This window comes from Vigna unguiculata, chromosome 2 (assembly GCF_037176805.1).
Source record: "Vigna unguiculata cultivar grain cowpea cultivar isolate G323 ecotype 2 chromosome 2, ASM3717680v1, whole genome shotgun sequence".
Classification (NCBI taxonomy): Eukaryota; Viridiplantae; Streptophyta; class Magnoliopsida; order Fabales; family Fabaceae; genus Vigna; species Vigna unguiculata.
Genome location: NC_140793.1, coordinates 18,950,342 through 19,022,430, shown reverse-complemented (window position 1 = coordinate 19,022,430; position 72,089 = coordinate 18,950,342). Strand labels below are relative to the sequence as shown.

At 34.4% G+C, this 72,089-nt stretch overlaps 2 protein-coding genes across 3 annotated transcripts; both read left to right on the top strand.

The window, feature by feature from the left end:
- Positions 1 to 25,299: 25,299 nt before the first annotated feature.
- Positions 25,300 to 54,890, top strand: MAP1C (methionine aminopeptidase 1B). 2 transcript variants are annotated; one of them, XM_028059078.2, is made up of 11 exons: positions 25,300 to 25,512; positions 25,623 to 25,704; positions 27,773 to 28,010; positions 29,532 to 29,693; positions 29,788 to 29,829; positions 35,181 to 35,252; positions 35,441 to 35,520; positions 41,810 to 41,907; positions 49,602 to 49,649; positions 54,485 to 54,634; positions 54,737 to 54,890. In XM_028059078.2, the coding sequence occupies exons 1-10, from the start codon at positions 25,377 to 25,379 to the stop codon at positions 54,628 to 54,630; spliced, it is 1,104 nt and encodes a 367-aa protein (XP_027914879.1). In that variant the 5' UTR covers positions 25,300 to 25,376; the 3' UTR covers positions 54,631 to 54,634; positions 54,737 to 54,890. The 2 variants fall into 2 exon arrangements, with proteins under 2 accessions (XP_027914879.1, XP_027914878.1); XM_028059077.2 differs by having other exon boundaries at positions 25,301 to 25,512; positions 54,485 to 54,890.
- A 9,861-nt stretch (positions 54,891 to 64,751) lies between these two features.
- On the top strand, positions 64,752 to 65,950 carry LOC114174359 (allene oxide cyclase, chloroplastic-like). Its single transcript, XM_028059197.2, has 2 exons — positions 64,752 to 65,052; positions 65,147 to 65,950. Exons 1-2 carry the CDS (start codon positions 64,812 to 64,814, stop codon positions 65,668 to 65,670), a joined length of 765 nt encoding a protein of 254 aa, XP_027914998.1. The 5' UTR covers positions 64,752 to 64,811; the 3' UTR covers positions 65,671 to 65,950.
- The last annotated feature ends 6,139 nt before the right edge of the window (positions 65,951 to 72,089 follow it).

The window sequence follows — 72,089 nt, the reverse complement described above, 5'->3', positions numbered from 1 at the left end:
GCTCTGAGAACTCTTGTAGCCATGGTGCGTGCACCTGAATGGTAACCATAAATTCCTTCGTGTAGCTCTTTGATGATATATTGGGCTTGCTCTGCTGTGACACATTTAAGTAGGGGTTGGCCGTATTCGCGTTTATAGAGGTCATCGCCTATCATAGTGTACCTGGCGGCCTTAGCCAGCCAAGTTTTGTCCGCGTCAAGGGGGGGTTACCGGTTTTGAGGTATTGAATGTAGGGGGTGGTCCAGTTTTGGTTTTGGGAGGGGGTGACGTTGTTTGCTGGGGTGTGGGTTAATACTTGGCAAGTGTGTGTGATGGAAGGTGTGAAGAGTGTTTGCTGTAGTAGGGATCGATTACGGTTTTTGAGTTTGGTGCTGGCCAATTTGGAAAGGATGTCGACTCTGACGTTGTCGGTTCTCGGGATGTGTTCGACACAGACTTGTTCGAAAGCGGATTGAATAACCGCACGGACCATATGGTAATACTGTAGGAGGATGGGGTCTTTGATTTGGAATTCATCATTTAGATGACCTACGGTGAGTTTGGAGTCGGTTTTGCATGTTAACTTCTTGACGCCGACTTCATGGGTTAGGGAAAGGCCGACGAGGATGGCTTCATATTCGGCTTGGTTATTTGACGTTTTGAAAGCAAAGTGAATGGATTTCTCGATGAGGATGTCGTTGGGGCCTTCTAAGACAATGTCGGTGTCGGCACCCCTTGGGTTTGAGGAGCCATCTACATGAAGCGTCCACTGGTCCTCAACGGTTGTTTGTTGTAGGTCGTTGACGAAGTCTAAAAGACACTGGGCTTTGATGGGGCCATGGGGTTCATAGCGGATGTTGAATTCTGACAGTTCTACGACCCATGATGACATGCGTCCAGCTAGATCCGGCTTTTGTAATATTTTTTGGATTGGGTAGTTGGTCTTGACGGATATGGTATGGTTTTGGAAATATGGGCGAAGGCGGCGTGCTGCGTGGATCAGGGATAGGGCTAGTTTTTCTACCATCTGATACCTGGTTTCAGGATCTTGTAGTGTTCTGCTCACAAAATACACAGGATGTTGTGTGCCTTCTACTTCTTGAACAAGTGTTGCGCTGACGGTATAGTCGGTGGTCGTGATGTATACCAGCAGGGGTTGGCTGGTGTCTGGTTTGCGCAGGATAGGTGGTGAGATTAGGGTTGTTTTGAGTTTTTGGAAGATCTATTCACAATCATCAGTCCACGTGAACCGGGTGGATTTCTTTAGGAGTTGGATTATGGGTTGAGTTTGTTCAGCTAGTTTGGGTAGGAAGCGAGAGATGGCTGTGAGGCGGCCAATGAGACATTGGACTTCTTTGACGGTAGTGGGGCTGCGCATTTCGATGATAGCCTTGCATTTTTCAGGGTTAGCCTCTATGCTGCGTTGGGTTAACATGAAACCAAGGAATTTACCCCGGTCGACGCCGAATACGCATTTGTCGGGGTTTAGGCGGAGGTTATATTGGCACAGCGCGGAGAACACTGTCGCTAGGTCTTCAGCGTGTTGATGATGGCTTGGGGACTTGACAACCATGTCATCGATGTATACTTCGACACAGTGTCCTGTTAGGTGGCTGAAGACTTTGTCCATTAGTCGTTGGTAAGTTGCCCCGGCGTTTTTGAGGCCAAAGGGCATGACTTTATAGAAGTAGTTGGCATCGTTCGTGATGAAGGCGGTCTTATGCATATCTGCTGTGGCCATGGGGATTTGGTTATAACTTGAATATGCATCCAAAAAGCTAAGCACCTTGTTTCCTGCCGCGCCGTCTACGAGTCGATCGATGTTGGGTAAGGGGTAGGCGTCGCGAGGGCAAGCCTTATTCAAGTCCGTGTAGTCTACGCACATCCGCCATTTGCCATTGGCTTTCTTCACCAAGACAACGTTAGAAAGCCAAGTGGTGTATTGAGCTTCTTCTATAAATCCTGCGCTCAATAACTTGTCGGCCTCCACCCTGGCTGCTTGTCGGCGTTCTTCCCCAAGCTTGCGCTTTTTCTGGGATACGTAGCGGGCTTCTTTATATATGGACAGCTTGTGGGATGCCACCTGAGGGTCTACTCCAGGGAGGTCGGCGACCGACCAGGCGAAAAGATCTGTGTTGTTGATGAGGATGGGTGTGATTGTGGCACGCTCGTCAGAGTTTAAACCGGTGCCTAAGTTAATGGAGTGGCCATTGGGGAGCTCCAGAGGAGTGGTGTCGTCGACTGGTTCGAGGCGGACATCCCGACCTATTCTTGGGTCAAGGTCCTCGCCGGATAGGGCTATGCTGGAACCAAGGGGTCGTTCTATATGGTTGGTTTGTTGGATTGGGAGTTGTGGTCGTAAGCTTGCCATGTAGCACTCGCGTGCCAAGCGCTGGTCACAGTGTATGGTCAGGATGTCGCCGGATGGGGCAGGGAACTTCATGGCCAAGTGAGGGGTGGAGACGACTGCGCCAAGTGTATTGAGGGAAGGATGGCCCAGGAGTATGTTGTAAGATGTTGGCGCATCGACAATAAGGAAGCGGATTGGGATGGTTTTGGTTTGGGTTCCGTCCCGAAAGACGGTGTGGAGGTCTATGTAGCCCCGGGTGGATACTTGTTCGCCGGAAAAGCCATATATGGGCTCATCATATGGGATCATGGCGGTGTCAAGAAGTTGTAATTTTTGGTAGGTGGCCCAGTAGAGGATGTCAACTGAGCTGCCTTGATCCACAAGGACTTTCTTAACAGCATAATTTTCGATTTCGACGGTGATGACCATGGGGTCATCTTGTTGGTGGTCGAGGCCGTGGAAGTCGTCATCGGTGAATATGATTGGGGGCATACGACGTCTGTGGTGGGAATGGGTGATATGGTTGATGGATTGTATATGGCGGAGGTGTCTCTTTCTGGCAGACGAGGTGGAGCCTCCACTTGCGAAGCCACTAGAGATGGTGTTAATGGTGCCTCGTAATAGGGGGTCGGCAGGGGTGATGTTGGTGCGAGCGGGCTCTGGTTGTTGATTGTTGGGTTGGGAGGGGTGGCTATTGTGATGGGAGTCATTTGGCTGACGTCTGTGGTCAGGTCGCGGGGGGTGGCGGGATCGAGAGGAGGAGGAGTGGTCATCCCTACGGATGAAGCGGCGAAAGTGGCCAGCACGGACCAGTTCTTCTATTTTATCCTGGAGTGCTTTGCATTCTTCCGTAGTGTGACCATGGTTGCGGTGGTAGCGGCAATATTTGGTCATGTCGGCATTGGGAGGTGTGGTTGTCTTGCGTGGTGGAGGGATTAGATCGGCTTGGAAGGCTTCGTCTAGAATGCGGGAGCGGGCTACTGTAAGGGGGGCGTATCTGGTGAAGCGAGGTTGGCGGGGTTCACGTGGGCGGGTATCAGGGCGTGGGTTAGGTTGTGGGGCAGGGTTGGAGGTGGTGGCGGCGTAGTCGTTGCAGAATTTGGTGTGAAGTGTTTGTATTTCCTCCATGCGGACGTAGTCGGCTGCACACAGCTTGAGTTCGTGCATGGAGGCAGGTGGGTGGAGGTAGACGTTGTTGGCGAAGGGGCCGGGTTGTAGGGTAAGAGTCATGCATTGGAGAATCATCTCCTGGTTGAGGTGTGGTGTACGAAGGGCGGCTTTACTAAAGCGATCGATGAACGCTCTGAGTGGTTCATTAGGTTCCTGTCTGATACCCAGTAGGGATATGGTGGTGGTTTGATGGGGACGGCTTCCGGCGAAATGGGTGGAAAACATGTGGGAGAGGATGTCGAAACTATCGATTGAATAGGGCGGGAGAGTGGTGAACCATTCTAGGGCAGGGCCTTTGAGGGTGGTGGGGAAAGCTTTGCAAAAGACTGCATCTTGTGATGTGTACAGGGTGACATGGGTGATGTAGACTTTCAGGTGCTCGTCAGGGTCGGTTTCGTCGGTATAGCGATCCAGGGTGAATGGTTCCCACTGGGCCGGGAGAGGGGTGTTGGCGATAAAATTCGTGAATGGGTGGCGGCATTTGGGCTGGTGAGGAGGGAGCATGTGAGGTGGGGGTGGGTGGTTGATCATAGCAGGAAAGGTGGAGGTGATGTTGTGAGGAGGAATGTGGGTTGTGGGAAGATATTGTGGGTTGTAGGGTGGGATATGTGTGGTATGGAGGGCGGTGGGTATGTTGTAGGGGATATGGGTGGAAGGGAGGGTGGGGGCGGGAGTTGGGGGTGCGATGAGCCCCGGTTGACTGGATGGAAAGTGATGGGGATGGGTGGACGTAACGGGTGTCTGTTGGGTGGTGGTGAAGGTGTGGGGGGTGGGATTGTATTCACTTTCTTCCTCTGTAGGCTGGAAAGCCGGAGACTTCACAGCTTCAGAGGTTTCTTTGGCTTTTCCCTTCAGGTTGGGATCTGCCTCGATCCTTCGCCTGAGGCGGGAGTTCTCTTGTCTCAACGCCTCCATTTCTTCAGCACTACGCTTCTTCAGGTCTGTGAGTTCCTGTTGCATCTTTGCTTGGCCGTCTAGGATGGCGGCCAAATCAGGAGTGATGCTGGGAGGTCTAGAGGGACCAGCATCCGCTTGCTTGTTCGCTCCAGCTCTGCTAAGGGTAGAAACCATCTTCAGAGAAAAACGGGTACTAAAGGTGTTCGTCTCGTGCCCCACGGTGGGCGCCAATTGTTCCTGCAGAGAACAAATAAGATAGGTTAGGCACAAGTGTCACCTTACCATGTAGTCCGCTATCTCTTCAGTTGGCCTCTTTCCGGTCGATACATATCAGCTTGAACCCAGGAGGGATTACCTGCAGAAGAATCTCCGAAGCTCAAGTAAGTCAAAGTTCTCCGAGAGTCAAATCAGTGATTAATGAATGCGTACCTTTAAATGATGGGGTCCACGTGTATTTATAGAGCATTAATAACGTTTGACCATTTCATGGGCTGGGCCTTGACTTGGGTTCTAGGTGGGGTTTGTGAGTGGGCCAGGGCCCAAACCCAGGCCCTTAAGGTCTATTGGACGTGGATGCTTCCATTATGTTGAGTTCATTAGAGTGGTCGGCCTAGGTTCTAGACTTAGCGGATACGTTGGAGTAGTCGGTCTAGGCCGGCTATTTGTCTTAATGGCTTACGTTGGTGTAGGTTGTCTCTTTAGAAGTTTAGGTCAAGACTGGTATAGGTTAGGCTAAGCCGGCCTAAGCTGGATACTTGGCTGCCTTGATATGCACATTGTTTACTTATTTGGTCTAGGTTGACTAGGTGTGGTACACTAGTCCCCCACCCTTGTCCAATATGAGTTGTCGGTCAAGGGTGATATGTGTTAATATGCTAGCGGAACCGGCTAGGTGTGATACAATAGGTATAAGAATAGACATGATTAGACATAGTAATATTTAATTGAGAATGTACTTTGGTTAAATTTATTATGATTAATCTAAAAAATTATTGCTTTTAATTGAGAATGTACTTTGGTTAATAGTTAGAACAACAACAAATTAATTGAGAATTTACATTAATTAATTTGAAAATTTAAGACAATAATTAATTGAATAATAATATTTAGATAACCAATGTGAACCCCATTTTGAAAAAGTAGTGAAATCAACATATTTTCTTTATTATTATTTTATCTCTTTTTATCTTTTACTAATTTTTCTTTTCTTTCTTATAAATTTGTTATCTAATCTCTTATTTATTTTTTTTATCTTTATCTTTATACTTTTATTGTATTTGACTATCCATCTTAGTGTATAGATTTTATAAGAACTAATTTGTTGGGATCAATTCCATGTTCGTTGGGAGAAGACTTCAGGTTGAATTTACCCTTTCTATTTTATTAGCTACTATCTTAAAAATACTGAAGTTGTTATGATTTAGTATTATTAATTTGACCGCGTCAACAACAACATTATCACCCGCCATGCACATGAAGGTTTGACGACAAATAACAGTAAAATGATTTTACATGGATAAACTACTTATTGGTGAAATGCGACTCTAGAAAGGGGGGTTAGGGTGAGGGTTGAATAGAGGTTGTAGACATTTGATAATCTTTTCAAGCAAACATATTAGAACAAATACAATTAACATAAGGAGAAAGGAAGAGAAGACTGGACATAACGATTTATATTCGTTCACTTCCACTTGCATAAGAAATTCACAATCCACACCTTTGACTAGTAATGAGTATTAACCTCTCCAGGTTATAAGGAGTCACCCATATACAAGTTCACGAGTTTATCCTCTCCAAGAACATGAGTATAAACCTCTCCAGGTTACTAGGAGTTTAATCTCTTCAGGTATCACATCTCAATCTCCCCCTAAGATAAAAAATCACAATTACAATAATCAAATTATCTCTCATGCCAAAGAGTCACAATAATGCTCACAGGTTTCACTTCACATAGTGAAGGATTTACAATGGTTTCGCTAAACCCAATATCACTCTCTAATAAGATGAATATGACAATATAAGCTCTCAAAGTATTCTCTCTTTCTCTTTTCTCTTCAAGAATGAATTTGACGGCATTTAAGTACCTCTTTCTTTTCTCTCTTATCTCTCGTCTTCCTCATTTATGTCTTGATATTTATCGTTGTTTTTGTATCACTTGACTGTTGATGAATAATATCTTCATATATTTAGATATCTTCTGACATATTTTGTCATTCTTCACTTTGGAAGTTTTTGATATTCATTCAAAGTGTATTGCTTCTTATGAATTACTGTTTGTTTTTTCTTTTTATCCATTCAACAATTTGAATTTCAAAAATTTTCTAACATTGTGGCTTCAATCATTACAATATACTCTCACAACTTTCGCAATCTTCAATCTACCAAGTCATTTTCCTATCTCGTGATTAGTTTATATTCATATGACAATATTTAGAAAAATCAATTAGAGACGAATTCAAAAATACTTCCTTATATGGTTATTTTTATATTCAATCAACTTTATGGATTTTTCTTCAGATATATCTTCAGTTATCCTTTATTACCATAATATGATCTTCAAACAAAATATCTTCAAAATATTTCAAGACTTGCTGAAGATTTCTCTTAATCATCTTGATCATGAATTTCAATGTTGAGATTTCATTGATAAATTTATAATGGGTCTTGATCACCTTATGATTGGATAAATTTATTTTGGGCCATTATGAACTTGAATTGTTTGATCAATTTGATACACATTTCATGCTTTGACTCTTTGCTCGTCTATTCATCCTTCCCATTAGGTTGTCTAATGGAAGTACCCATTTAATAAATGTTACAACATTATGCTTCATGAGTGTTAATTTTGAAATGGTTGAAAAGCCAAGAAGAGGGGGTTGAATTGGCTAGTTAAAACTTTAGGTTATTTTTACAAGCTAAAAACCTCATTTAATTGAATCAAATAGATCACCAAGTTAGGATGCAAACAGTACAAAACTATAAATTTTCAATCGATCAAAAACAGAGTTAACAGATTGATTTTACTAAACAGATTATGTTCTGGTATAATCAATCGATTGAAACTGAAAAACAGTCGACTGAAATACTGGGAAAAATGCAGAAATGTGAATTTAAATTTTAAACCAGAAACAATGCTAAAAAATGATTAAGATCAGTTCCAAATGATTATACAAACATGCTCAATGCTTCAGATGTTATGAAAACATGCAAGAACATGAAAAAGATGATTAAAACACAAGTTCTTGAAACTTTAAAATGAAAATGCAAGAGAGAAAGGTTAGAGAAGAGAGGACACCACGAATTTTTATACTGGTTCACTCAAACCTGAGCTACATCCAGTTTGTCAAGGCAACCTGAGCTTAACTTTGCACTATTTCAAAAGTTTTACAAAGAATCCACCCTTACACTTCCAAAATATGCAAAAACACCACAAAAGACTCTTGAATCACACAAGAATCACACCAACACAGCAAGAACCCTCTTGTAGACCTAGAAAACCACCAGGCACACACACAAAGCTTGAGAAAGATCAAACCTTAGTGGTAGCACCGCCTTGCCTACCACAAACCACTTTTTCCAAGCTTCAAACCAAGCCTAAAGCTTCAAGAATTGATCCAAGATCAATCTTCAACAGATGCAACACCTATGATCACGAAGGAGAGAGTTTCCACACGTTTCCAGAACCAAATCGTGCTTTTAAATCATCAACAGACCTCTCTTTCGAAAATCACAGCTTTTATAGTCAAACTATTACGAAATTCAATAGGTTGATTTTCAAATCAATCGGTTGATTTCACTTGACTTAAGTGAAATCAGTCGATTAAAAACTAAATCAACTGATTGAATTTGTTGCAGTTTAAAACTACTACAGCCAACCTTTTAACCTGTTGAAAAGCCATTCAACAGATTAAAAGAGACATTTTAACCTGTTGAAAAACCATTCAACAGATTAAAAACACAACAAAGACCAAACTACATCTAATTAATGCTTTAAGGTCTACAACATGAATTACAAACTATAAGTACACTTTCTTAATGATGTAACTACATGGAGAGCACACATTCCAGCTTTGATCACCATGGATATCATCAAATCTCCTTTCCTTCATCAATGTAGGCTTCATTCCAATGGTTATGGCTTCAAGATAGTTCAAAAGAGCTTTATTCAATCTTCATCAAATCTTCAAGAAGCAAACCACCTTGGCTTCTCATGTCAACAATCTCCCCCTGATTTGATGAAGCCAACCTCTATTCCATCTATCTTCTATCTTTGATTGCAAAATGCTTCTTCCATTTGTTGGAAACCAATTGATGAAGTAACCCTTAGCTTGAAGCTTGTGAACCTGAAAAACCGTTTTACAGCAGCAATACACACAAGCTAGCAAGTATACAACTGTGATCATGCTCCCCCTATCAATAATATGGGTTCAAATTCATATTTGATTATTGATTCCAATTTTTAATGCTTAGTTTAATGTGATCAATTATCCACTTTCCAATTTTCCAATTTTTCTCCCCCTTTGGATTCATCAAACAGAACAAATGCATAAAGATAACAAGCATTGCATATCATTTGATTAATACTGGAAGGAAATACAGCCAATAGAAACTAAAAATAGAAAACAGATGCATAAAGCTGATACAATCAACCGACTAAAATGAAAAACAACCAACTGAAACTGACAGAACTCAAACTGAAAAATCACAAACACAAGGATGCAATGCATGATCCTAAACAACCACCACACTCAGTCATCCTGAGGGTCATTTCTGGTCTGGAATGAGTGGAGCATATCATGGATATCATGGATTTGGCCATCCACTGCATTGAACCTCTCATTGCAATAGTTGTGATGTTCATGTTGAGACACATTGAGCTCATGCAGCTGGTTCAGCACCATCCTCTCAAAATGTGAGTACACAGGGCCTCTATCCTCTGGAGGATTGTAGGGAATCAAGTCCATAGGTTCAGCAGTTGGTTCTTCTTCTTGATTTGCTCCAATGCAATCAATTTTTCCTGCAAGTACTTGATAGTTTGTAGTACAACAAGTGTTACATTCACATGGATTTGGTAGAAAACACAAGTCTAAACTACTTTGATTTGAACGAAACAATGTTTGGTTTACATATAAATATGAGAAAAGTTAATTTTTTGTTTGCATATAAAATAATGTCGATCTTAAGTAATAAAATTATATTAAAACATATTTGAATAAGGGTTGATTTCAAAGTTAAAAAGGTATGTTGAAGCTAGATTTCACCACTTTGTCTCTCTCTTGTATTGATTTAGTCATCTTTTATATAGATACAATCATTTATGTCCTGAGAGTTCTCTTTAAATGTAACTCTAGGTCCATTCCTGGCATCTAAAGCCTAGGATCATCAAACTTTAGTATGATTCCTCACTAACTACTTGGATGAATCTCCAACATTAAGATCAGGACTTTATAAACAACTAGAGCCTTAAATATATTCCAAGAATCTAAAAGCATAAGGAGAATTTGTTGGACCACAACTTGAAACCAGTTCCCACTGAATCCCAAGCTAGTTAAATAAGATGAATGATCATTTCATCAAATAACAAGTATAAACTAATTTACAAACATGTAATTAAAGCATACTTTGATAAATATAACAATACCTATACAAGAGAGTTTCAAGGGTTTACATCTTTACTTCAGCAATTAAAGAGATTTAGCTCCTTATAATAGATGGAAACAATATAATATATAAAGAGTCATCCTCTCTTTTACCCTCAAATAATGTTTAGTAAGCATAGGGGAAAATTTCTTCAAAAACTCTCTAAGAGTCTCCCAAAAGAACCCTCTAAAAGTTTATCTAAACACGGATGCAACTTTGTTTTTATAAATTGTTCAGGGTAGTGCTCAATAGTTCACTTGTGGCTCCAATTTAGAGGTTTCCTTCCTAAGTGGGTTTCCTTTGTGGCTCAAGCCTCATGTTCTAGTGTTGCAACTCCTGAGATAACTTCCTAAAGAAGGAGTCTTCATGGCTTAGCCTCAGGTTAAGTGCTTGAGGTTTCCTTTTGCAATGAGTTTAATGCAACACCCCTTTCGAGATGCCACATCTAATTTTTTTTTCTTCAAAACTTTTAATCATAAAACTCTAATACCATCCTATTATATAGAAACTTCACAATTATTTTATTTCAAAAGCCATATTTCATTTAATCAAACTTTAATCTCAAATTAAAGCACCATTAAAAAAATCCAGATAAAACCAATCTAGCATAAACCATTAAAGAACTTATTACAAATCCTTGTAAAAGAAGAAACAACTTCCAAATTTCCAACTATTACATTGAAATTCAAAATTGTTCAAAATGCTTTAAGTAACAATCCTAAGTACTTCCCACGAGCTCCTCACAATAATGCATCTCCATTAGGATCTGCACCAACATGTACTCTCGTATAATATAGGTTATACGATCATCACAGGTGGAAACCACAACCACAAACATACAAGGGTGAACTAACCAAATAAAACGTCATTCCACAACATAATATTCGCATATCACTCACCTAATATTATCACAACATATGAATAAACTTGACCAAGTTAACAACCCACCAAATTTCCTCACAACCAAACATGCAATCCTCAACATATTACCACCAAGTAATATGAATGTTATGGCATGCTCTCATAACCAACCACCCAACTTATTCTCATACGCAACTTACCAAAGATGTCACTTCCCATTACTCTTATAGTGAGCCCTAGCGAAGTGTACAACTTTTCATTACTCATATCAAGAGCCCCGACAAAGTGCAACACTTCCCATTACTCTTATCGAGAGCCCCAACGAAGTGCATCTCTAGTACAATTTACATAGAGATACCTTTCATTATTAAAGTACGCACTATCTCATCATGATCACATATCAATCAACAATCACATGATTATCCACATTCATGATCAATAAACACATAGGCACATCAAGGCCTCCTCATCCCATGTATCATAACACATTGACATCATACAACCATCATCATTATATTAACATACATCAAGCATCATGCCCAAACATCTAGTATACTACAACCAAAGCTTATCACAATTTATCACCACAAAAGTTTTAACACAATATAACCATGAAAAACTACAATCATACATAACATATATCTCTAGCTACAGACCTCTAAACTAAGATCACACCGTGCAAACTAAAGAACAACATGTTATGGACCAATTGTCAAAATTTCAGCTTAATCCAACAGTTAACGAATCAGGAAACTCAATTTTACGAAAACTGCAAATACAGTGGCACCTGGTGCCCTCCAAAACCCGAGACTTAGGGCTGGCAGAAGGAAATCAGCGCCCGGCACCGCCTATTGCGCAAAAATATGAAAAATAAAGTTTTTTCATGAATAAGACACCTATTTCACACACACCAAGTCTCCAAAACAGGCACAAAGCTTATCAACCATCTCATATCATTCCAATGAACCCAAAAACATGTATACATCATGGAACCCTTATACTAATATCTTCATACACAAGTACACACATCCTACTTCAACTCTAAAACACAATAAATATATATATATATATATATATATATATATATATATATGCACATGCGTACTTTGTCTAAATTAAAATAACATTAGACCATTTGAAAGCTACAATATGTATAATATAACTTATATAAAATAAATACTTCTCTCTATTAAATATGCATATCATACAATATTAGTTATTTAAGACTAAATGCACAAAACCATACTAACTCACTCGTGCCTTCTATGACAACCTATAAGAAAATAAAAAATATTCCCACATCCACCCATGTCAATAACCTATAAAAAAACATGTTCGTAAACATAATCCACATATTTTCTAAAAAGATAAAGAGAGACAAGACTCATATTTAAACCAAACAAAATTTTATCTACTTTTACATATTCTTTAAATTTTTGAAACCTTGCACACATTTTGTGATAACCTTACCAATCATTTACCTTAAAAGAAAAATATAAAGTAATCAAATAATGTATAAATAAATATACATATCACTAGACAACAATGTATATTATATAATATACATTGTGATAATACCCAACCCAAAATTCCATCTATGTATATAAATGGTATCAAAAATAGAACCATAATTGTCGTCAAACATCACATCCCATATTTGACACCATAAAAGCATATCATAAACCAATAAAGGAAAAAAAAAAACATTGATTATGGTCAAACTAACTATCAAGACTCACTAATCCATGTGTTTTATGCTATCATTAACTAATTACACAATTATCAGGCAACAAAACTTCAATTCATATTATCCAACACCCAATAGCCAATATCCACAAATTAATAATAGGAAAACACCAAAACCACCATTATGTAACACCACCTCCAATAGCCAAGGTTCGAACACACCACCTCCAAGGCTTAAACAACACTCCAAACCATAACAAATATCACATTTTTCTTGTCCTTCAATACGCATAACAACATCATAATAATATTCACACAATAAAACACGCCAAATAAATTATAAATAATTACAAAATATAAGTCACGCCAAATGCATACATAAACACTTCTAATACAACTATACAATATTTAAAATATAAACACTCCAAATGAACACATCAGGAATCAAACCCTTGACCACCAACCATGACAAGGCTCTAACCAATTGTGGCACTCTTCACTTCTGAAAAATATTTATTTATTCTTTTAAATGAGACCTTACGCCCCAAAACCACCTTTGAATAAATAATTATTTTTCCCGGGTCTTACATTTAACCCTTCTTTATTTTTCCACTTTGACTCTTTATTGATATTGGAAACTACAAAACAAGCTAAATTGGGGTGATTTATACAGAAATTCATAAAAATCAAAACAAGATAAGTCCCAAATTCATCTCAAAAATATCTCATATTAGGCACTTATCTGCAGACATATGATAAAGTATACTACTTGACTCACCCTTTCCATGCCCAAAGTTTTATCTAAAATATAATTCTAATTAGTCTAAGCTTATCTGAAATATGTATGTTGTAAGACCCGTGAAATTTAATTAATTAAATAATTAATTAATTAATAAATGCGGGAAGTGGAGCCTTTATGGCATTAAATATTAATTGATGTGATGTGGAAAAGTACTAGCTCAAATGGTTGAGAGTACTTGATTGTGTGAGAGGACTTGGGTTTAAGTCCTATGTATGCCATTTATGTGTTATTTAATTGATTATTATTTTAATAATATGTTTGATCATGTTGAGTGATAATATAATCTTAGAATTATAAGAATTATCATCAAACATGAATTGGTTGAATGGTTGTGCATTGATTTGACATTGGCATGATTATGGGTTTGAACCTTGGTAGAACCAAATTAAACTTTCTTTTGGCCAAAATTTTCTTTGGCATGAATGTGAAAGGGTAGAGGAACCCTAGCTGACTTAGTAGTAGCCAAGAGGACTGGAAAGCCACAAATAAAGAATAGCAATTAAGCCTTATTATTGACCATTTTCATTTTTAGGTCATTAAGCAAAATTAAGGCTTGTTTAATTGGCCAATTAAGGGGAAAAAGAGAATTTAGAGTGAAAATCAGAGTGAAATTGTGTGGTTGATTGAAGCATAGAGGTTGAATTGGATAGAGAGCTAAAGCCAACCATTGGGAGCTAGGAAGGAGCCAATAATATTCAAGTTTTAACAAGGAAACCAGATTAGGGCAGTTGGAACCGTCCTTTTTAATTCCTATTGTTCAATTGTATGAAATGTATGTTAAAATAAATGCATATATTCTGCACTCAACAGGAAGAAATTGACTATATCGAAACTTCCACTCTTGTAGCTAGACTAGAAGTTGTTCACATATCACTACCATTTGCTAAATATACCAATATAAAACTATATCAAATGGACGTAAATAATGTATTCTTAAATGGATTCATTAAGGAAGAGGTATATGTAGAACAAACCCCCGGTTTTGAGAATTCAACACATCCAAACCATGTTATAAACTTACTATGGCTTTATATGGTCTAAAGCAAGCTCCTAGAGTTTGGTATAAAATATTAAGTATTTTCCTAATCGAGAATGAATTTACTAGAGGACATGTAGACACCACTCTATTTAGGACAAATTATTCAGATGATTTCATACTGGTGCAAATATACATAGACGACATCATTTTTTGTGCTACCAACGAATCATTATGTAAGGAATTCTCAAGTTTAATGAAAAATGAGTTTGAAATGAGCATGATGGGAAAGTTTAAGTTTTTCCTTTGTTTGCAAATAAAACAAGCTAAGGACCATATTTACATCCATCAAACCAAATATGCTAGAGAACTCTTTAAGAAGTTTAACATAGAAGATGCAAAGGAGATGAAGACTCCAATGCATCCTAATACATCCTTAGGACCTAGAAAAGTAGTCTAAATTAGTAAATCACACTAAATATAGGCAGATGATTGACTCATTTTTATATCTTACTACATCTAGGCTTGATATCATGGTTAGTGTATGTATATGTGTTTATTTTTAGTCAGACCGAAGAGAAGTAAGTTTAAGTGTTGTCAAAAGAATATTTATATATCTTAAAGGTATTGTTAATCATGGTCTCTGCTACAAAAAACATGAAAGTTATACATTGTAGGGATACTATGATGATGCCTATGCAGAAGACAAGATAGAATGAAAAAACACTGAGGAAGGATGTAAGTTCATTGGTGGGAATTTAGTCTCGTGGTGCAACAAAAAGCAAGGAACAATTGCATTATCAATTTTTGAAGCATAATACATATCTACTACCAATTGTTGATCTCAAATACTTTGAATTAAAAATAAACTGGAGGACTGCAAGTATTAAGGAGTAGTAGCATCCCCATACTCCGTGACAATATTGTTGCTATAAATTTAACTAAAAATAATTTCTTGCATCCTAGTGTGAAACACGTTGAAATTAAACATAATTTCATTAAGGATTATGTCTAGAAGGGTATTATTGGCTTAAAGTTTGTCTCAACAGATGATCAATATTAACAAATATATTTACAAAATATCTCATTAAATAGTGATTTAATCATTTGAGAACCCTACTTGGCATGACTTTGGTAAATGAATGATTAATACAATGTAGTGATCTATTAGACACATTTAGCTTATTAGATGCATATGGTCCACCAAACCCTTATAGATGCATCAAACACATATTGATCCATTAAACACATTCAAGTATAAAACGAATATAAAATGCATTAGACGCTCACATGCACATAACTATCACGTGCATCTTAATGGCATTTTGGTAACTTCATATTACATTTAGACATATACATATGTGATTATGATTGATACTGTATATTTGTGTGATTGATTACTACCATTTCATTTTGTAAACATTCTTATACCATGTTTCCTTATTTTAGAAATCATGTGTCAAAATATTTCCTAATTTTTAAACAACTACAAAAATATTTTATTTTGGAAAATCTCTTATTTCATTGTCCAAATAATTTCAATTATTTCCAAGTTTTTCACTAAATTTTGAAAATTGAGTGTGACAAATTATAATTTTTTTTCTTAAAATGTTTAAGCTGAGTTCTTTTCCAAATATAGCCAATACTTATGCATACAAATCATTGGTTAACCTACAATCACACCCCTCCTCTACTTCTTGACCTAAGAGTTTTGTTGAAATCATGAGTTCTAATAAAAAGGTTATTCCCCCAAAAGAGGAAATCTCCTTAAACTTGTCCATAGATAAAATCTATCAAATTATCTACCCGCAAAAAGCCATTACCTACACCATCTTCAAGTGAGGATATCTTTAAACCTTTATGTCACCAACTAAAGAAATAGAGTCACCTCAAATGTTTGTCCAGTTTCCATATAAGTTTCTCAATCCACCAAATATACCAAATGTACCTTGGATAGAAACTCTTAGAACCACCAAAATGGTAGATATCCTAAAGAGGACTCTTGAGATGGCTATAGTAAGGGATAGAAAATACATCTTTAAACTTGTCAATTTGTATGAAACCAGACAGAAAGAACATGTTTAACATGTTGCCTATCTCATGTCAAACAAAATGAATGATATGTTTGTTGACATATTTTACACTTGAGACATCATTCCCAACCCTCCCACACCCAAGCCTTCGTTATTGTAACACCCCAGGTGGATATTACTAGATAAAACTCATTTTTCACAAAATATACCTTAAGAAATTCAAACATTATAATAAGTTCCCAAACGTGGGAAATTTAAAAACTTTTAACGCGTTAACTCATTCATAGTACTTCATCCTCATTACAAGTTCATAATAAAGATGACATCATAAAGTCTATTACAGAAATTCATGAAATAAAAATATGGAAAAATCTCCCATCATAAGCCCCCTGCTCCATCTCTATGCTTCGGCATTCTCACCTGAATTCACATCTGCTCCCACGTAACAAGTCACGTGATCATCGCCAAACACAAACACACAAACAAGAAAGGGTGAGCTGATAAAGAAAACAATATAATCATATGATAATAATAACTGTCCCTCACCCAATCTAACTTAGTTAATTTTATTTTGGTAATCTCGTTATCACAATATACTTCCAATCTCATAACCTATATGAGAAAGATTCAACTACAACCTTGGTACTTAGGGATTATCATGCTCCCACGAATCTACCCGCTCGTGGTCCAACTCTACGGACCTCCCCGCCCGTAGTCCAACTCTACGAACTTGCCCGCTCATAGTTCAACATGCGTGAACACCTACTATGAACCTCCCCGCTCATAGTAGCCTCAGGTGTGAGCTCGGAACATACGAACCTACCCGCTCGTATCCCCACACAAGAGTACAACCGATACGGACCTCCCCGCCCGCATCAATCACGCATCTCACAACTCCGTTACGAACCTCCCCGTTTGTAACCAATCCAGCATATCCCTGACCAAGCTATCAAGAAAAGGAAAGAAAACGTCCATGTAAATCCATATGTAAAGGACCCATGTCACTGCACTCCCGCCTGGCGCCTCTCTAAGAACCGCTAGGCGAACAAGCTCCAGACCGCCAGGCATCGGTCCTCACAATCCTCTCTGCTGCGTGGCTCACTGCCTGGCGGAGCTTCTCCCACCGCCAGGCGCCACACCAGTAAAGACACTCCCCTACTGGTTTATACACTTGCAAATATTTTTATGCACATTCAACCATTAAATCTCACATCCAGATCACTAGTTACAAACATTTACAATACTACAATCATAAACACATCCAATTCACAAGCATTCAACCAAGTTAAGCACTCATTCATGAACATTGGAAGTGAAACATACACAGATCAGTCCCCAACTTGCACATGCAATACTATGACCCGAATAGCATTATCAGCATTACATCATTTCTTTACAAGGACACTATTTTCATATCATAACTCCCAATAGATAGTTTATAACGATACTCACCACCAAATCCTTCATATGCTCTATCTCAAACTTAATATGACACTTTAACCATTATCTATATATCATACATTTCATATACGCACAATTTCATACTGGCAATCTGAACACGCATACAATGGTACCAAAACTGTCCTGCTAGAATACTCATTCAAGTATCTCAAGTCCACATAATATAGTTCATGCATCAACCCAACCCACTAGATAACTCTTACCTCGCACAAGTACCCACATTTTATACTCACAATCATTCCCCAACACCCATACTTAAATCTTTGGTTCCCCACTGTGCACCCCAACCAGCTGAACGGTCAAACCGCCACTGGCACCTCGGAATTGCCTAGCGGTATATCAGACACCGCCGGGCGGCATATCAGTGACTCCAGAACCATTCAGGTTCCCTCGCCTCTGCAGAAATCTATTATCCCTAAATTTTTCCCCATTCAATTTCTCATCCCAATTCAACCACATGTATTCATACATTAACGCACACGGTTCGATTTTTATACAAACTGATTGAGACTTCTTATTAACATATTGCCGATTCTCATACATCACAATTGACAATCGCACATAACTCCTAAAGATCATGCGTTTGTACCCAATCCCATATCTATCAGATTCCCCCACACCAGTTCATCATCACCCAAACACGTTAATGAACATATCATCTGTATTTTAAACATAGCAGTCCAACCACATTCCAAAAACATCAAAACACAACAAAATCAGACAACTCCAGTGCACGTCGTCTGGCGGTTCACTATTGCCGCCAGACGGTTCATCACAGAGCCCAGAAAATGGATCAGAGATGGATGTGTCGCTTGGCGGAGCATTCTTAGCCGCCAGGCGGTTTCTGGGCAACGTCCAGAACTTTACAGAATTCACGCGAAAATGATAGACATGCTATGGTCAAGCCGCAGAATCGTTCCAGAACAGTAAAAATATAAATAACAAACAATAACAGCTCCCCTTACCTGATTTTTCCTTGCTCCTATAGCAATTTAACGCTTGATGCTTGTTGTCCAAGGCCCCCTCTAAAGGTATCTTCTTCAATTCCCTTCAACCCTCACTCTCTCCCTCTAGACCACGAAAATTCCCAGCCTCCTCTCTGTTTTCCTTTGCTATCACTCACTCTAACTCTTTACTTTCTCACACACTCCTTTCCCTCTCCCCAATTCAGCCCAAATTAATAAAATAAATAAAAAAACGAAATTAAATTTATATTTTAAGTTTAATGTCCATTACTCTTTGTTACTGCACCTAACTGACGCCTCTCTGATTTCCCAGGAAATTTCTATAGTTTCCAGGTTTTTTCATCACTTAACAAAACATAAAAATATAACGCGAAAATGATAGACATGCTATGGTCAAGCCGCAGAATCGTTCCAGAACAGTAAAAATATAAATAACAAACAATAACAGTTTTTTTCATCACTTAACAAAACATAAAAATATAAAGGGTCCATTTCCTTCAACCCAAGGTTCGAACCCACATCTTTTCTACCCATCAAACACATGCACACCAACAAGCTATCACATGTTTTATGTTAATTTACCCATTCGTATGAACTTAAATCATGCTTTCACATTCACAATATAGTAGTAAAATAAAAATTAAATAAATCTGCTAATGACATGCTCAAGACTTGAACCCAAGTCCCTTCAACATAACTAAGTGCTCTAAACCACTTAGGTTCACATTGTTTCTTGTCTAGGATTTATCAAAGAACTCTCCTAAGGTGGTCTCAACCCTTCATCTCTTATATTCTATAAATTATTAATTTCTTATGAATTTCCTGGATCTCACAGTTATAACTATGATAAAGTCTTTCAACTTCAAACTCTTTTTATGCTGACAAAAAGGGCGAGAAGTAAAGAAAAAGAGATGAAGAGAAGGAATAAATGTGAGGAAACAAAAATTTTTTGTTTTCTGAAGTTTTTGGTTTTATGGAGAAGTTTTTCAAGTTTTTCCTTTATTTGGTTTACATATGTTGCTCTTCAAAATTCATAGCCCTCAATTTTATTTGATTTGGAACATTTATATTTGCTTTGAATAATGGTTGATTTGATTAGTTTTGATCAATATTTTGTTGTGTAACGATCCTATGATTATTCGCTTTGATATCATGGTCATTTTATACTCTGATAATTGAATTTCTGATTGCGAATCTAAAATTTTGATATCATGCGTATGGAATGCAAGTCATTGATAATTTGCCATATTTTGATTTATTCTACTTTGATACCATAATATGATTGATCAAACATATGGTTTGATATTTAATGTTTTGAATTACTCTTTTATGGTTTTGTTATCATCAAAAAATGGGAGATTGATGAGCCCCACTAACCAATAAGGTTTTGGTAATAACACAACAATCACTCTTGCGGACGGTAAGTTTATGGTTAGAAGTGAAGCAACGTTAGATGACTAAGAAGGAATGTCTAGCAAATTAATGAGGTTGAGTAATTGATTAATATGGTTTTAAGATCAAAATATATGATATGTACTTGCATATGCTTAATGGTAAATATTCATATATCATATATCATATATGTTAGCGAAAGTAAGAAGTTTGGAAAATGCAAAGGTCAAGTCTTAGTATTATGTTAATCTAAGCAATAAGCAAGTTAAGGTCTTAAAGGAGTACACAAATTATAATCAACAACTTTGAAGCACTAGACGACCTAATTCATTAGATGACCCCTTATTCTTTGGGTAATATAAGGTGTTAGACGACCTAAATAATGAATCATAACGCACTTTAACGTTTTGCTAAATATTTTACTCTCTAATTGATTATATGAGATAAGATATTGATCTAAGTATTCAAAACATATAATTAATTATGCAAGTTACAATGGTGTCACTCAGTCCAATTTCACTCTATACAAAAGTGAATGACTCTAATGCTCACAAAGTATACAAAAGGCTATATCCCTATAATCAATCAAATTCATACATATCGCTTACAAAATGTACTCAAATGAAATGAAAATTATTTGAACTATAAGAGTCATTGTCTTATTATTAAGAGAAAAAATGTATTTGAATGATTTTGACCAAACTTTGAAATTGTCGCTATGGTACTAATGTGTTTAGTAAGTCTATACACAATGACAACTTCTTAATAAGTAATCATTATCAAATATGGTATGCATTAAAGGGTATTTATAGTGAAATGACAAAATCTTTAGTGGACAACAATTGAAGTGTCTAAACATAGAACAACTATCCATTACCACTACAACATTTTCCAGTTTTAGTAACATTTTATTAGTTACAATTATTAAAAATGTTAACATAGATCAATTTTATAAATTATAGTAAGCTTTTTCAAATAAATGTTACTATAAATTATATTAATAGTTACAATTTAAATAAATGTTACCATAAATTACTAAATCATATTATTAATTATATCGTAACATTTTTCAAATATTATTTATTATATTATTATTTGAATCAGTGGCGGATCTTGACAAGTAATATTGGGGAAGCCAAAATAATATACTCAAAATTCAAAATTTATATATTTAATTATTATCACTAACACAATAAAAATGAATAAATAATTTAATATAAATACATCCTTCGTTCTTTCAGATCTTTGAGCTCATCAATAATTAAATATAATCTACAAAAGAAATTACACATATACAAAGAATTGTCCTTCGTTCTTTCATATCTTTGAACTCATTAATAATTGAGTCAAAATTAAAATTTTCAATTATTTCTTTTTCAATGTAAATATAAATACGCTCCAAATAATTAATATAAAACACGTTCCTCTAATCGAACAATATGATCATTTGTATCATGATTCAGGATACATAAAGTTAAGATATTGAATTTGTATTGTTTTCATCTTTACCAATAGCTTCTTTTATTACTTTTAAGAAATAACTCTATTCTTTTATTCTTCATCAATATACTTATTTCTTGTTTAAGTTTAAGATTAAAAAATAATTTATCATAATTTAATTAAAAAATAAAAATTAAGAGTTACTAAAAGAAAAAAATCAATGACAATCAGGTCCCAATTAAAAGATGGTTATGAAAAAACACATAGTGCAGTCATTTTCTCCTATAATCATAAAAAAATATATATATAAGGCTCATGTGATAAAAAATAATGTTAATTATTGAACAAATATTTCAGTATCAAGTAATACGAGATACTTACCTTTTTTACTTCACAAATAAAAAAGAACAAATGAGAAATGAAAGTAAAAAGAATAAGTTTGTATTTAACGTTTTTTTTTTCAAAACAAAAAAAAATGTGAGATTGTGAGATCAGTATAATTTGTGAAAAACTTAAAAATACAATGAGAAAGAATATAAAAAATATCTTAATAAATATTTTTATTCTTCATTACATATTATTTCTTAATATTAAATGTTATGTCTTATAAAATAAATATAAAGATATCTAATTTAACTTCTATCAATTTCTAATATATATTACATATAATAAAAAAATTAAAAAAATTAAAAAAAATTAAAAAAAATTATATATATATATATTATAAGATGAAAAAATTAAAAATTAGGGGGGGCACGACCACCCCTGCCCCAATGATCCTCCGCCACTGATTTGAATAAAATGTTACTAAACATTAAACATTCCTATTCTTAAAAAAGGTATTAGTATTTATTTTATATAATTATTAAATTATTTGTTTTTCATACTACTTGTAAAATTTGATAAAAACAATTAATAATATAATGAAAAAAGGTAAAACTTATTGTCCATTATCCTAAGAAACAAAATCTTTGAAACTCACGATCTTGACAATAAGACAACATAGCTCTATCGACAACACGTTCTTCACAACAAGAAAAGACAAGTTTTTATCGGTGTTGCACTTTGAGTCTCAAAGGTCATTGTGTTCGCCATCAACTTACCTTGTTTTTGCATTTTCTTCATCTCTATCTCGATGGTAATCTCTAAGTTAGCGTGTGATTTAAGATGAGTTATAATGTAATTGAAGATGGTATGTAAAATGTATTTTTGTGTTTTTGAATTTTTTTTTTAAATCAAATGGATTTTTCTTGTTGCATGTTTCAATAGTGAGGTTGAAGGTTGGGGAAATGATGAAAGCAAGTTCAGTGGTGAGTTTTTGGTGGTATGTATTTTATGTTTTGCTAGTTGTTTTTGTTGAGGTGGATTGGTGAGTTTCTGGTGGTGCGTGTTTTATGTTTTGCTAGTTGTTTTTGTTGAGGTGAATTGGTTTATTTCGTTTTTAGTGTAAGTTCGACTACTAGGTTTTAGATCTTAATCTTATGGAATTTAGTGAGTTCCATTGGAGTTTATCTTCAAAGGTCGGGTTGGTGGCATTTGTAGAAAGCATGAGAAATTTTTGTCATTAAGAACAAACCTGAACATCTTTTCCTTGGTAGTTTCTAATAATATATTTTCTATGCAATTGTGATGCTTGAGCATGATATGACCATTCCATTTGTGGTATAATGTTGTTGGAGTATTAAATCCTTCAGAGAGAACTTCTATAACCTAGCAACCATGATGTATGTGATGAAATGAGCATTGGCAAATTTTGAACCCTTGAGTAAATGTTGCTATTGCTAAATACTTTGATTGTTCTCATAACAAATCTTTATAATTACTTGATTCCCGATTGGTTTTGATAATTTTTAGTAGAAAATGTATGATTGGGTTTTAGGTTCTTTACACACAAACCAATTAGATTAGTTAAATATGTTATGCTCATGAATGTTGGTGCAATGTGACTCTAGAAGGGGATGAATAGAATTTGTAAACATTTTAAAATTGTTTTGTGCAGATATACTATTGTAAATGAAAATAATTTAAAAGTAATGGCAGAGAAGAATGTGCACAAGAATTTATATTGGTTTATCTCCACCTGAGGCTACGTTTAATCACTTATAACTCTTCTCACTTAACACTTTTGTCTTGAGCTTGTCTAAGCTTCACTTTCTCTTATTTGCTTCAGACTTCAAGCTTTATTTTTCTTATGCTACTTCAGCTTTTACTTTCATTCATTGAAAAAATATTAGTCCAACAAAAATATATATTCATAATAAAGAACATGGTTGCCTGACGATTATTTATGAGCATCTAATAAGGTCTTTGACCTAGCTATCCTTTTCTATGTCCATTAATTATTGGGATAATCAATCTTAATCATGTTTAGCTACCCTATAAAATTGTTATGTTGACTTATCTTTCTTGTTTCATTATAGATTTTGTTATCATCAAAACCTACTCATTGATCCTTTGTGGTATTTATACTATATATAAATTTTTGTAACAAATTTCAACCCTTTTTAAATTTTTATAGGAGATGATATATATATATATATATATATATATATATATATATATATATATATATATATATATATATATATATATATATATATATATTGTCTTTAGACGACCATGTCACAAATTCCTTTGTTTCACCATTTGATAAACATATGGGAATTTAACCTTGGCCCTATTCATGAAAGTTGCAATGTTTTGGTGGATTTTAAATTTCACGTTCAACTCTGCAGACAAATATAACTATGTAATCATGTATATGTTCTCCACAACTTTCTTATTTGTGTCTTTAAGATTTGATTGAAAAACCAAGCATATGTTGTCCTCACCTTTTCTTTTCTGGTTTGAAATATTGTTTCTGTATATCAAACAATTATGTTAATTGTAAGCAAGTAATGTCATTTGCTAAAAAGAAAAAGCACCGGTATGAATTCTAGCTACCAAAAAAAATGGAAAAAAAAGCCCTCAGTCAAATCTAAAATGATGAAATATTAACTTTGTCACTCCTAATTGGATATTACTTAGCATATTTGTTGGATCGAATACATATAAATACGATAATAAAAAAAAATGAAAGTAACTAAACAAGCGTTTTTATTTCAAAATTGACTTAGTATTTTTATTTCAAAAGTGACTTAGTATATACTTTAAATTTACATACTAGAAAATAAAAGATAAATATATTCTTTAGAGGTTTATTTTAAAATGGGAATTAAGGACATAATTAAATCTTAATTTTTTTTCAAATTAACATTAATTACAATTAATAAAGACAGAAAACTTAAATGCCTCAACTAATAGTGAAATTCAAATAAAATTAATAAAATTAATGTTTGTAAATTAAGACTATTATTTTTTATTATATTGAAAACAAAAATAAATTAATACTTATTATTAAAGTTAGCTGTCTACTCTAAAAATTTTATAAAAATCAAAATAAAAAAAACTTTATTGAAAACTAAAAGAAAAATATAAATAGTTATTAAAAACCTATACTTTTCTTTTTATAGATCCATACATGTTAGTGGAACATTTTTTCACTTATTTAATACTTAAAAACAAACTACAAAGAACAAAATTAAGATATACAAAATTTACAAATTTACCAAAAATAAAATATTATTTAGACGGGACAAAAACATTCTTAAACCTCAAAATCCCCCGAAGATTCGAATTCCGTTATCCTCTAACCAAGCCTCACACATACTCCTCTGCTTCGAATATGGCGCTCACTGCTCCTCTTGCTCACAACCCATTTCCAAAAATCCCAATAACACCCTTTCATGGCGAAGCTTTACCGTCTTCGTCATCCTTTATTGGCTCTCCGCTTACACTCTCGCGTTCTTTTTCCCTTTGTGGTTCGTCAATTGCAACTCTATTCATCCTTATTTCTTCAGAACCACAAATATATAAACTATTAAATGAAAAATATTCATCCTTATTCGAATGCTTTTGCGGTGTGTTGCAGGAAACCATTCACTCTCGAGAAAACAGTTCGTGGTTTTCGCGAAGAAGGTTTCGGGGCTGGAGGAGGCAATGAATATCAGAAGGTAACAATATTCTATACCGTGGTGGAATGATGCTATTGTTTTTATAGTATTTTAGCGGATTGAATTTGGACGTTTCAGTTCAAAAGGTAAGGTAATGATCTGGATTTGGAGAGCATGAGAGGGTTCAGAGTTTTTAATTTTTGTTTGGTGTTTTAGGTTTTAAATTGTTGTTGCGAGTGTGGCTGACAGAGTCCCCACTCGCAGCCTGACGTGGTGGCGCTGGTCACCACGAATGAAAATTCCAAAATGTATATTTAAAATTTGATTGGCTATGTGCATATTTGAGATTTTGGCTTTATAGGGGTCAGCAAACTGATTAATTATATTCTATTTATTACAAATGAAACTGAAAACCCTTTTGAAAGCTGGAGAGCTAAAATAGAATAACAAGTTATTGGATGTACTGGATGTTTAGTTGTTATTATGTGGAGTATACAATATTTGGGTAGTTAAATTCTTGAAATAGAACTTCTCCTCTATGGAGGTATTTGTTGTTAGAATAAAGGGTTGAGTTCAAGAGGGGGTGAATTGAACTATCATAGACTTTTCAAAAGCTTTAGAATAAAACTTTATTAGTCCAATTAATTTTAAGATTTAGTTGCTTTTACTAAACTTTTTCAGAACCAAGAACACTCAATAACAAGTATAATTCGCAAAAACAACAATAAAGAGAGAGGGAAAAACAAATGCACTGGTTTTTGTACTAGTTCACTTTATGCATGAGCTACATCTAGTTGTCCAGCCACACCAGCCAAGCTCACACCATGACAATGTATTGCAAACACACTACCAATACAAACAGTACAAGAAATAAACTCTTGAACCCCACAAGATTTAATTTCTAACCTAGTAACAGACCCCCTATTCCTGGATTGTGACTTGGAATCCCTATCTAGAAACAACAACACAAGACAAAAACCAAAATATACAATGAAAAAAATTCACTTGAAACACAACAAGCATAGTAGTAGAAGGAAATCGAGGTGAAATGCTATGTTTCTCTCTTACAATGAGAGAATGATCTTGAAAATCACACTAAGAAAGCTCCAAGAAACGTGTATTAGCCCAATAATAACTCTCTCAATAGTAGAAATGTAAGTTCAAAAGTCATGTTAAAAGGTTTTAGAATAAGAGAGCTACATAGATTTTAAACTGGCAATTTTAATATATTAAAATTGCATTTTAATACGTTAATTTCACTTACTAGTGAAGTTAATGGATTAAACTGAGCGGGTTTTAATATATTGGAATAGAGTAGCTCAAATTCATTTGAAAGCACAAACAAGATTAATTTATTAAAAACTTGTTTTAATAGATTAAAAAAGTCACCCACAATTACTTATGGAGTAATCTTAATCGATTAAAACAAATATCTAATCGATTAAAATGCTCTCTGAAATCAATTCAGACTCATATAAGACCATTTTAATAGATTACAAATATATTTTAATAAATCAAAAGCTTCCTATCTCCAAGATAAGTTCTAAAATGAGTTAAAATAGCTTTCTAATAATAATTGTAAGATCAAACTACTCAAAAAGAGAAACTTAAATACAGTCCTAATCAACACAACACGCTCCCTAAACACATCTAAGTCTTCAATCTTCAAGGAAAGTTGGATTCATCAAATCTTGCTCAGCAGGACCAACATTTGATAGTCCGAATTTGTATTTTATTTATTGTAGGTTGAATTGTAATTGCATGGTATGCTGTAAATGAGAAATACAATTGTTTAGATATCTTCCTTTTATGAAAAAAATTTAGAGATATCAATGTTGTACATTTTTTTCCTTTGGTCTTTCTCATAAGTGCTTCATGTCTAGTAAGTGTTCTCTCATTTAGGTCTTAGAATCTAAGGAATAGATATCAAATCATCTATTTATTCTTTCCTCCCTTTCTTCTTTGATAAGCAATATAAAAGTGTTTTGTTCTGAAAAAAGGTTTTTGAACTTCTTTACTCTTGCATTTGCATTTTGATTTCCAAAAAAAGGGTTTATTTCTATTTAGAAGTAGAAAAAGTTGATGCAACTTTATTAAAGATTCTTACTTGTTGTTTGGTCGTATGAAGAGAGCGTGAACTTCGAGTTGTGACAAAGTTCAAGAAAAGGCCTCCATTAAAGCGCGGGCGAGTGTCTCCAGGTCTCCCTGTCCCTGATCACATACTAAGTCCTCCTTATGTTGGTACAAATATACTTCCAGAAATTGCAAGTGAGCATCAAATTCATGATTCTGAAGGCATAGCTAAAATGAGGGCTGCATGTGAGCTTGCAGCACGTGTGTTAAACCATGCAGGAACTTTGGTTAGGGTAAAGTTTCCTGCTTCAAGCATACTTCCTAAGTCATTTATTTACCTGTTGGATGCTTTCTCAGTGGTCATTGATAATTTTTTAATTATTCTCTTTCATTTCTGCTTTTCTAGACAAATTTCTTAGTATAGTACCTTTACCATGTGTTGGGATTTGTTTTATTAGATTTGATATGAGGGGCATTGGCTGTGTTTTCTTCTTACACTTAGACACTGGTGGTGATCATCAAAAGTACTTTTTCTCCCTATGTCGGAATTAGTGACCAATTATTAATGACTTTTGGTTAATAGAGATAGTTGTCTAGTTAGTGTGAAAGACCAGTGGGTGAATTTGGTGGCATATGTTTTTGTTTATCTTGATGGTAGGTCATGGGTGAAAATGGTAACTAGCAATTTGGAGATGATGGAAGTTTCAATGGTGGTCGCTGCAAAATGACTGCTATTTTTTCAAATTTAACCTGCTTTTGGCAAGTGAATCAATCATTCACAATGAAAATTAGTTTTCAGGGATCTCTTTAAGGGTTATTTTGTAAACCAGTTGCTTCTTGCAAACTGATAAGTTTTAATCCACATTTTGTTTATTTTTCTATTGACAGTGGAATGAAGAAGTTTTGAAATTTCATTGAGGTAGTCAAAATTGAGTTTTTGGTTGGGATTATGAGGGCTTACAAAATCATAAATTGTGGGATTGTAATACAGATGATACACCCAACTCCTACATAAATATTACATATGTACCCGTATGAATAATATAAATAATTGAAAAGATTAAGGGACAGGTCACACTTTAAAAGACTTGGTCAAACTTAGGTGCAACATAAACCATCGGAAAGAAAGCTTGTCAACCTAGTCATAACGCATGAGTGATAAACAAAACTTAAATACCTATTTACATCTAAGTATCCTAAACAAAAAAAATTATCAAATACCAACTATCAAGTTCAAGACAAGGAAAGCGTTGATAGCTCAATCTTCCACAATCTCATAAGCAAGGTGGGAATGACAAATATCTATCCCTCAATTTAAGGGGATGTGTTAGAATATATGTATATATTTATTGTACAATAAATATAAGATTATTTGAAATCCATAAAATTAAGGGATTGGGATAAAGGAGTTATTTGGTAGATTTGCTCGTGATTTAGGATTTTTATTTCAGGAGATTTATTTCCCTAATTAGGATATTTTTTCCTTCTTAAATACCTATGTATTATTCTTCAAATAATCAAGAAAATTATTTCCCAATTATTGTTCTCTGCCTACTTTGTTTTGTAACACATAGGACTCACTTATCTGTAAGATGCACCAACCATAAGCAATGTTAAAAGTTTGGTCAATTAAAGGACACTTTTTGGCAGTGAATGTTTATAGCTTATTTAAAACTGTAATGGGCTTTTTGTCCACAACATTCATTAAATTTTATTTATTACCCAATGTTTTATATTTTGGGTTTGGTAATTGGTATGATAATCTACTTTGACCTGCTATTTTAATCTAACTTAATCTTAGTTTAAACTGTCAGCCTTCTATAACAACTAATGAGATTGATAAAGAAGTACACCAGATGATAATTGATGCTGGTGCTTATCCCTCTCCCCTTGGCTATGGTGGATTTCCGAAAAGTGTGTGCACATCAGTTAATGAGTGCATGTGCCATGGAATACCTGATTCTCGACAGTTACAGGTTTGTCAAACCTATATTATTATTATTATTATTTCTAACTTTCCCTTTTGCATCCATTCTTTTCATAACTACTGATATTCGTCACTTTTTGCAGAATGGTGATATTATTAACATTGATGTGACAGTCTACCTGGATGTATGCTTCTTTCTTTCTAAAATTTTATTTAGTTGTAAGTATAGGTGTTATGATGATGTTTGTTATTTACACAACTATTTGGAGTTTTATTATAAATTACATTTTCATCCTCCTAGAATTCTCTTTCATCCTTTTCCCGTCTTTTGTATTATTATTGGTGCATGCAGCTAGAATGTTTAGTTATTAGGGTTGCTCTTGTACATGAAGTTGGTTTTAGCTTATTTATATTAATTTCTTCCCATGCAAACACCCTTTGATAGGAAGGAAAATATTCCTTGATTATGGATAAACATGCATCGGAAGTGTTGACTAAAGCTAAAATAAGCATCTTGTTGATAATGATTATTGTTGGAGATCTCACACTGACTATAGTACAACCAAATTGTAATTTATAGATGAGTGCAAACGTCAACTTACAAGCTAGTTTTGTAAGGTTGAGTCATATTTAATGTTCACTTTCTAAATTTAATTAGATCCTGTTCTGGCAAGATTTATTAGGCCTATCATGCCACCCACTATTAGATCCTCTATTTCCATGTTTGAGATGTCTAATCCGTAGTGTGAGAGATGGGTGTTGGAGATTGCACACCAACTAGAGACATGACCAAATTATAATATATAGGTGAGTGAAAATTTCACCTTAGAAGGTGTTTTCTTGTGAGGTTGAGTTAGACATAAAGTCTACTTTCAAAGAATTATCAACAAGGAAGCATGGTTAGTTTTCTTACATGAATAATAGGAGTTCATGGTTTTTATAGGCTAAAAACAACCTCCCTTATTGGAGTACTTGGTGTAAAGTTTTTAATAAAAGTTAAGGGGATTAGTGTAGGCATAGAAGAAAGAAGAGTATTGTATCCAATCTAAAACCTTCATTGTGTTTGATAAAATTCATTCTTCTAAGTAGAGTAAGCCCATTCAGGTCTATAGTCTTAGGCCCAAGAATAAAAAGCAGGATTCATTGTTTAGAGGTATAGTTGTTAGAGTTTAGTTAGTAGAGGAGGGATATTAGGGGAATGTTTCATTTTGTAAGAGACGAGTGGGGTTGGGTATACTTTCCCTTTGTGAAAATGTTAAGATCATCCTGAGGAATCTATTAGTGGATATTTGGTTCAAATAGATTCCTCTCTTGCTTGGGAAAGCTTTGCTCACTGAAAACTTGCCTTCCATTCTCTCAAATTTGTTATTTTGTTTTTCTAAGTGCAAATGTCTGTCATACATTATCTATTGTTGGAGATCTCACATCGGCTAGAATAAAGCCAATTTAAATATATAAGTATAGACAATCCTCACCTTACAAGCTGCTTTGTGAAGATGAGTTAGGTTTGAACTCTTTTTCTAATATTGTATGTGTTAGGTTTCTTGATTGAAAGAACCTAATACTTGTGGTTTACAAACCCAAAAACACAAGTGACACACACACACACAACACTGAATATGCTTCCTTTATCTCATCACTACCAAAAGACAAGAAAACAATCAAAGGAAACTGTTTCTCTTCACATAGGATACTACTAATCCTGTCCACCTTGTCAAACATGCAAAAGCATGAACACTCTATAAAGCCCAACCATACCTATATATAGTCTTCCCATTAAGAAGACTATAACATCCAAACCTCCTAACCAACCAACTAACTATTTGTTTTCCTTTTCCTTACATAAACATTTAATTTCCTAATAGTACTATAACCTATCATAGCGATATTTGTTGGGTCTATCATGTCACCTACTATTGGGTCACTATTGAATCACTCATAAATATCTACGCACGAGAAGTTGATGCTTCGGCATCAGGGGAGTATGTTGGAGATCTCACATTGATACATATAAGGCTAACTAAAATATATAAGTAGGGAAAATCCTCACCTTACAAGCCGATTTTGTGAGGATGTTAGGCTTAAAGTCACTTTCTAATAAAAACCAAGTACTTCTCCATATATAGTCTGTCCTAGAAGTAAGAAATTTTCTACACCATATGGAAGTCTTATAATGGGAGTAGGACTGGAGAGGTCTAAATAAGCCCATTCATAACCTTAAGAAGTGTCCTTCATGTCCCTAAATTGTCCACTAATCTTATTTTTGTATGAAAACTCACAGAAGATCTTTTATGTAATAAGTTGTTTTCCATAACAACTCTTGTATTTGATCGGACAAGAACTTGGGGACAATAATTGGACATGTTAGAGAATGAATAGACCTTTACTACATGGAGGATCCTAATCAGCCTATCAATGGCCACTCCCTCATATCTGACTCCATCATGACCAATGAGGAGAAAGCTCAACTATACCATTGTTGATTGATACATCCTTTATTTCAAGTTGTAAAATCTATTTTCCCTTCACTATTTAAGAATTTAACAAGTGGACTTTAAGACTAAAGATTAAAGCAATTGTAATGCATTGAAGTACGTGAAATGTGAACTTGGAAAGCTATAAACTGAGAATTTCAACCCATTATTAAAGCTATTAAAGCTGTTAAACATCTATGGAAGAATCCAACGCATCAAGTTTCAGCTCAATTGAATATCTATGGAAGAAGTTATGAGCCAAACAATCAGTGAAGGTCAAAGCATGAATAATTTGAGTTTTAGCTGAAAGACATGTATCTTAAACTATATTTACTACAACTCTTAAATTTCCTAGAAATTGCAAAACCAAGCTAAACATGAAAGAATAATGAAATAAATATCCTAAGGAAATGCAATAATCCACAAAATGAGAGCATGAAAGTTGGGTTAACAATAATCCATGAGTCATCATGCGTCAACACACTTCAACAAAATGGGATTGCTAAAAGAAAAAAGGTCACTTACTAGAACTAACTGGAGCTCTACTTTTTCAATATCATGTTTCTAAGAAATTTCGGGGGCAAGCTCTTCTTACTGCCAGTTATCCCATCAATGGATTGCCCTCTAAAATCTTAAGACTTAAGAGTCCCATGGAAGTCCAATCCTCGTTGTACCCATACATGGACCCTCCAATAAACCCCAACCTAGATTATGTGGGTGTATATCCTTTGTGCATGTTCATAGTAATGGAAGGGGAACTTTGGATACTAGGGCTATCAAATTTGTTTTTTCTTCGATACTCAACCACACAAAAGGGATATAGAAGTTATCACCCACCACCAAAAAATTGTGTCATGAGATGTCACCTTCATTGAAGAAGAGAACTACTTCAAGCAACTTCATCTTCAGGAGAGAATTTAAGAGAGGAAGATGAGCCTCTTAAGCTTCCAAATGTGACATTTGAACTTGCACCTGAACCTTCCCTTATCTAGCGGGTTTTGTAGAGGTGAGTTAAGCTTAAAGTCCACTTGTTAATATGGTATTAGAGCTTATCCTAGCGATATTTATTGGGGTATCGGTTCGCTATCAGAGTACCCACAAATTTCTAGTCCGACCCACGAGATGTTCATGGCTTGGCATGAGGGGTGTTAGACATTAGTAATTTTTGTTAGAATAAAGTCTTATATAGAATTTATTGTAAAGGTGTTGAGTGCTTTGTGCTATACCAAGTTTCTAGATATATCTTTTCAGATTCTCTTCTCATCTCTTTCATAAATTGTATTTGATGTATGCAAAATTATTGTAAGTATGTGATACTTAGAGAGGGAATTCACACTCAAATTCATTATCTATTCTTTTATATATCTCACGTTGGTATCAAATCAAATCCTATTCTAGCAAGGTTTGTTGAGCCTATTGTGCTACCCACTATAGGGCTGTTAGATGTATTTGCTTCAGAGTGAGAGGGTGTGTTAGAGATTCCACATGAATTATAAATAAGGCCAAATTACAATATATAAATGATGATATTTCTCACCTTACAAGCTGGTTTTCTACGTATCAATTATGCTTAAACTCACTTTCTAATATTTTTGTACAGTGTTATTAAATTTCGGCCATGGCGGTGCTATGGCGGAAACCGGTAACGGTTTCCCAGCCTTCCGCCACAACAAGGCGGAGGCGAATCGGTTTTTTCATGGCGGCCCATGGCGGCCACTTTTTGCATGGCGGGTGGCGGTGGTGTAGCGGTTGTGGCGAAAAATTCGGACCCAAAAGCAAAAACCATGATCGGGAAGAGAAGGGAAGAATGGTGAAGAATGGCAGCAGAAGAATGGCAGTGGCACATACAAGTTATATGCTCCAGATTGAATAGTATTAGAATAAATAGTCTTAAGTAAAATTTATTGTAAAGGTGCTGTGTGCTTCGTGCTAGACCTAGTTCCAACTATATCTTTTCAAATTCTCTTATCTTTCCTCTCATACATTGTATCTGATATATCCAAAGTTATATAAATATGAGATTCTAAGAGAGGGAAATTTACATTCTCAAATTCATTATCTACTCTTATATTTCTGAAGTCTTTTCTTGAGAGAGCTTGCCCATTTGGGGTATGAGTACGAGAATGACACCTCAATAGCTCAACATTGTTGAATCTCACTTTTCAAGGAAGCCACTTAGGGGTCTGCAACAACCATTCATGCTATGTTTCTGGGTTTCAGCTTTGAGGACAACGCTAATTCTGTTGGACAGGTCTATAGTTGTAAGCCTAAAAACAATTAGTAGAGCAGTATTTTAAGAATGGTAGATTAAGGGGAGTGGGGTTGGTCTTTTCCCTTTGGGGGAATGTTGACATCATTCTTGGGATCTGTTGCTGGATGTTGAGTGAGGAGAAATGTTTTTGTTGAGTTGCCAGTAGATATTGTAGTTATTACAGGTGTGGTACTCTAAGATACTATAAATCATTGTAATCTTTACTCTAGGGGGTAGAGTTCTCTGTATATATCTTCTTGAATTGATTTACGTTGAATTAGTTCAATAAAGATCTTTTTCCTCTGATAGCTAACTCCTTTTCAAGTGTGGATATTTGGAGCAAAGTGATTCCTCTATCGCCAGGGAGAGCTCTGCTATCTGGAAACTTGGCTTCCTTTCTCTTAATTCTTTTATTTTCATTCTGTGATTGCAGGTACCTCTAATATATATTGTATCATTGTTAGTGTAATTTACACTTTTGTTTATAACGTGGTTAAAAAGCTAGGTAGACACTGAGGGAGTAGGAATTTATTACCATGTTCCTGTAAAAAGGTATTCATGTTATTCGTGGTTGTAATTTCGCATGATAATTTAGGCTCATTAAATTTTATTTTTTGAATTTATTTTATGTTCAGTATGGTAGTTTACGTTGTTTTGTCAAACAGATTATCTGTGTGGTTTAGTTTATTGGAATTTGGATGTTGGTTACCTATATTCTTTCTATGATGTTTACTGCTTTTAGTGTTAATGATTAATGTAATGAAAGCCCTTCTATGGTTATATGAAATTAATACCCTTCTATATGCAATAGGGATATCATGGAGACACATCAAAAACATTTTTTTGTGGGGAAGTCAGCGATGAACTGAAAACTTTTGTCAAGGTAACTAATTATCCGTTGATTATGGGAGAAAATAAAGTTTGTTGTATTACTAATTTTACTGTGATAGTATGGGCAACACTATTATTCACCATATATCACTTTCTTTATCTGTTTGTTTTTTTTCATCAATAGAATTATACTTCATTTATTTAAATCTTTCGTTGAGTAGATGATTTATGTGTTGGAAGGTAACTGAAGAGTGTTTGGAGAAGGGAATAGCTGCGTGCAGGGATGGTGCTCTTTTTAGGAAAATTGGAAAGAAAATCAGGTAAATTATTCATCATATTGGAAAAAACACCTACAAGCATGATAACCAAAATCATGAGTCAACCTGCAAACTCAAATGAGTTTCCATTCTTCACCATTGAAATGGTTAACTCATTTTTCAGTAAGCTCGGGCAAACTCGTCTAAAATCATGAGTCTACTACATAACTTTGACCTTGAAGAATATGGTTTGGGAGATGTACAAAAGCAATGGTTTCCTTAAAACCGAAGACTGAATTCAAGAGGGGGATTCAATTGAACTATCACTAACTTTTGAAATAGTATGTCCCATTTTTAATTAATTGATTGATTTCACATAATGTGGATAAGCTTTTGGCAAAAGTTAGAGAGTAATTTGAATATTTCTTAAGATGCAACATATATGTCGAGTGATAGGCGATATGACAAGTGTATGGAGAGAGAGATACACCAAGATTTATATTGGTTCACTCTTAAAGAGAGTTATATTATATCCAAACTAAGCCAATCCACTAATCTTTCAAGATGTTACTGTCTCTAAAAAACAAGAAAAACACCTAAGGACTTAGATCTTAAACCCTACAAGACTTTAGGTCGACCTGGTTGTGAAACCCTATCACAAGATCAGCTTGGAAGCCCTATCCAAGCAGACAACCAGAGATGAAAACTAAGCAATACAAGAACAAGATCACCTGTAAAAAGATTGAGCACAATGTACAAGAAAGATTAAGGTGATCGCACAAAGTGTCCTTCTTGAATCATAGACTTTAATCACAAGAAGAAAGCAAGACAACTCCAAGAAGTGTTGCTAATCTCAAGTCAAGGTCTTTATCGAATATAAAGTTTTTTCTAAGTGAATGAAATTGGTTTGGTGTAATTTTGTTAAGAAAGGAGATATATAGGAAAACTTGATGGTTTTAATAGATTAAAATTGAACTTAGATTCAAGATGTATGGGTTTTAATATGTTAAAATAATATTTTAATATGTTAAAATCACTGAAGTATTAGTTTTAAATGATTTTATTGCATTAAACTCATTTTAATCGATTACAATAGAGCCAAGTAAACAACATTTTTCTTTTTAAGTGATTTAACGATTCAAATGTTCTTTATTTTTTCTAGAAAATCTAAGAACATTTCAATAGATTAAAACACATTTTAATCTATTAAAATGTAACTAAACCACACTGATCAGAACATAACCAATGGCTTTCTAACTTATATAACGATTGGATCAAGATAGAAGGACTTGGAACAAATTAAAATCTTAAAAAACACTAAACAAACCATCTCAAATTTAGAAAGAGTAATATATTTCTTCTATATTTCAACAACGAGGCCATTATAACGATAAAAACATGTGTCTACTTGTTATTTTAGCAATTAGAGAGCTAATTCTAAGGAAACAAATCCCCATATGGGATCGTTTTTAAGTACATAATCATGTTATTAATAGCAAGATACACTTATAAATAATGAAATCATAACACGAATAAAATAAAAAACTTCCTAAGCAACACTATCTCTCAAGCTGGTTAGTGTTCTTCATTTCCCTCTTGAATATAATTCTTTCAAAGTTAATGCATTACAACCTTTTTGGGAGTATGTTTGCAAGTTGATTTTGAGTAGACACATGGCATGAAAATCAAGCCACTATTTTGCTGTTCCTTGATAAAATGTTTGTCCGACATAATATGTTTAGTTCTATCATGTTGCACTAGGTTGTCGATTATACTACTTGTAGATTTAGTATCACAATATAATCTCATTTGTTCATTCTACTTTATCTTTAGGTCTTCCAATATAGTCTTCAACCATAGAAGTTCACATATTCCTTAGGCCACTAGTCAAATTATACTTCAGTGCTTGATCTGACTACTGCATTATGTTTTTTGGTCCCCTAAGTTCCACAACTGACCTTACACAGTCTGCATTCATATGTGCAACCCTTGGCCCTAAGCGAAACAAGCGTGTATGTTTTGAAGCATATACGAATGCATATTATGTGGGCCAATTGTGGATAGGAGATCAATTATTTGATACTAAACCTTCCTTGGTGGAAACCTAGTGACTTAGAAAACTGAAAAACAAAATGTAGTAGCTAGATCAAGTGTTGAAGCAAAATTTCGAGTAATATCCCAAGGAATACGTGAATTTCTATGGCTGAAGATTGTATTAAAAGACTTGAAAATAAATTGGGACGAACATTGAGGTGGACAAACATTTTATTAAGGAAAAATTAGATAATGACTTGATTAGTATCTCGTGTGTCCACTCAAGATCTTTTGTAGGTTTTTGTATAGAATTCATGTTGTAAGTTCCACTTCAACTAAAGATAAAACCAATTTAGAGTATATATGTAGGTGCAAACCTCTCTTTATAAGCCGATTTTGTGGGGTTAAGTTAGACTTAAAACTACTTCTTAACATGGTATCAGAGTTCGGTTCCAATCCTGAAACTTGTGGGTTTTGTCACCCTTTTCAAACCAAAGATCTTGGCAAACTCAGATATTTCTTGGGTATTGAAGTGGCACAATCTAACGATGGTGTTGTTATATCTCAAAGGAAGAAAGCATTGGATTTTTTGGAGGAAACTGGATTGATGAATTCAGGGGGAGCCTATGTTAGATCCAGAGTAGTATAGAAGATTAGTTGAGCAATTGAATTATCTTTGACTTACTCGTCCTGACATTTCCTTTTTAGCCAGTATGATAAGCCAATTTCTTAATTCCCCATGTGAAGATCATTGGAATGCATTCATTCATATATTAAAGTACATTAAAGGATTTCCTAGAAAGGGTTGTTATATGGTTTCGTTAACCATAAGAGTTGTTTGTTTTTCAGATGCTAATTACGTTGAATTTCTTTTTGATAGAAGATGTACATTTGGATATTGTGTCTCCATTGGTGGTAACTTGATTTCTTGGAAAAGCAAGAAGCAAAGTGTTGTGGCAAGATCTAGTGCATAAACAGAATATAGAGCTATGGCCTCATCCACCTGAGTTTGTTTGACTTAAGCAAATTCTTAGAGAATTACAATTTGGAGACGTCACTCAAATGACACTTATATGTGACAATCAAGTTGTTTTTCATATTAGTTCTAATGTTGTCATTCATGAGAGGACTAAACACATTAAGATTGACTATCATTTCATTCGAGAGAAGATTGTATCTAGAGACATCAAGATCAAGACTGAATTTGTTAACTCAAGTAATCAATTAGCAAATATTTTCACTAAGTCTTTACGGGGACCGATGATTATATTTGTAACATGCTTGGTACATACGATTTGTATGCACCAATTTGAGGGGGAGTGTTAGATAAATTAGATTATTAGATATCCTAGATAGATATCTTATCTTTATCTTTTATTTTTCACCACTTTGTTTTTATTCTTTATTTGTATTTTGGGCTTAGCCCATATTTCCTTTATTATAAATACAATACTCTATGTGTATTCTCTACACAAGGGAAATCAACCCCAAACCTATTTTCATTATATTTAACATGGTATCAGAGGCATGAGTTAAAGCCTATCCTAGCGAAATTTGTGTTTGTTGGACATATCGTTCCACCCGTTATTAGATCATTATCAGACCACTGATTAATGTCTAGTGCCATGCACGAGATGTATATACCTTGGTGTAAGAAGGACGTGTTTAAAGTCTCACATTGACTAGAGATAAGGCCAATTTAGAGTATATATGGGAGTAAACCTTACCTTACAAACCGATTTTGTGGGCTTGAGTTAGGCTTGAAGTTCACTTCTTAACAAATCAAATTAGTGGGCAATTTAGGGACATGCGAGACACTTCTTGGGGTTATGATAGGCTTATTTGGAGCTTTCATTGTCCTGCTACTATTGTAAGATTCCCGGCTCCTATGGAAAATTTCTTATTATTTAGGGTAATGGCTCCACAATCTAGTATCCAATAGTGAGTAAAAAGTTGAATTAAAGCATTAAAACCAAAAGAAAATAGAAACTTACCAGAATATTTGAAAAGCTAGTACTTGTGAGCTTCTCCAATTTACTAGGGAATGATTTTACCCTTTCTATGTCTTCATGTTTTTGTTGGACAGAGGCAGTTTTATCACCTTGTTTATTATCAATGAGTGCTTTGCCTTGCCTTACCCATCTTTTGGGGTCTCTTTTATGCTCCCATTCTCTACTTTGGCTTCCTTTTTGTCCCCATTCTTTGCTTGGGGTCTTCCATGTAATTCTCATTGCGTCTTCCTTGTGTGACATGGCTTGTTGCAATATGTGCAACAAACCTTCTCATGCTCTTTCTCCAAATTTGGAACCCAACTTTTTCTGTAATGAGAAGTAATTGGTGTTCTTCTTTCAACTATCATTGTTGAGTTTTCAGTAGTTGGAGTAACTAACATCAATCCTCTCCTGCTTTCTTCACTCTGGATAATGGTTACCACTTTAATAATCCCTATAGCCTTCTCTTTTCCTAATGTTTGGACTCGAACATGATCATATTCAGGATTCAAGCTTCTGAAAAACTCATAGACTCTATCTTGTCCAACATACTCTTTTAGGATTGCTAAGTCTTCTGAACACTATGCTTTTATAACTCTATAGTGATCCAATTCTATCCGTAGAGACTTAAATTGATTGTCTTACTTTGTAATTTGATTTGCTTCCCTTTTCAGGAGCCATAGTTTTTACCCTTGTATCATAAATTTGGGCAGCATCCTTGGCCTTAGAATAGCTTTGTTCTACTTCCTCCAAAATTTCCTTTGTCGATCCAAAGAACATGCATGTATCACTAATTTATGTAACCATTGACATCATTTTCATCAGGTGCTTTATTATTTAGGTGTCTGACCTTGCCTTTTCGTGTTAGGATGCAATAAGTTCAAACCATTTGAGATAATTTTTTCCGTTTCATCGGTAAGCAAAATAAACATTTTTGCAATTTTTCAGTAGTCCGGAATCTGTCCCTAATTTCCATTCCAAAATTCACAAACTCAGCCATACAATAGGATTATGTAGCACTAAAAGTGGTAATCAGGATAAGATGTGCAACAATGAAGGCAGCTTTTTGGATTGATAAACACGGTCAAAGACTCCGAAAGATATGGAACTCTGATAGTATCTCAAATTCAGAAAGAATAATATATTTCTTCGATATTTCAATAATGAGGCTATTGGACCTACAAATACATGTGTTTGCTAGTTAGTTTAGGAAATAACTAATTCTAAGGAAACAAAGGCATGTAATGATGGGATTGTTTTTAAATATGTAATGCTAGTATTAATATCACGATACATATGTAATAAAGAATAAAGTTATAGCAAGGATAAAATAAAAACTTCCTAAAATACATAATGAGCACCACAATTTTGACAAACAACATGAACACATTATTGGTTCAAGATCTCCAACACTTCATCTTCCATTCTTCATTTGGTTTTGTCTCAAACAATATCTAGGAGGGTGGATACTTCACTCTTATGTCATCACTTAGAATATAAACAAAGCTAAAAAGAATATACTTTATTTATTAAACACTCTGTTAGAGATAAACTTACACTACTATTGATCTATGTGGATGACATGATTATTACAGAAGATTGTAAAACAAATAAATTGACTTTAAAGAAAAACTTGGCGTACTGTTTTGAAATGAAAGACTAAGGAAAATAATTATTTCCTTGGAATAAAGGTCGCTTATCTAGAGAAGGGGATTTTAATCTTCATAAGCCAATACTTACTCGAACTTCTCAAAGAAATATGAAAGCGGGAATGTAAAACCTCCAGTAAAAATATCATAGAATTGTGTTCAGATATTTTTGGAAGTTTTAGATTTTATTCTGTCAATATATTTTAGGAAGCTTAAGATTTTATTCCTATTGATTTTAGTTTTGTATATTGGTTGTATCCTATTTTGAACAACTTAAATACAATTCTAATAGAAATCAAACACATGGAAGTCCGTAATAATTGAGTATTTCGAAATGTATAAATTATGATTTAGATTTACGAGAAAGAATAAATAATTTATAGTGTTGTTTAAATAGAGACTATATTTAAATATTTGACCAGTGTTATTGCATAATAATAACTGGTAAAAGTTCTTGCATTTAGGATAACCATTCTAGTTCAAAGACACACGTACATATGCCACATATGCCTTTGAATTTTCTACTTTCATTTGAAGTTAAAGTTGTTATTTATGCATTTTTCTTATTTTGTAGTTTCTTAATATAATAATTGTGTATGTTAATTGATGATACAATCTGTAATTGATGGCTTATATATATTTTGAAGCATTTTCTTTTCTTTTGAAAAATGATCTCAGTGAGCATGCTGAAAAATATGGCTATGGTGTAGTGGAGCGTTTTGTTGGACATGGTGTGGGAAGAGTGTTCCATTCAGAACCAATTATTTTACACAATCGTAAGTGACCAGTTAACTTGCATAATTTCTTCATCGTTTTGATTTTCAAACATAACATTACTGTCTAAAAATAGTTCTACATTAAACTGCAATATTTATTTCTTGGTTGGTTAAAATATGTTTTTAGGTCCTAAAATATTTAGGTCACTTTTTCTTTTAATATTCCAAATAAAAAATTCCTTTTCATATTCCTTAAATTTATAAAAATGCTTTTTCTAGGTCATTTTATTTTAGTCCCCCAAATGTAAAAGTTTTTTTTAGTCCCCAAGATTGAAAATTAAAATGAATTAACAGTTCTAATTCTATATTGAATTTGAAACTTTGTTTCATTCAACTCCATTAGGCAAAACATTAACGGACAGAAAATTAGAAAAAGGAATCAATCCATTACATTATGTCAAACTTTTAATGTTATATGAATATGTTTAACCGACTAACAATATGTTTTCTAACCAATTTTTTGGATAAATTGTTGTTCTAAATAGCATATTATTTGAATAAAAATATTCTCAATATCTCCGTAGTAATTAGGAAATATTCATTTTAACGTATTTTTATTTCTTTATTTAAAAGTGTTAGCAAGTGGATTTTAAGCCTAACTCAACTTTACAAAATTGGCTTGTAAGGTGATTGTTTATTAGTTTTATTATTGATTGCTTATTAGTTTTATTAACGATTGTACTCATGTAAGATGGATGCACATAATAAAAAGTAAATAGAAGGTATATGATTTATATACACCAGCTTAAAGGGGAGCGTTTAATATGGTTAAAATATTATTAGATATTATTAGTTATAAGATTTTATTTCAGTTTTACATGAAAAAGGCTTAGGCTCGTCTCTTTGTATTTTTCCTATTTATAAATGTATAACCTTATGTGCTCAATATACATTATAGATTCATCCTATGTCGCTTTCCCTTTTATTTTAACACTAAGGAAACAAATCTATGTATTATGGGATAGTTTTAAGAGTTAAATATGTCTTTAGTCCCTGAACTTTGACGCAAAATTGGAATTTGTCTTTGTTTGAAATTTTGATATATTTTGGTCTCCAAATTTTAAAAATGAATGGATATAGTTCTTTAAAGTTTAGGAAACAAAATATATCAAAGTTTCGGATGAACGAATTCTAATTGGGACAAGAAACATATTTAACCTTAATTTTAAATACATAATCCTAGAATTAATGCTAATATACACTTATAATAAAGAATAAAATTATAGCAAGGATAAAATAAAAAACTTACTAAAATACATAATGAGCAACATGGCTTTGATAGAATATAATGAAATCTCCTATATATGTAATTAAAAATATACAAGGAAATATTATCTATAGCATAAATCAAAGAAGATGCTTTAATTAGTTTATAGAGACCAAAATGTATCAAAGTTTCGGATGAATGAATTCCAATTTTACGTTAGTTTAGGAACAAAAAACATATTTAACCCTAATTTTGAATATATAATCCTAGAAATACATAATGAGTAACATCGACAGAGCTTCAATAGGGCAGGGGGCGGCACCTCCCACCCCACAATTTTTAATTCTTTTATATTACTTTACACTGAAATATTTGTTTAATAGTTAACATTATTTTTTATCACATGTTCCTTATATTCATTTTTTATGAATATGGAAGAAAAATGATTGTACACATGTTTTTTCATTACTGTCTTTTAATTAAGATTTGATTCTCATTGATTTTTATTTTAGTAACTCTTAATTTTTTATTTTTTTATTAAATTATGATAAATGTTAGATATTGTTTGATATTATTAAGATATTGTTAGATATTGATAACAACAATATCAAACAATATCTTCTATTTAATCTTTTTATTTTCAGTTACTCTTTTTACTTGTACCTCTCTCTATTATAAATAGATTACTCTATGTATGGTTTATACACAAGGAAGATTAATCTCAATCCCTATTTTCTTTATTCTCAACATGGTATCTAGAGCTTAATGGGTATCTTTTCTTTTCGTCGTTGTTGCCTCGGCCTCTACCGTCGCCACTGGAGCTGCCACCTCTGCCAGACCTCCGCCAGACCGCCGCCGCCGCCACCGCCGGACCTTTGTTGGACCCCACCGGACCACCGCCGGACCTCCGTTGTCGGAGTGCCAATTCTGACCGGCAACCTTGAAGCCGTGCCTCCTCCATGGCGTACTCCGCTGCCTCTTCCCATTCTGAAAACTCTTCTGGTGTGTCTGACCCGTCCATCTACACTAACTATGTTAATGTACACTTATCCATTGACAAGTTAACTGGCCATAATTATGCCACATGGTCATCAGACGTCCGATTATGGCTTAAGAGTCAGAGGTATCTTGATCATCTTGTCCCGAAAGCACCTACTCTCACTCCTACTGAGAACGACCGTTGGGAAACCATTGATGTTCAATTATGTGTGGTTCTCAAGGGTACTTTTGATCCTTCGTTAAAGCAACTTTTTCGTTCCTACGAAACATGTGCTCAAATCTGGGAGCATGCCAAGTTATTATACACCAATGATACTCAACATCTCTATGGTGTCTGTTCTAAATTTGCAACGCTTATTTCCTCTAAACATCAAGACTCTATGACTGATTATATGGGCAAAAGTCATGCTCTATTTCATGAATTCAATGAATTATTGTCTCCTTCCCCTGACCCTGCCACGGAGATCGAACAACGCTCAAATTCTTCATTCTCGGAGCATTACACGGGCTTGCTGATAAAAATTCACATATTCGTGATCAAATTTTGGGTTCCCCGGTTGTCCCCACCTTAACTTCAACCTGCTATACTCTTTTGCGTGTACTAGAACAACCTAACACTGATACACCTGCTTCTGTTGATGATTCTTCTGCATTGGTATCTCACCGCGATGACTGGACTCGTCCTCGCAAACAGGGAAAAGGGCGTCCTAAGTGTGAACATTGTGGCAAGCTCGGTCACAAGATTGACAAGTGTTATGCATTACATGAGTGTGAACATTGTGGCAAGCCATCTCACAAGATTGACAGGTGTTATGCATTGCATGGACGTCCTCCTCACTCTGCTGTAGCTGTTCAGACCAAGCTTTCCCCACCTTCCTCTACTGGGGATCCTCCTTCTGTTTCACCTGATACACCTGCTATGTTCAACAAATTTCTCAAATGGTATAAAGATCATGAGTCTTCTAGTTCCATTGCATCTATCGCTCACACAGGTACATCTTTTGTTGGTCTTATTCAATCTTCTTCTCTTGGTCCTTGAATGTTTGATTCAGGAGCCACTGATCATATTACTGGTAACAAATCTTTGTTCTCTTCTTTATCCTCTCCTAATCATTTACCTTATGTTACACTGGCTGATGGTTCTAGAGTCTTATCTCATGGTGTTGACACTGTTAAACTTTTCTCTTCTTTAACTATTGATAATGTTCTTTATGTTCTTGGGTCTCCTTTTAACCTGTTGTCCATCAGTCGTCTAACTCGTTCTCTTGATTGTATTGTTTCTTTTACCCACAATTCTGTGTGTTTACAGGATCGGAGTTCGAAACAGGTGATGGGCTGAGTTTCATGGTCTTTATCATCTCCGTCCCTCTACACAAGGTTGTGCAGTTATGGAGTCTCCCTCTCTTCTTCATGCTCAATTACGTCATCCAAGCCTTGCCAAGTTACAGCAGCTTGTCCCTGCCTTGTCCAAGTTATCTCATTTGGTGTGAGTCATGCCAATTAGGCAAGCATAGTCGTACTTCCTTTTCTCGTAGTGTCACACGTGATGCTTCATCCCCTTTTGCCTTGGTTCACTCTGACATTTGGGGTCCTAGCCGCGTTAAGTCTACTTTAGGTTTTCAATATTTTGTTACTTTCATTGATGATTATTCTAAATGTACTTGGTTATTTTTAATGAAACATCGTTCGAAATTATTTCAAATCTTTCAATCTTTTTTTAATGAAATTAAAACTCAGTTCGGTGTTTCTATTAGAGTTTTGTGCAATGATAATGGTCGTGAATATCTTTCTCATTCTTTTAAACAATTTATGGCTTCTCACGGTATTCTGCATCAAACTTCTTGTGCTTATACCCCTCAACAAAATGGTGTAGCTGAACGTAAAAATAGACATCTTATTGAAACCACTCGCACTCTTTTAATTCATGGAGAGGTTCCTGAACATTTTTGGGGTGATGCTATTCTTACTACCTGTTATCTCATTAATCGCATGTCTTCTTCGGTTTTAAAGAATAACATACCTCATTCCATTTTATTTCCTCATGACCCTCTTCATCTCTTACCTTTAAGAGTTTTCGAGTCTACATGTTTTGTTCATAATTTCAGTCCTGGTCTTGACAAGCTTTCTCCTAAATCACATAAGTGTGTTTTCTTAGGGTTTACAAGATCACAAAAAGGATACAAATGTTTTTCTCCTTTTCTTAACCGTTATTTTGTGTCTGCAAATGTCACCTTTGATGAGTTCTCCCTTTATTTTAAGAGTCAAACTTCACCTCTAACTCCATCTAGTCCTGGCAACTCTTCTAATACCTTTAATGTTCCTCTTCTTTGTGACCCTCTTACTGTGTCTTCTTCACCATCAGTTCCTGCTCCACAGTAGGCTTCTCCACCACCTCTTCAGGTTTATAGTCACCGAAACCGATCACAACTACCACCATGTGACTCCACTCAAGTGCCAACTGCTCTGTCTCCTCCGGCTCTGACACCTGAGTCTGACCTTCCCATTGCCCTCCGGAAAGGTATGCGTTCTACCCGTAATCCCTCTCCTCATTACATTGCTTTGAGTTATCATCGCTTGTCATTACCTTTTTATACATGTCTTTCCTCTCTTTCTTCTGTGACCATTCCAAAAACTGTTCGTGAAGCTTTAGCCCATCCTGGTTGGAGTCAGGCCATGACAGATGAACTAAGTGCTCTTCATAACAGTGGAACTTGGGATCTGGTCCTGTTACCGTCTGGGAAATCTGTTGTTGGTTGCAGGTGGTTGTTTGCTATCAAAGTTGGACCTAATGGTACTATTGATCGCCTCAAAGCTCGTCTTGTGGCCAAAGGTTATACTCAAATTTTTGGGTTGGATTATAGCGATACTTTTTCCCCCATGGCAAAGATGGCTTCTGTTTGTTTATTTATCGCCATGGCTGCTCTTCAACAATGGCCTCTTTATCAACTGGTTGTTAAAAATGCTTTCCTCAATGGTGATTTGCAAGAAGAAATCTATATGGAGCAACCTTCTGAGTTTGTTGCTCAGGGGGAGTCTTCTGGGATGGTATGTCGTCTTCGCAAATCACTATATGGCCTAAAACAATCTCCTAGGGCCTGGTTTGGAAAGTTTAGCAATGTTGTTCAACAATTTGGTATGACTCGGTGTGAAGCAGATCATTTTGTCTTTTATCAACACTCGAGTGTTGGATGTGTTTACTTGATAGTATATGTTAATGACATCGTTCTTACAGGGAGTAACAACCATGGCATCTTTCAATTGAAACAACATATTTGTCACCATTTTCAGACAAAAGATCTTGGCAAACTCAGATATTTCTTGGGTATTGAGGTGGCACAGTCCAATGATGGTATTGTTATATCTCAAAGAAAGTATGCCATGGATATTCTGGAGGAAACTGGGTTGGTGAGTTCAAAGTCTGTTGATACACCCATGGATTCCAATATAAAACTTCTACCAAATCAGGGGGAGCCTATATCTGATCCTGAGCAGTATAGAAGATTAGTTGGAAAATTAAATTATCTTACCGTTACTCGTCCTGACATTTCCTTTACAGTCAGTGTGGTAAGCCAATTTCTTAATTCCCCACGTGAAGATCATTGGAATGCAGTCATTCATATCTTGAAGTATATTAAAAGATCCCCTGGAAAAGGATTGTTATATGGTTCTAATAACCATACAAGAGTTGTTTTGCTATTCAGATGCTGATTGGACAGGATCTCCTTCTAATAGAAGATCTACATCTGGGTATTGTGTCTCCATTGATGGTAACTTGATCTCGTGGAAAAGTAAGAAACAGAGTGTTGTAGCAAGATCTAGTGCAGAAGCAGAATATAGAGCTATGGCCTCAGCTGCCTGTGAACTTGTTTGACTCAAGCAATTGCTTCAAGAGTTATAATTTGGAGATGTTACTCAAATGACACTTGTGTGTGGCAATCAGGCTGCTCTTCATATTAGCTCTAATCCTGTCTTTCATGAGAGGACCAAACACATTGAGATTAATTGTCATTTTATTCGAGAAAAGGTTATGTCTGGAGACATCAAGACTGAATTTGTTAACTCAAGTGATAGTTAGTCGATATTTTTACTAAGTCTTTACGGGGGCCTAGAATTGATTATATTTGTAACAAGCTTGACACATACAATTTGTATGCTCCAGCTTGAGGGAGAGTGTTAGATATTGTTTGATATTATTAAGATATTGTTAGATATTGATAAGCACAATATCAAACAATATCTTTTATTTAATCTTTTTATTTTTAGTTACTCTTTTTACTTGTACCTCTCTCTATTATAAATAGATTACCCTATGTGTGGTTTATACACAAGGAAGATTAATCTCAATCCTTATTTTCTTTATTCTCAACAATAAATTATTTTTTAATCTTAAACTTTACAAAGAAATAGGTATGAAGGATAAAAGAATATATTTATTTTTTAAAAGTGATGAAAAGAAAGCTCTGTTGACAATGAAAACAAGACAAATTCAATATCTTTACGTATCCTGAATCATGATACAGATGATCATATTATTCAATTAGAGGAATCCTTTATTAAGAAAGGTTCAATGAATTACATGTGAGGATTTTCATATTAATTTTTTAGAACGTGTTCATGTTTACATTAAAAAGGAAATAGTTGAAAATTTTAGTTTTGATTCAATTATTGATGAGTTAAAAAATCAGAAGGAATGAAAAACAATATATATGTGATTTCTTTTGTAACTACAATTATACTAAATTATATATTCATTTTTATTATGTTTGTGACATTAATTAAATATATAAATTTTGAGTATATTATTTTGGTAACCATAAAGTTTTTAGTCAATATCCGTTATTGATGAGCAACATGGCTTTGATAGAATGTAATGAAATCTCCTATTTATATAATTAAAACTATACAAGGAAATATTATCTGTAGCCTAAATCAAAGAAGATACTTTAAGTAGTTTTTGGTGGTATCTCAGTTGCTTGGTAGTTCAAAATTTTAATGTTGAAATTGGAAATGCTTTTCGTGCTTTTATCTTGACAATACCATAGTATTCATTCGAAAAGTACTAATTAGCTTTTACGTTCTTTGAAAGAGGTGAAATGTTATATTACGTTCATTTTTCACCCATTTGTGATTAATCACAGTAGAAGTAGGTTGTAATATCAGACAAACATACTTGGTATAGGTGTTCGAAGTCACCCATCTTCCTTAGTAAGAAGAATTATGTGAGCAAATGTTCGTGCAATATGTTACATATTAAAACTTTCCTTGTGCATTTGGTTCTTACTACTACAATGCTACCCTCAGAAAATTAGTTTTAACACACCGTAGGCCAGACAATTGTCCACATTTCAAGCCTACAAAGTGAATGCGGGTTTAATATAAAAACCATTTATGCAACTTCACACAACATAGACTGCCCTCCTCTGTTCCCTCTTGTTTCCTTGTTACTATTTTTCTAACCAATTTTTAATTTTGTACCCTTTGTTTACAGGAAATGAAAAGCCAGGCCGCATGGTTGAAGGTCAAACATTTACTATTGGTAAGTGAATTGTTAATTGTATAAGGTGATAATTAGTTAGAGTAACTATTTTAGTAGTTTGTCAAGTAATTATAACCAATTTAGTTAGTTGATAACAACTAACTACTTGTTACCTAACTCTAAATAGTTAGCATGGAAATGATGTGATGCACTTCTCACTTTTGATAGACAATTGTGATTCTCTTTCTCTGTATTTTTTAAATCCGAAAAAAGTCTCAAGGTTCTAGTTCTAGTACGCATTGTTATCACTCTTGTGCTCCTCAAGCTTGTGGCACTAGGTTGGCTAGAATTGATTTCCCTGAATTCAATGCTGAAAATGTAAATCAATGGATTTATCAATGCAAAATGTATTTCACAGTTGACCTAACTACGGAGGAATTCAAAGTGCAGTTAGCAAACGGGCATTTTGAAGGCAAGCCAATGCAATTGCATCATGCCTTTGCAAAATCCATAATAAACAATTATTGGCCAACTTAAACTGCATATATTTTAAATTGTTAAAAGATGAATTTGGGAAAATTTATGAAGATCGGTTGAATTGATGAATTTGAAGCAACATTCTACTCTTACCACACATATCAGGAAGAATTTGATGCCACAATCAATTAATTGGATCTACCAAAAGATGATGTTCTTAGCTGTTTTTTTTGGGCCATTATCCAAATGTTAGGGATAATGTTCCGGCCTACTACTATAGTGAAGGCATTTTCACTTGCCACACTTTATGAATCAGCAAATCAAAGTGGTGCTCCAGCTAAGCCTAATCATCTTAAGGGTAATTCTAAATCCTTACTATCCAACAAACTTGTTTCTACTCTGGAATCGCAGGTGGATTCCACAAAGGGGAAGTGAGGATAAATTTAACACCTACTTATATGAATAAAAGAAGGGTCAAAGGCTTATGCTATTTTTGTGATGAACCCTTCACATATGTGCATACCTTAACTCGCAAGAAAATTCAGTTACACATGGTGGAAGTGGAAGATGATGAGGATGAAGAGACATTATTACAATCAAATACACTTGTAAGACAGACATTGACAACAAGTGACTTTGAAGAAGCACACATTTTTGTTATTGCACCACTCACTAGGATAATAGGTGTTGGAGGTCTCGTATCAATTGTAGATAAGGCCAACTTATACTAAATAAATGGATGCAAACTTTACGGTATAGGTTAGTTTTGTAGGATTGAGGTAGGATCAAAGTTTACTTTTTAATATGGTATAAGAGTTTATCCTAACAAGGTCTCTTGGGTTTATTATGCCACTCGTTATCGAACCACCCATAAATGTCTAGTCCCTTGCCTAAGATGGTTCTCGGTGTTAGGAGGTGTGTTGGAAATTTCACATTTACTAGAGATAAGGCCAAATTATAGTATATAAGATAGTGTAAACCTCACATTACAAGATGGTTTTATAAAGTTGAGTTACCACTTTCTAATGTTAAGCTTTATAGCCATGAGAGTCATTGTTAGCTACAGGAAAAAAACCTTTTCATATACTCATTGGAAATGGTTGTACACATAATTTCTTAGATGTTCAAATAGCTAAGAAATTAGGTTGTAAAATGAAAGCATTAAATTACACGTTCTGTGGTTGATGCCAATAAGCTGAAGATTGAAGCCATTGTAAAAAACTTTAATTGGATTCTGCAGCTCAACAATATTCAAGCAAATATGATGTTGGTTCCTTTCTGTTGCTCTGACATGTTTTAGGGATTGAATGGATAGTGACATTGGGAGACATCTTTAGGAACTTTTACAAAATAACGATGTGGAACTAATCAAGAATCAACTGATTGAGACAACAATCCTAAATGGAGTACATTAGTCAAATGATTCAAGTTTGTCAAGACAAGGGAATATTGTTGCAAATTCTGACAACACATGTTAGCCAAATATCTACTCCTGCACTGATTTCATAATTATTGGGTTTGTTTAATTATATATTTAAGGAGCCTACTCAATTACCTCCTATGAGAGAGGGGTTTAATCACAAAATTCCCTTGTTGCAAGAGACAAATCCTGTAAACAAAAGACTGTATAGGTATGTAGGCAATCGAAAAGACACTATTGATAACCTTGTTCAGGATATGTTGGCTTATTGAACAATTGTAGTTCGTATGCTAGTCTAGTAGTCTTGGTAAAAAGGATGGTTCTTGAAGATTTTTGTTGACTACAAAGAGCTTAACAAAGGGACAATTAAAAATAAGTTTCCAATCCCACTTTTGGAAGACATGAATGACGAATTGAATGGCATTTTGTAAAAAAACTGACGATAGAGCATTTTATCACCACATCAGAATGGACCTTGACAAACACAATACTGCTTTTAAAACTCAGTGATCATTATGAGTATTTGGTTCTGCCATTTGGGCTTAACAATGCCCTTACAACTTTCTAAGGATTGATGAATGTTATTGTTGGAAGTCCCACATCAACTAGAGATAAGGCTAATTTACAATATGTATGTGGGTGCAAACCTCACTTTATAAACTGGTTTTGTAAGATTTAGTTAGACTTAAAGTTCATTTCTTAACATGGTATCAGAGTCATGAGTTAAAGTTTATCCTAGCGAAATTTGTTGTGTTTGGTTCATTGTTCCACCAGCTATTAGGCTGCTATCGGGCGCTATCAAACAACCCATTAATGTATAGTTCCATGCTCGAGATGTATATGCCTCGGTATGAGGGGCGTCTTGGAAGTTCCACATCGACTAGAGATAAGTCCAATTTACGGTATATACGTGAATGCAAACTTCACTTTGCAAGTCTGTTTTGTAAGGTTGAGTTAGGATTAAAGTCTACTTCTTAACCGTTATTTAGTAAAATTCTTACAAATTTCTTGCTAATTTTCTTTGAAGATAAGCTGTATATAGTACAACTAAAGCTGACCATTTACAACATTAGAGAATGGTTCTATCAATCATGAGACCAAACATATTTGTTTGCTAAGAAATCCAAATGTTATTATTTTGGTGTGATGAGGGTAGGGTACCTAGGCCATTTCATGTCTAAAGGTGGAGTTTCTCCTAATCTTGTAAAAAATCAAGATGTCGAAGATTGGCCTTTACCTCAAATTGCCAAACTAATGAAAGGCTTCTTATGTGTCATTGGTTATTGTAGAAAGTTTGTCAAGGATTGTGGAACTATAACAAGACTATTAACTAACATGCATAAAAAGATGGAGTGACAAGGCTAAAGTTGCATTCAATCAATTGAAAGAACTGTTAGGAGCATCTGTACTAGCTTTACCAGACTTCAAGATGACATTTATAATTGAAGTGAATGCGTCTGGTTATGAGATTGGTGCTGTGTTGATGCAAGACCACCACGCTTTTGGCCTTTCTTAGTAGAAACCTAAACAAGCTTAAATTTCATTTGGGCAGAGTTCATCGACAAATGGTTAAATTTGCTAACCACCTTAGGAAACCATCACATATAAAAGGTGATTCAGTGCATCTAAAAATTCACATTCATAGAGAGAATTCTATACCCAAACTGTCAGCATGTTATTATGGTCCATATGTTGTCCTCAAATAAGTGGGGTCGGTACCTTATCGGCAACTTCCCAAGGCTTCTTGCATACATCCAATTTTCCATGCATCTTAGTTGAACTTTTCCAGTCAAGAAAGAACTGCCAAATAAACTACAAGGACAAATTTTGGTTTGTTTTCCAAGTTAGATTTTGGATAGAAGGACTATACAACACCAGGGTGAGCCAATAACTGAAGTGTAGGTGCAATGGTTGGAGGGAGGTCCAAATGATATTTCCACCATACAAGACTAATTCCCAGAATTCAACTGTGAGGATAAAGTTGTTCCAGCAGCGGCCGGTCATGTTAGGCAAGGAAGAAATGAAAGGGGTTGGAAAGTGTATTATTGAAAGAAACTTAAAAATAGAATTAGTTAACTAGTCTATATATTCTCTTGTAGGAGATGAGATAAGAAGGATATTAGTTATTGTGACAGGCAGGGAACAATAAAAAAAATGGTCTTTTTCTGCGTTTTCTTTTCTTTATCTTGTATGTCAATTCTTTAGAAGGCACATAACAGTATGACACCGTTGCATTTTCCTTTTTTAAGTATTCAGTTTCATGTTTGTTTTTTGATAAAGAAGATTGTTTTCGTTTCGAATTGAAATGGGTGCTCTAACCAAAGAAATACGAAAGCTCTATATCCAGCTTCTAGCTTGTTTCACATATTATTTTGTGGCATTTATGGAATATTTGTAGTTATTGGTAGGTGGTTGTCCTCTGGTAATCTATGTAATAATTTGAATTCGTTCATTGTTTTGGAATTCATGAGGACAATTTCCCTCGGTAAAAAGAAGGGGTTGGGATATGTTGGGTTTTAAGAAATGCTTTTCTTTCCATTTTCTGTTATCACTGGGAACAACAAAAACGTGAAAATTTTCGACTCACTCATTCCTTTTTTCTGTCAACATGTGGGTGGTATAGCATTTTGTCGAGATTCATCATCTATTTCTACATGAAATAAAAATTGCTACATCAGTTTAGAATTAAAATTGTCCTTGTTGCAAAATTTTGTGATGCCTTCATAGTTCATATCCACCTATTTCCTTTTCAGAATGTATCAGATTGTGAAATTCTGTTATGAAACTAAGCCAATGCAGATGCGATGACAATTGTGTTTGTTTTACGCTTCCTCATTAGCGTGACCTTCTCATCCTTACATCTTGTGTTGAAATGAAAATGACCTTCTCTTCATTGACCTTTATCACTAAACTAACCTGATATCTCCCCTTTGCTTACCAAGCTGGATGTTTAGTCATGTAAGTTTTTAATCCCTTACGAACTCTACTTAAATTTCAGAGCCGATTCTTTCAATGGGAAGCATTAAGTCTATTACATGGCCAGACAACTGGACAACGTTAACGGCTGATGGTAGTCCCGCTGCACAGTTTGAGCATACGATTTTGATAACCAAGACTGGAGCCGAAATTTTGACTACATGTTGATGTGGTAATTCTTCTTTTAATTTTCATTCACCATGTTTATGAAATCAGAGTAGAGTTTATGTCTAAATTGTAAATATGTGCCTTAAAATGAATTTGTTTCTGGAAGACTATGCTCAGGCAACTAAAGATTGTCTTCCGGAGCTACAATACCGAATTCTCTAGTGCATAAATTTTCATATATGATGGCACCAATTTAGAGACATACACTAAGGACATATTTCTATCAGAAAGTACGAAGTTATGACAGTGCATTCAGATAACTATTCGCTTCCAACTGTTTAATTTTATGTTTGGAAGTTAATGGAAAATATTTAAACTGAGTTTTCATGTAAAGTGGTGAACGAGTTGAAAGCTTAATTTTCTTCACAACAGGATTCTTCTTCCCGTTCAGATTTGTATAGAATTTTCTTTTCTCTATTTCTTTTTTTTTAAATAAATTTTCATGGGTTTCCAAATTATAAATATTTTTTAAAATGTCAGCAAAACTAAGATGCAAAGAACATAGTAATATCTACTATGAGTTTTATAAAAAAAAAAAAAAAAGTGAAGAATCTTGAATTAAAATTCATATTGATATAGAGGAACTTAGAATTGGCAAAAGCTTAATCGATTTAATAATAAATCGGTGTGGCTTGCCATTCAGTAATAATACCGAGTCTCAATCTTAAGAAAGATACAGGTTCAATCTTAAGTGGCTTCTTCCCGCACTTTCTTTTAGGATAATAATATTTTGATTTATTTATTTTTATCCATTTTTAACCTATTATTTCAATCATTTTAGATTATCATATCATATTATTAAAAAAAATTAAATAAATAATTATTGGGTGATTGGAGTAATGGGTTAAAGTGAGTCAAAAAAAGTGAATAAAAAAAGTAGATCAAAATATTATTATTTTTTTTTTCCATAATTACTTCTTGCATCTCTACACATTTAAAAATTTTCAATTTTGTCCTTTCTTTTTTTTATTTTCAAAATGCAGCATTCCTAATCTAATATAGAATACAAAGTTATACACAACTTGAATGTTAAATTTTGTATTTTGAAATACAAAATAAAAAAATCACCTTGAATGTATAATTTGGAATATAAAATTGTTCTCGAGACTCTTCCTTCGTGCTTTCTTTGAGTGACATGAGGTGCATACTTATGCTGGGGACTCGAGGAGGGGATACTTCTGCTCTTTGACGCCTCGACTCCCTACTTCTAGGCTTCGGTTGAGGCTGTATCTCTTCTTCCCTTTTCCATTGCATTGCCTCCTTGGTTTCTTTGTGAACAGCGGCTCGATTTCGAACTTCTGCAATCGTAGTAGCGGGCAACCTTATGAGCGACTCACCGAAAAGTTTCCTCACAGTCCCTTTACGAAAGCCCCAACCAACATTTCTTGTTGGGGTTGATAAGGAATTGTTTTAGAGATTTCTTTGACCTTTGCTTTACATCAAACATATATGCAATTTGTGACTGTTTCATATAGTTTATCGCGAACCTTTCTAAGAACATAGGGGAGAACATGGCAAATGATGTGATAACTGCGTTGGGTATCTTGCTAAACCATTTTAAAGTTGTGTTGATCAGGGTGTTAGGTAAAAAACGACAAATGCACTGGTCATACGTAACAAGTAATAAATATATTGTTCTCTCTACAAGGACTTGTATAACAGATGACAAATCTCATAATTCATAACTCAAATAGACAACAAAACTCACACAAAAACACAAAGAAACTCTTTTTGGTATTTTATCAAACAATTAGTGTGCAACAGAAATTTAACATAGATTATATACAATTGTTAAGACTAGATTTCATTCACTTTATTCCCATGCATTCACAAACATCTCAATTCCAATTTCATGTCAAAATCAACTCACAAGAATACTCAAATCCTATTTCTAGCGACTCTGAGTCTATGATAACTCATCAAGTTCCAATTCTTTGAATCCTCAACAATTGAAATCATGCATTAAGTTTAAAAGTCTTAAGATTACTAATGAATCATGTTCTATCCCTATATACAAGCTCCATTAAGTATTCAATTTCAGTTCTTGGTTCAAAAGACATTTTCCAACACCTCAAGTAGTGGCGGAACTTGGAAAAAATATCTAGGGGTGCCAAATTAGATTTTTTATATATAATTTTCTTAATTAAAAAATTTATTTTCTTTACTTAAACCATGCAATTCAAATTTTTCAATTTTTAATCTTCCTAATTTATTGAATTCACATAAATGAGTATTCTAATTTTTATTTCAATTGAAGACTATTCAACTAATTCATTATATGCAGTTGAAAATACAAAATATCAATATTTTATAATGTTGGGTTATAATAATTTGAGAAAATATAATTAGGGTTCATGCCAATTTCATACAAAAAATTCCTAAAATCATAGTTAGGGTTCATACTAATTTGGGGAAACTTAATTTGGGAGAAATATCGTAATGGAAGAATCATAAATCTAACATATATAAATCATACTAGGATACTTATTCATAAGATCGTGTGATTAGAGATGGCAAATAAACCCGTCCCCGTGGGTATTGTCCGAACCCGTCCCCATTTTGACGGAAAATCCCTGCATTGACTAGGTATGGGTATGGGTATGGAGAATCCCCGACTTTTTCAATTGGGTATGAGGATGTGCATATCCCGCCATAATACTCGTCCCCGCCATATCTCCGTCCCTGTTTAAATTTTTAAAATATTCACAAGTAATTACGTAATCATATATATATAAAGAATTTTCGTTTTTTTTCAACCATGGGTATGTATGTGATATTTTGAAAAGTTTTCTTAGATCTCTAAGATATTTTTCATCTTATTATACCCTTAATAATACATTTGATTTCTTTTGTATGATATCTTTCAATAGTCTCTCAAATTATTTCTAAGACACACATTTGTTAAATTTTTAATATTTTTATTTACTGTTTATTTTCATCATGTAGAATAATATTTCAATATATTCTATCTAATTATTTTTTATTTTCTAACTCATTATCAATCATACTGCCATTTTTTTCACTTTAATTGTATAAATAACTTTTATTTACAACAATATAAAAATTTAATGTAATTGCCATGAATATTTTTTTGTCACTATCCAACATATATTGGAGTTCAAAAAATACAAAATCTATGTCAAAATGTTATTATTATGTTTATTATTTTTTTTTCTTTGTGTCATTTTGATCAAGTGATGTATTATAACTTTTATTAGTGTATAAAAAAGAGATTCATTAGAATTTAAAAAATTGAAGTAAACAAACATTTAAAATATATTTTAATTTGAATATTTGTTTTCCTTTTATATTTTTTTAAAATATTTTTAAGTTTTATCAACTAAGTTTCATTAATGTTTGTAGTTTGCAAATTTAATAAATGTTTTTGTTCTGATGAAATTTTATTTGGTATTCTAATCTAAAATGTAAACAATTATAATTTATTTCAAAGTATTTGATATGGAAGAAACAATCATCTTCCTAATATTGAATATTTGATAATATTATGTTTCCTTTACCGTAATTTTTATTTTCTTTTATAAAAATAATATTGAAGTAGTTAGAAAATGGGTAGTATGGGTACGAGATTATACCCGTTACCCGGTGGGGATGAGGATGAGACCAAAGTTTGATACCCGTTGGATTTGGGTATGGGAATGTTGATGAATTTTTTGTACGGGGATGTGTATGGGATAGCGAAACCCATCCCTGTCCCGCCCCGTTGCCATTCCTACATGTGAGTATGCATTATTTGTTCTCTATGTTCTCTGATTTCTTTTTCCTAATCTGTCTTTCTTTTATTTTTTATTTCACACTTTTTTTATGACTTGTTGTGGAAAAACCTTATAACCAAATATAGAACCTTAATCTCTTTAATCCAGTTAGTAATCCATCAAATTAATTTTTATTTTACTTTTTAAACACCAAAATAATATATATATATATATATATATATATATATATATATATATATAATAATAAAATTAAAAATTTGGGGGAGCCATGGCTCCCCTTAGTCCCAAAGAAGGTCTGCCAATGACCTCAAGAACCACAAATCATGCATGAGTGGCCAAACCAAAACAAGCATTAAACATGGAAATCAAATGCCAACATAGAAATGGAAAATCATATGGATTAGCATCAAAAAATACACAAGAATTCAGTTCATTATATCTAATCTCAACAAATAGGTTTAGCTCTCCATGGTGGAGAACCTATGTTTTACAAATTAGAGAGATAGGGAAGAGATGTAAACGAAAGAGAAGATGCAAACCCTCTCCCAAGGTTCTTAGCAGCTGCTCCATGCTCCAATTGTACCTCCCCTTCGCATCAACACCTCCAATTCGTAACCCATCTTCCTATCCAACCCCAAAAAGGAGAAAAACCACCATGAATGGAGGAGAAGACCTAAGGAGGGGTGGAAGAGCTTCCTAACACCCTTAGCAACCTCCAAGAGGCTTTCGAAGCACCTAAAAGTGTTTCTCTATCGTGCAAAATGAGGAATGGTCCAAACCCTTGTGGGAAACAATATTAAAAACCCATTTTTGACATGCAGCGATGCCACCGCTCAGCCTTGTCTCAGCAGCGCTCGACGCCAGATTTTTGCAAACTGAATGGTGCTCAGCCCCAGTTCACCACCGCTCAACCTTGGGCAATTTGACAACATTATGTATTTGAAGTACTAGGCATGATTCCAGTGGCACTCGACGTGGGTATTTGCTTCAAAATCAATCTTTTCTTGTCCAATCATGCTCCCTTGAGTTCTTGCTTGTTTTCTTCCATTACAAATGTTTCCTATTAACTTATTTAACACAATTAAAAGAGAGATTAGAGGTAAAACAAACATAAAACAACTAAAACACAAAATAATACAAAACACACTAAACTTAAGGATATAACAAGATAAAAGTTAGGACAAAGTTGATTTATTCATGACAATAAACACACAAAAAGAGATAAAAATGGACATTATCACAGGGTCCTAACAAACATCTTACGACGAATGGCGTCGCTTCCGCCTTAGATCAACATTTGTGCTCAGAAAGATTTCAAGTGGCCTTTCGAGTCGCTTTCCTAGAAAATAGGGAGCCACCTTTAGGACCATGAAGTGAGGTGGTATCTCCTCTTCCATGATCTCCCTCTCGGACGAGTGTCCTTCATCTGGCTCGGGGTTCCCCCGCCGAGGATCATGACCTTTATGGGTACCATTCTCCTGCATCTATAGCTGCAACTCCTCGTTATACCTTTATAACTACTCTTGTTGATGAAGAGACTCATCTAGGCGTCGATGTGCCTCAATGGATTCCTACCACAACCGCTTTTGCTCGACCTCAGTCACAATTTTGCGACGCTCAGCATCGACCTCTACCTAGTTTCTCTCCACTTCAGTTTACCTACGTATTGCCTCGTTCTCTAGTCTTAGATGTTTGATCTGTTGCATTACTTGATCAATGTGTGTAAGACCCACTAAATTTAAATAATTAAATAAATAATTATTTAATAAATGCGGGTAGGAGAAGCCTTTATGGCATTAAATGTTAACCTTCATGATGTGGAAAAGTACTAGCTCAAGTAGTTTAGATTACTTTGGTTGTGTAAGAGGACTTGGGTTCAAGTCCTGTGTATGCCATTTGTGTTATTTAATTTTATTATTTTTCTGATGATGTGATTGGAGCATGATAAGTAAGGATATAATCTTTGAAGTATGAATTTTATCATGAAAGACGACTTGGTTGAATTGGTTGTGCACTTGAATTGAAATTGTGTGGAGATGGGTTCAAACCTTGGCTTGGACAAGGTAATAAACTTTCTTTTTATCAATTCTAGTTTTGGTAAGAATGTGAAGGGGCAAGAGAAACCCTAGCTAGAGGAGCAGCCAAGGGTGCTGGAAAATCAAATAGAATACAAATTGAATGACAATTAAAACTAAGCTTAAGGTCATTTTCGTTTTTTTATTAATCATCATTAAAGTATCATTAAAGGGAAGAATTGAGGGAGAAAGAGAGGATCCTTGAGTCTAACAGTTTTCTTTTTATCAATTCTAGTTTTGGTAAGAATGTGAAGGGGCAAGAGAAACCCTAGCTAGAGGAGCAGCCAAGGGTGCTGGAAAATCAAATAGAATAACAAATTGAATGACAATTAAAACTAAGCTTAAGGTCATTTTCGTTTTTTTTTATTAATCACCATTAAAGTATCATTAAAGGGAAGAATTGAGGGAGAAAGAGAGGATCCTTAAGTCTAACAGTTTGAGGATAGTGAGGAGGGTTTTTATAGAGGAGAAACGTGAGTTTTGAAGCGGAAAAGGATACTGGTTTGGAGGAGAGTCAAGGGGAGTCCATTGGTGATCCTAGGAAAAAGTCTCAATTTTCAAGTCTAAGCGAGGAAACCAGGTTAGGGGAGTTCCTATTGATTGCTTGATTTTTTTTTATTGAATGAATCGTGATGTATGAGGGGTTGGGATTGCATTTTATGTAAATATCAGAGCTAAAATCGGGTTTCTGGAATTTTTCCAGAAACCGCCTGGCGAGTCGTGCGTGACCCAGTTTCTGGGTATCATCTATGAACCGCTTGGTGGCAGAGGATGAACCACCAAGCGACATGAACACTGTGACGCTGTTTTTGGCTATTTTGAATCTGTTTGGGGGTACCTGTGATATCATCGTGATGTTCATATGCTTAAATGAGAATTTGAAGAGTATAGTTGTTTTTGTATGTTATGGTTCTGCAAAATGCATGAATTCTTGAATGGATTTGGGGGTAAGGATTCCTGTTGGGGCTGGGATAAATAAGCATAAGCATTGTCAATGTTGGATGCACTGATTTTGTAGGAAAGATGATTGTATGAATAAAGCATGAACTGTATGATGTGTATTATTGGGTGTTGAATTGATAAATTGGTACATATGTGATTAAATATTTAGTGGATCAATGAACGTGGTATAATTGGGTACTAAAAGAGGTTTAAATGAGTGAAAGTCGTGAAGGATGATATGAGTTATTGGCTATATTGGGATAATTGATTTATGTGATTTAGAAAGTATATTATTTGGTAGTAATTATGAGATGAATATGGGTGAGCTGGATGAATTGAATATTTTCATATATATATTGATTGGGCAACAATATTTTTGGTTATTCCAATATATCTGCAATTCAGTTCAAATCATGGTAGCAGTAGTTATATGAATATGTGTCTGTAGATCCTAAGACATGGGGTATTCTTGATTAAATAGTTTGTGTGGGTTAGTTAGTGATGTGAAGTGTGAAGTTGAATGTGCATTATTATTGATTGGATTGTATGTTCGTAATTGAGAATGATGATAGGTGCAGTTGTACAGGTGCATATCAAAAGTATAATTGTGAGTGTATGATTTTGAGTAATGCTATAAAGTGGCTGATTTCATATACATCCATGTTGCGTAGTTTCAAACAGTGTATGCTATGTTGGTAGTTTTGGTGACTTGACAAAGATGTGTGTATATTGATAAATGATTTGATGGTATGCATAATTGGGTGTGATGTAATCTAATTATAGATTTTGACTAGATTACTATATTGGTATTATAATTTGTGCTTGGACTTGTTTGGGGTCCATCAGGACTCGTTAATGTGCCAAAAGACCAGTAGCATTACGCTACTGGTATGGCGCCTGGCGGCATGAGGCAAGCCGCCAGGCGGTAGACAATTAACTCAATGGCAGTGGGCACTGGATGAGATGGCGCCTGGCGGCAATGGGGGATTCCGCCAGGCAAAAATTGGAGCAGCAACAGTACTGGGATCTACGAGGCGCCTGGCGGTGGTGTTGGTTTCGCCAGGCGGAAGACGTGCTGTAGAGGCTCTGGAAGAAGCGTGGGGCCTGGCGGTAGGCTTGGACTCGCTAGGCGGTGACGGTGTAGTAGCACGGTCTGGGCCCAGTTTCCGCCTAGCAGCGTGTGATGCGCATCAAGCGGATTTGGTTCAGTGATGGTGCGCGAGGAAAGATTTCTACACAGCTTTAGGTGATGTTCATGATGCGAGGCTTTGGCTGGGGGTCCAATTACGAGTGTAACTCGTATTGGAGTAACACGTGACTACTCTAGGTTGTAGCCTAGTGGTTTAGGAAGTCCAGTGGAGTGTGCGAGTTGTGGCTCGTACGGCGATGTTCGAGTGATTGCCCTCTTCAGAGCATTCTAATAGAGTTTTTGGTAGTCTAGAACAGCTACAGACATCATGTTTGTTTCGGGGAGCACCACTTGGTGTCACGGTGAGATGTTGTGGCAAAGTTATTCCCACGTGTGGACTATCAGGTGGTGGCCTGTAGTCGGAGGGGCGAGTAGACACTCGTGCAGCAAAGATCGATCATTGATCTCACCTAAAGGGTATAGGAATGATAGATGTCTAATGCAGGCTTTGAAAATGTGAATCTAAGGAAAAAGGAAAGGATTTTACTAACCTGGGATATGATGTGGAAATGTTGTAATTTATTTTATGATATGTATTTGATTTATTAAATGAGCTCACCCTATCTGTGTGTGTGTGGCGATGATCATGTAACTTGTTACATGGGAGCAAATGTTGATGCAGGTGGGCATGCCGAGACATAGAGACGGAGTGGGGATCACTACGGGACAGTTTTATTAGACTTCATTATGGAATTTCTTTTGTAATTTTTATTCTAGAGAAATTGGTGTTGTAATGACTGAATATTTCGGATTTTAATCGTTACTTATGCGTTTTGTGAAGTTTGAATTTTCCCGCGTCTTGGGAAATTGCGATAATAAACGTAGTGTTTTATATATTTTATTTCTTAATTATTTTAAATACGTAATTTTTAGCTAGGACATTACAATGTGGGTGTGTTGTCGTCGCTACTCCCTGTGGTCTTTATCGTGTCATCCTATCAATAACTCGTTAGTGGTGCCAACTTCACATTTGACTGGAACCTACAATGGATGCCAATGTTCCGGTCTCAAGATTAGGGTTTCAACTTAAAAGCAGAACAAGTCTACTTCCTTTCTTAATCACGAGTTGTCAATCCTCTCTTTCTTTTTCTCCCCGAAAAAGACCCCTTCTTTGGGAATTCCCTGTTGATTATAAAGTGCCAATTATCTCCCTTTATCCATTTATCTCGGGCAAAGTCCTAGCTTTTGTTCCACCTAGATCAGAACAAGGATGACTGGCCTATTTCTCTACGAAGTTGGCGTAGTATTCTAAAAAAAAACCCTACCTGCCTGCTAGGTTTTCTAAATGTGCTCATCCTTTTAGCAAGGATTTAATTTGGTCACTAATCGAATCGTATCCGACTTACGTTGTGAGCCAAGCTAACTTTAGGAAGGCTTAGTTAGGTCACTGCCATGATTATGTTTATGCTAAGTTGGATCTGACCCAACCCATTTGGTTATATGAGATACTTCAAACAACTATTGATCGAAATCTTGTGTGAGCTTATGGATAGTCCAAAAATTTATAAAATTTAAATTTTAAATTGCGTTGCAAATTTTTTACATTTTGGAAATCATGTTTTGGAAATTTTGATCCAAAAATTGATTTTAAAATACTTTTCCAAAAATTTCAGAAAACTTGTTTCGGAAGGTTTTTGGAATATCTAATTTAAAAGTATTTTTTCGAAGTTAAATTGGTCATTTTTGAAATCTGAGAGTTGGGCGAAAAAGTTGTGGGGTGCAGGAAGTAAAAGCCATTATATTGTTATTGAATCCAAGCTTACATTATTTTTCACATTAAATTAACAGTAACCATGGAGAACCAACTTCCCATGAAACCTAGTTTATTGAGATGTTTATGCGTATGGAATTACATATATATTAAAATATAAAATAGCAGCCAAACGTGTGAAATGTCCTAAAATTTTATTTTATATTGACTACTAAATACTTTACCAGAGACTTGACTCAAACGTCCGTTTACCAGTTAGTTAGGAACAAATAACGAAGAAAATGCCAAGTTTTTTTATTCTATACTTGAGAAAAAGGAGCAGGAAAGAAAATTCACGAAGATTGTAAAAAGGAAAAATTCCTAATTTTGGGAAAAAAAAAAGCAGCAGTGGGTCTCTTTTTCTAACCTTACCGTCCATTTTCCTTTCACACATCCCAAAATACATCCACGTTTCAAAAGCTAAAGCAATAATATTCTATGAGTTTTCCATTTATAAAGCACCTTTGACGAGGCATTCATCACCATCATCAATGGCTTCCATGAGCTCTCTGAAAATGATTTCTTCCCTCAAACTCCCCCATTCAACTTCTCTCTCTCCTCTTCAAACCCAAAACAAACTAGATTCCACTAGTCTCTTTCACTCCTTCCCAACCAAAACCTTAAAATTCTCACCTACTCTTGTCTCCACCTCTAGAAGAAGTACCAACCACACATCAACCACTGCATTCTTCTTCAATAACCAAAAGCAGCATCAAGATTCTCAAAAGCCAGGTAAGTGCTTTTCCAATCCCTTCCAAAAAGCACTAGTTTCCTCTTAGCAACAACCTCTTTGAGTAGCATTAAAGAAATTTGTTGGTTTATGTAGAGAAAGTTCAAGAACTGTTTGTGTATGAGATCAATGAAAGGGACAGAGGAAGCCCTGCATTTCTGAAGCTAAGCCAGAAGGAAGTGAACTCTCTAGGAGATTTAGTGCCTTTCAGCAACAAATTATACTCTGGAAACTTGGAAAAGAGATTAGGGATAACCGCAGGGTTATGTGTGCTGATACAGCATGTTCCTGAGAAAAAGGGTGACAGATATGAAGCCATTTACAGCTTCTACTTCGGAGACTATGGCCATATATCAGTTCAAGGAGCTTATCTCACATACCAAGACACATACCTTGCTGTCACAGGAGGCTCTGGAATCTTTGAAGGTGTTTCTGGACAAGTCAAACTTCAACAACTTGTGTTCCCTTTCAAGTTGTTCTACACTTTCTACTTGAAGGGTATTCCTGATTTGCCTGATGAACTCCTTGGGAACCCTGTTCAACCTTCACCAACCGTTGAACCATCTCCAGCTGCTAAGGCTGCTCAGCCTCACGCCTGCATAACAAACTTCACCAATTGATGATGTTCTTTCACAAAGTTTTCATTTTGATTTGGTCCCAGAATAAAGTCTTGCTCTTCAATATTTACAACATCATTGAATCCTCTTTTGCTTATGTTGGACTAGATTTAGCAGATGTACTAGGTTAAACATCGTTGGAGTTTCGTTGGTGCTCTTAACTGGGGGAGGCTATTCTTGAAACAAAGTTCGATCATGAGTTTAAATTTGAAACCTTTCTCTTTCTGCATATGTAAGGATATTATGTTTTGACAGCTATTATGTTTAGTTTTATTTATCTGAACTTGGCAAGACTACAAAGAAGCATACTATATACTATAGGAAATACTCATCAGTAAAAAAATCACTTTTTATGTCGATTTTTATGGCAATACTATTTGAACAGAACATTAATCGGTATTTGAAGCCTGTTTGTCATTAAATTAATGAAAGGTTTGATCGATCTCGATGTGGCCCTTGTGGGATGAAATTATTCGGACTTAAAATATCTGCACTCTTTGATTGAAAGTAATTACAGCAAAAGCTAGAAAAATGCTAATGAAGTGAAGAAACGTGGTAGGCCACACTTTTAGATGTGCAGTGACATGTGGGTTGTGGCTGTGAAGAACAACTTCGATGAAAGGAGAAAGGAAAATGACATTGAAGATGACGACAGATAATAATAACTGAGTTGCATAATGGCTGCTAGATTTACACATCGTGCATAGTTGACTATTTTATGTGGAGAATTTAATCATACTATTAATTTTATTTAAATGGGATCCAATGTAGGTGGTCTACAAATCTTTAATTATATTTAAGACTGGACAAGTGGTTCATATTATCATCTATATTAATTGGAATCTCCTTTGTCCTTTGTCGTGTGTTTGGTAGAATAGTGAGAGTAAATATTGAAATGATAATAACAAATAGGTTTATTTTTGTAAAATAGGGATAAAAAAGATCGAGTTAATCTTATTGATAATTTTTTTATTCTATTTTACATCCATTTTTCCTATTTGTTTCTATTATTCTCTTGTTTTATTTTCTGTTTGTTTTCGACTAAAGAAAACTATAAGCTTTTCGTGTAAGTTTGAGTTATTCTTATTGTTTTGTTTTTTTCGAAAGCTTCTTCGTGAACTTCTTCCGTTTGAAGTCGTTTTCCTTTTTTAACTTAAAAAGACATATAAGTTTGAAATCAATTTTCTCAAGCAATTTGCCCTTCCTAATAAAGATTGCATTTACTTTCTATTTCGAGACGAGACGTTGAAGTCTTGATTATTGCCTTTGTTTTATTTTTATTGACCTCAATTCCTATTATATGAACAATTAATTATAAAATGCGGCAAATCCTAAAAACACCTTTTAAAGTATTCATTTATAATTCATGATTTCTCATTCTTCAAAGGTTAATTCATGTTTTCTCATTCCTTATAGTTAAATAAACAAAGAAAAAAAAAAGTATGCCACCTAAGGGTATTGCTTCCTTCTCTCAGTACCAATTTTCAAAGCACACTGCTACAAATTTCGTGTCGAGTCATTTCTAACTACACCTGCAATTTGAACAGTTGCCACCTAAGGGCATTGCTTCCTGCACCCCCATCAATTTCTTCCTGCATTACATATTTTTTTAATTTCATTCCTACCCTTTTGAGCTTTATTTGAAGTTATCTGCTTCGTGAAGACTTTTGTTAAAATTGTTATGGCTATTACCTTTCAACCAAGAGAGGTTGAATTGGTTATATCTAAATTTGACTCCTTTTAATTTTTAAAGTTGTTTACAAATATATTCTTCTAATCAATTAACAAAAATTGTATGAGATGTCTTAACAAGATCCAACCAGTTACAAAGAAGATAAAGAAAGAAATTTAAAGCAAGAAAAAGAACAAAACACAAATTTTATGCTAGTTCAATTGAGAAGAATCAACATCCAGTTTCTTTCTAACAACTTATCTACAAGTTTCACAAAGATCTATAGTTTCAAAATTACAAGTGCACCTAAGCGATCCTAAAACCAAGATTTAGACAAATTCTTAAAGAAACACTTTAAGAACCACAAGTCTAGGTGATGTGGCACACAGTCACCACAGACTACATCTTAGTGGGTGATTTATAACACAAACAAAAGATGAAAAAGATATTACCTGAGGTGTAAATTTTACAAATCAGACCTACACCAAGCCAAAAGCCATTGAAACAAGTCAATCTTGATTAAGTCTAAATGAACACGTGAATTTCAGTTGATTTTTCTTTGAAGAAGTCTTTAATCTCTCTCTCTCTCTCTCTCTCTCTCTCTCTCTCTCTTATGATTTTAATTTGAAAAACTTGCTTTTGCAATGTGAAAAAAGAATAAGTTTTAAAGAGAAATGTTTTTTTCTGAGTATTTTAATCGACTACATAAGTTCTTTAATCGATTAAAATTTTTCATATGTGAATTTTTGAAAACAAGAGCTTGTTGCTTTAATAGATTATATTAGTGATCTAATCGATTAATAGCATTCATCTCAAACCCAATAGCTAAGGAAATCAATTAATTGATTATGTTAGCGATTTAATCGATTAACACAAATGAAATCAATTTTTTCAAAAGTCACTAGTTTAATCGATTATATTACGTTCTTAATCGATTAATGATTATGAAAATAATGTTTCTTTCCCATATTTGACCTAATTGATTATGTAATAAATTATTATGACAATTTTTAGAGTTATACACTTGAAAAATGAAATATTACATGTCACAACTTCCCTTAATCGATTATCTTGTAATTAAATTGATTTTAAGGACATTTTAGCTTGGCTTACAACATATCTAGACTCAATTACAACTAATATAAATACATGACCTTACACTAACTATCACATACTTGTACCAATTTACTTTGGACATTATAAAAAAACTTTGAGTGTTTATGTCATTTGGGCAAAAACTTTCCCATGTGCAACTTACATGTTTTGCTGTGTATGTCTCCAGAAATTTCGGTGAATGTTTATTGAGTAGTTGGTGAGGTCTTGAGGAGGTGATGACGATTTGCACAAATAAGGCATGTTGTGAGATATTGAAAAATAATACGGTTGTCATTTTTGTGGTGCAATCTTGGTTGCCGGAAACAAGAACAAGCTTTCGAAAAACATGATCCAAAATAAGAGTAAGATGGTTAAATTGGTTTATGGGTTACTGTTTCTGAAGTTATTGTATATTGTTCCTAAAAATTGATTCCATAATAGTTGAGTTGATTATACTTCAAAAAAAGAAAATTTCAGAATAGGTCTTGGGTGTACCAGAAAGATGATCCTGGTACCTTTTGGAAAGTTGTTTCTAGTGATGTAATTTGAATTTTTAATTTCGGTATATGATTTAAGGCATCTCCCTATTTCGGATTTTACATTCCAGTGGCTTTCTCAATGACACAATACAGGCTTACCTACAATGCAGTCCCAAGCTTCCCCTACAATACTTCAAATGTGTTCACAAATATGAGAGAGGTACAATGCCATGTGTTGAATGCAAAACAACAACACGCACCACCACTGAAGCCAAAAGTAGAATGCATATAAGGAAGAACCTCCACAACGAAATAGTGAAGAAAAAGGTCGGTGAAAATTTAAGGTTAAAGTAAATAACCCATATGATTACTATTGAAACTTCACATCTATGATGAGTGCAGGAAACAATACCCTATAGGTTATTGGTTTTGCATCAATAACGTACAAAAAAAATTATAGGTAATGATGTACAAAACATTTTATAGATAATTATGTCAGAAGAAAATTGCATAGGTAATGTACAAAGCAAGTTTGTGAGTAATTACATACCTTCCAATATTTGTTTTCTACTTTTCACTAATAATTAAATTATTGACAAAAAAATTTATTGGTCAACAGAATTATCGACGGATTTTACCGAAGAATTTTAGAATTTTAATTACTAACAAAATAATCTATTGGTAAAATTGATGAGTAATTTAAAAATTTTATTACTGACAAATATTTCTATTGATTTGAAGAAAAAATGTGAAATATGTGCTCAATCAAAGAAGTTATTAAAGCCTTTTTATACATGCATGAAAAACGAAACTAATTCACTTGAATTGGTTCATAGTAATGTGATAATAGTCATGTTTAAACACATGGTGATAAAAATTATTTTATTACTTTCATTGATGGGTTCAATAAATATTGTTATGTGTATTTAATAAATAACAAAAATGAATTTTTTGACAAATTCAAAATATATGTAAATCTGAGGTTGAAAATCAATTAGAAAGGTAAAGAAATTTAAGATTCTTCATTTTCATAAAGGTGGTTAATATATGTCTTTAGAAATGAGTTATTTTTGTGAAACTATGATGGTATTATTCATGAAGTAACGTCTCCATATAGTCCCCAATCTAAAGTGTAGTAGAAAGAAAAAGTATAACTTTGATTGATATGGTGAATGTCATGCTTAAAATTACTACTTTGCCTAAAAATATATGGGGTGATGCTTTATATATATATAAATATATATATATATATATATATATATATATATATATATATATATTGCCATATTCTCAATAGAACTTTTTATAAAGACTATGATAAAATTGTTAATGAATTAAGGAAGAAAAACACCATATTTAAAATATTTTAAAGTGTGGGAGTATCTTGCAAATGTTAATATACCTCTTAATGAGAAAAGAAAAATAAGAACTAAAACAGAAGATTATAAAATAAGTGAAATTTCCAACAATTCTATTATGGAATCTATCATTGCCATTTTCTTTAAAAACATATTTTCTTTGAAGGATAAATTGACTAAAACTATATCTTATACCACCAGTGTAGTAAAGGATTTTGGTCACGGTTATTTTGGCCATGTGGCTTTAGTTCTGCACTTGAGACATATCAGGACGAGGTAAAAAACGTAGTCTTTTTGCCTCGATTGAAAACCAAGGCAAAAATGTCCAAATTATGCTTCAGTTTTGTAAAGTTGATGCATAATATCCTTTAAAATTAAAAAAAAAAATTAAAGGACCTATTACCTCAGTCATAGCGAGAACTAAAATAGTAAAGGATCTACCGCCTCGGTTATAAGAACAACCAAGCCAAAATAGTAATAAAAAGTATTAAATTTGAAAGGCTATTAGCTCTTGGTTATGGCCATAACTAAGGCAGAATACCCACTTTATGTTTCGATTTTGGTCACAACTGAGGCATAAAGTGGACATTTCTTTTTTAAAATACAATTTCTAATTATGTTACTTCCTATAATTAAATATGTAAATAGATTACTAATAATTGAGAAAGCCAACCAAAAACAGAATATAGTCTTCAAAACAAAATGAGATAAAATATTTAATGTACTATTAAATACAAGATCTTATCCTTACAACAAAAGATACTAAATACTATTTGTAAATTTGTATAATGTACTTTGCATAAGCTATTCTTAAATATTTAATGGACTTGGCAGGGATTGGTGTAGTAGTGTCAAATTTCTGCACACAAGACAATAATTTCAATTAGTATATAAACCAGGAAAAAATTACTGATAAGCATTTGATATAGTAAAATTATTACCGTTTCCTAACTACTTGTTTTACGAGCATAAACAATGGTTGACATCCATTGCATTACATAATAATTGCACTTATCTAGTTTGTTTATTACACCACAATGAAACATTTATAAATAATTGAAGAAGAATATAAATTGAACAATTATAATATAGACCAATATACCAAACCTGGAAGGCCAACTATACCAAGCCTTTTTTAAATATTCAAGATTGAATACATTTAAATTATTAGTATTGTCTCATTTTAAATTATATTTTAGGAAATACATATTCTTTCAAAATAAAAAAGAAACTTGGAGACAGTAAATAATTCTCTAATTCAATCCCAAAATAAAAACGCAAAAAAAAATACCACACAATGCGTGGACGGACATCAAAGAGGGTGGTGCAACAACGGTCAATGGTGCAACAACGGTCAATGGTGCAACGACAAAGAACAATGGCAATCTATCTTTGATTTGAGGATTTTTAACCTAGAAGACCATTATCCCTTGATTCAATGTAAAACTGAAGCATAAACCCCTATTATGCCTCAATTCAATGAAAAAACCGAAGCATAAACCCTCATTCTGTCTAGGTTCAACAACAACTGAGGCCATAATGTGCAAAAAAATAATTAAAAAATTTTAATTTTCTAAATTGAACCAACTTATCTGCCTCGGATACATACAAAACTAAAGTAGAAAGCCTTTTATGCTTCGGTTCTGTGAGAAATGAAGCAAAATCTTCTTCGTTCAAATTAAAAAATTCAAAGTAGTGAGAATTTCAAAAATTTTGACAAGCATTAAGCATCGGGTGCTTTGGAACCTAGGCATAAAACCTTTTATGCCTCGAGTATTATGACAACTGAAGCATAAAAGTTTGCTTAAATATCAAAAT

Bases quoted from the DNA above. Each gene is read 5' to 3' on its own strand.
- MAP1C (XM_028059078.2), top strand. From the start codon at position 25,377: ATGGCGCTCACTGCTCCTCTTGCTCACAACCCATTTCCAAAAATCCCA. The intron at 29,830-35,180 runs GTATGCTTCTTT...TATATGCAATAG, and splicing joins ATGTGACAGTCTACCTGGAT to GGATATCATGGAGACACATC. The intron at 35,521-41,809 runs GTAAATTATTCA...AAATGATCTCAG, and splicing joins AAAATTGGAAAGAAAATCAG to TGAGCATGCTGAAAAATATG.
- LOC114174359 (XM_028059197.2), top strand. From the start codon at position 64,812: ATGGCTTCCATGAGCTCTCTGAAAATGATTTCTTCCCTCAAACTCCCC. The intron at 65,053-65,146 runs GTAAGTGCTTTT...TGGTTTATGTAG, and splicing joins TCAAGATTCTCAAAAGCCAG to AGAAAGTTCAAGAACTGTTT.